This window comes from Bombina bombina, chromosome 1 (genome assembly GCF_027579735.1).
Source record: "Bombina bombina isolate aBomBom1 chromosome 1, aBomBom1.pri, whole genome shotgun sequence".
NCBI classification, from domain to species: Eukaryota; Metazoa; Chordata; class Amphibia; order Anura; family Bombinatoridae; genus Bombina; species Bombina bombina.
This window is the reverse complement of record NC_069499.1, coordinates 1,233,193,234-1,233,265,322: the sequence shown is the minus strand read 5'-3', so window position 1 is coordinate 1,233,265,322 and position 72,089 is coordinate 1,233,193,234.

Here is a 72,089-nt window from a genome sequence, read left to right as displayed (position 1 = left end):
ATTCCGCTGCTCCCTGACATCGTGCCACTAAATAAAGTTATTAACCCCTAAACCTCTGGCCTCCCACATCACTGCCACTAAATAAACCTATGAACCCCTAAACCGCCAGCCCCCCACATTGCAAAAAACTAAATTAAACTATTAACCCCTAAACCTAACAACCCCCTAACTTTATATTAAAATTACAATATCCCTATCTTAAAATAAATAAAAACTTACCTGGGAAATTTAAAAACCTAAGTTTAAACTATAAATTAAACTAACATTACTATTATACTAAAATTAAAATAACTTTCAATTTAATCAAATAAATTACTCATTAAAAAAACCTAACACTACTAAAAAAATTAAATCTACAGTTACAAAAAATTTAAAACACTAAATTACAAAAAATAATAAAATACTAAATTACAAAAAATAAAAAAATATGAAATTACGAAAAATAACAAATTAAATTATTCAAAATAAAAACAATTACACCTAATTTAATAGCCCTATAAAAATAAAAAAGCCCCCAAAATTAAAAAAAACCTAGCCTACAATAAACTACCAATAGCCATTAAAAGGGCCTTTTGTAAGGCATTGCCTTAAAGAAATCAGCTCTTGTCCCTGAAAAAAATACAAAGACCCCCCAACAGTAAAACCCATCACCCAATCAACCCCCAAAATACAAAACCTAACTCTAGCAAAAACCTAAGCTACTCATTGCCCTAAAAAGGGCATTTGTATGAGCATTTTTCTTAAAAGGGCATTCAGCTCTTTTTCTTGCCCTGAAAAGGACATTTAGATCTTTTAAGAAAAGCCCAAATCCTAATCTAAAAAAAAACACCCAAAAAAATTTAAAAAAAAAACAAACACTAACCCCCACAATCTACTTACAGTTTCTGAAGTCCTGACATACAGGCGGCGAGAAGTCTTCATCCAGGCGGCGAGGTCTTCATCCATCCAGGCGGCGTCTTCTATCTTCATCCAGGCAGCATCTTCTATCTTCATCCCGGGGGTGCGGAACGGGTCCATCCTGAAGACATCCGGCGAGGAGCATCCTCTTCCTACAGTCGCCGCCGTATACTGAATCTTCAATGCAAGGGAGCCTTTTCAAAATGGCGTCTCTTGCATTCCTATTGGCTGATTTAATTTTTAAAATTCAAATCAGCCAATAGGATGAGAGCTACTGAAATACTATTGGCTGTTCAAATCAGCCAATAGGATAAGAGCTAATGAAATTCTATTGGCTATTTAAATTGTTTTACAGTGCTTTATTTTATGAAGGGTTAAACACTGGGGGTTGATCACAATATATTGGCCAATTTGTTTAAGAGTTTTTTTGCAAACAAAGGGCATCCATCCAGGCGGCAAAGGTAGTACATTTTGAGGAAATTCCAAAAGTGGATTTTCAGCTTTTTTGTGGCTAAGACTGTCTTTACAGCTCCCTAAAAAGCACCATATTAAACATGGAAACAACATGGCAAAAAATCTAAGGACAATATAGATACATTAAAATGTGTGGAGGATAGCATGATTAACAGTGACAGGGAGAAGGCTGATGTACTAAACCAATTATTTTCTTCAGTATACACAAGAGAGGAACCAATGGAGGATACATTGAAACAAACTAGAACATACAAGCCTATACCATTAACTGGGTTATGTTTAGAGGATATCAGGAAAAAACTGGATAATATTAAGGTAAATAAAACTCCAGACACAGATGGAATACACCCAAGTGTTTTACGGGAACTTAGTACTGTTGTAGACAAACGTCTACTCTTAATTTTTAAAGACTCATTATCCTCAGGCATAGTACCTCAGAACTGGCATAAAGCTGATGTGGTGCCACTTTTCAAAATGGGAAGCAGGGCTGATCCAGGAAGCTATAGACCAGTTAGTCTGACATCAAAAGTGGGGAAGATACTTGAGTTCAAATCAGCATGTTTTTTTGAGAAATAGATCATGTCAAACTAGCCTAATTAGATTCTACGAGGAAGCAAGTAAAAATATAGATACAGCGGAATCAGTTGATGTGATATACTTAGATTTTGCAAAGGGTTTGATGCAGTGCCACATGAGTGATTAATGTACAAAATTAAAGGACTGGAAATAGCTAAAATGTTAGCTCATGTAAATAAATAACTGGATAAAAAGACAGAGAACAAAGAGTAGTAATAAATGGATCATACTCAGATTGGAAACAGGTAATCAATTGAGTCCCCCAGGGATCAGTACTGGGCCCTGTTCTTTTTTTATTTTTATTAATGTTTGCAGATGATACAAAATTGTGTAAGGTCATTAGGTGAAAGCAGGGTGAACTTGCGTTACAAAGGGATCTGTAAAAATTAGTATGGGCAGGTAAATGGAAAATGAGATTTAATATGGGAAAATGCAAGGTAAAATAAGCAGGCAATGTATTATTTAAATGGGACTAAACTTAGCCAAACAAAGGAAGAAAAGGATTTGGGAGCAACAATAGATAACAAGCTGAAGATCGGTCCACAATGCAGGGTAGCTGCTTCTAAGGCTAATAAGATACTAGCATGCATTAAACGATGAATTGATGCAAGGGAGGAAAGCATAACTCTGTCACTATATAAATCCCTGGTAAGACCTCACCTTGAGTATGGAGTTAAGTTCTGGGGACCGATCTCAAACAAAGACATTGCAGACCTAGAAAAAGTTCAGAGAAGGGCCACAAAGTTTATAAGGGGAATAGAGAATTTACGCTATAAGGAGAGGTTAGCCAAACTGGGTCTGATTTCTCTAGAAAAAAAAGCGCTTGAGAGGCAACATGATTACTTTATATAAACATATTCAAGGCCCATATACAGAGATGGCAGAAGTTATATTTATTCCAAGAAAATTGTTTGTGACAAGAGGTCACAATTCAAGGCTGGAGGAAAGGAGATTTAATCTCCTGCAACGGAAACTTTTTTCACCGTAAGAGCAATAAAATTGTTGAACTTATTACCAAAGAAGGTAGTGAATGCCAATACCTTAGATACATTTAAGAACGGTTTGGATAAATTTTGGGCTAGAAACAGAATTCAGGGATATTATAGCTTGTGTTAAATGGGTTACCTTTTAATGAGATTAATTTAAGCTAAACTGGAGCTTTTTTGTATAGGTTGAACTGGATGGACTTAGGTCTTTTTCAACCTCATCTACTATGTTACTATGATACTTGATGAAGTCACAAAATTAAATTTTGACCATATTAGCAAGTATTCCAAAATGATTTGGAATAATTATTTTATACTGTGCATGTACAAGACTCTGAAATGGCCACTGATGCCATTTTTGTATTTGTATATGTGGTCAAGATCCATTAAATATCTATTCAAGGCTATAGTCTCATGCAGTAGGCGGGACAGAAATTGATATGTTTGTGTGTGTGTGTGTGTATATATATATATATATATATATATATATATATGTGGGTCGAAAGAGAATATTCTCAAAAGTAAATAGGCGCACTGCTATACAATTATGAATAATGTGGTATTAATATACTGTATGGTGTATACAAAAACAAAGTTCAAAACCAATCAGATGGTACAGGTTAGTTCTTTCCCAGTAAAGTTCTGGTATAGGGTAAGTGATAGCGCTTACCAGAGCCAACCTCAATCCTATGAGGTAAGTGATCAGCAATGGAGTATAGATGATCCCTTTGGAACTGTGTGCTCTCGTGGAAATCTTTTGGTATCTGTTGCTCCTTGCCAATGAAGATCCTGGACTCTCGTATGAAAGCAAGAATGATTCTTTGGTTCTCTCTATGGTATTTGTTGAAGTCCTGCTGGTTTTTAGAGGAACTTGTTGGTGAAATGGCAATCTTGGACTCTCAATGGATTCCTTCTTCTTTCAGAAGCTTGGGTGTCCAATATTCAATGTCCTTTAATACCTTTTATTTAATACTTAGTCTCCTTGGTTTCAAGCTTGTAATTTATTGTGTAGAAAATGTTCAGCAAAATTCACAAAGCAAGGAGCAGGCTGAGAAAAGAAATTGTTTCATCTGGGTTAAATCCAAACTAAACACACACACACAGTCTTGCAAATGGAAGGAACTGCAAGACTGTGTGTGTGTGTTTAGTTTGGATTTAACCCAGATGAAACAATTTCTTTTCTCAGCCTGCTCCTTGCTTTGTGAATTTTGCTGAACATTTTCTACACAATAAATTACAAGCTTGAAACCAAGGAGACTAAGTATTAAATAAAAGGTATTAAAGGACATTGAATATTGGACACCCAAGCTTCTGAAAGAAGAAGGAATCCATTGGACTTCAACAAATACCATAGAGAGAACCAAAAAATCATTCTTGCTTTCATACGAGAGTCCAGGATCTTCATTGGCAAGGAGCAACAGATACCAAAAGATTTCCACGAGAGCACACAGTTCCAAAGGGATCATCTATACTCCATTGCTGATCACTTACCTCATAGGATTGAGGTTGGCTCTGGTAAGCGCTATCACTTACCCTATACCAGAACTTTACTGGGAAAGAACTAACCTGTACCATCTGATTGGTTTTGAACTTTGTTTTTGTATACACCATACAGTATATTAATACCACATTATTCATAATTGTATAGCAGTGCGCCTATTTACTTTTGAGAATATTCTCTTTCGACCCACATTTTATTCAGTGACACGGGTACACTGACTCACACTTTAGGCTGCACGCTCAGTTTTTATACTTATCTATATATATATAAGTTTTGGTGCACTTCCGACCAACCAAGTGAGTGCAGTCTCATAAAATCATCACATCTTTAATCACCGAAAGATCTTTTTTATACAATCTATAACTTACTAGCTATTTCTCCTATAGTAGTTTTAGCGCTGGTGACCCCCCTTTTTTCCTCATATATATATATAAAAGTATCTGTAGGAAAAGTGAGAAAATAAAAATTACAACTGCAATATCAAGAAATAGCGTTTAGCAATTGTTTTCTGTAAATGTCCCAATCAGGCATACTGTAAATGAATTGTGTCTTTAAGACTGGGATTTCACCATTTGTCATTTAATCTTGTACGTTAGCAACGAATACTAATTTCTTTTATTTTTTAAATTAGAACATTCGTGTTTTTAAAAATCACAATTTACAGTATCCAGAACCTCATATCGTCATCTTCTTACAGTGATAGAAATTGTATAAAAACAAACCCCATTCTTGACAGTCCGAGTTTCCGGTTTTGCTGGCAGTCAATGATTGGTAAAAATGGAAAAGAAATATGCTTAAATTATTAAAATGTCAATATAATCATTAACCAAACATCCCAGCATATCCATTATGCCCATAGGCTAATCTAAGACATGCAGATTATTATTTCCTTACACATTTTTTGGGGGAAATCTTGTTTACAGTTGTTTACAGTTGTGGGCTTTTAGAGGTCAAATTTAGTGGATTTTGGAAACATTCTTCCCATATTGTGCATTGGGAGAAAACATCAGAACAATTGTGATCAAGGGCATTATTACGCCCCTTTAAATTTAAAAAAAAAATTCACACAAAATTAATATTTAAGATGTTTAACTGCTTCTCACAGGACATTTTAAGTGTGATGACCCTTTAAAAGAGAGTAGATTTTGGAATAAAAAAATAAATAAAAAGTGCACACCACATAGATATTCTAAAAAATATATATATTCAACTAAGAAGCGAGGCAGAAGAAAGACACCACTTGTGTATTTAGTCCTTGCAGATATTGTATGATTTTTTTAGATATCCAGGCTACTTAAAAAACTGGGCAAATTGATGTAAAACATTCCTTCAGTTTTCTTATTATATAAACAAATCTGAATGTTCCCAGATAACATTTTTAGAGGGCACTAAGGCAAAGTTGTTTTTTTTTAACAAATGCAAAGCCCAGGTGAACTTTATTGGAACTTTAAGTCATTTTTGTTTTCTTTAGCAGCTATTTCTTATGTTAACCTGTTTTCTCTTTGTTTTGTACTCAAAAAAGTAATTAAATACAATAAAAAATATCTAAAATATAATTTAATTTTTTTTCCTATGGTATATAAGTATTATTGAGTCCATAATATGAGTGTTTTGTGACTTTATCACTCTTAGCAATCATCCATATTGAGTTAGAAATGACAGAAGCTCCATAAAACAAATCTTATGACAGACAATGTGCAATATTTATTTGATTTTTGTCTTTGTTAATATCTTGATTTGTTTACAAGGCAGTATGGGTCACATGACTCACACTGATATCATAAAACTCTTCTTACCAAGAAAGTTTTATTGCTTTGTGTTATTTTCCACTGCAACTAAATGTTGCAGCAATCAGCAGATTTATAACTAGAGAAGAAAGATAATTCTAAGCATTAAGGACCAGATTAGAAGTGGATCGCTAAATATCGCTTTCTTGGAAGCAATATTAGCGTTCCACTGTGTAATACCACGATAATGTGCGCTATTATTACAAGTTGACACAAGCTTGTGTTCGCATTGCTGGGAAGCATTGCTGTCATGAGAGCATGCTTCCATAGGCTCGGCTCCTATGGGAGCCTCGTTCTCATGCTGTGAGACATGATGGCAGCAAAGTGTAAATGTATATGTTTATGATTAAATGGGTGAAGCAAGAGAAATCACCAGCGCTCTAGAAGGGACACTGGTATAGGTAGCCCAGCACCAATGGTGCAATAAGTGTGATAAATTACCAATATTGGTGGGAGTGTTGGTAATTGCCACAACAACAAAGTGATAGTATGTATGAGAGTGCAGCAGAAAGTGGAGATAATCAGTGTACCCCTGACACTGTAATGAATAGTAATGAAAGAGAAAAAATCTAAGTACTTCTGCGCAGCTTCAAACAGTTATATACAAGTTAAGTCCAATATAATAGAGGAATTAGTTATAGTCAGTGAAGATGAGTCTTTATGAACAAAATATATATATGAATGGTATATGTTCTGAATTCATATGCAGTAAATCCCAGGCAAAAAAGAGTGTATAGTTGTCTTCTTACCGGAAGGTACCTCAATCCTATGAGGTAATGTGTAGTCATATGGTATAGATGTGGGTCTGTGGTCCGCCGCTGTCTGTGCTTGTTCTTTTCCGTGCAGCCTTGTGTATGGTAGTCCTGGATTAGGAACTTCCTGAATCTGGTGCTTCGATGAATCTTGGCTATATGGTAGTTGTCTTGTCCCAGGGTCTTTCCCAGTTGTCTCACAGGCAGGGCTGTATATAATATTGATGCTCAGACAGTCCCAAGATTAGGAGGGCACTTCAGAGGTTTATTAGTCCTCCTGGGTAGCACATATATAAGATTCTCCCTTAGATCCAGAAGTCAGCTCCTTGTCACAAAACCAGTCTGGGTAAATACTCTCTAAGTAAAGCAGCACTCTGTTGTGCTTATAGAGGCAGACTGGGAGTTCACAGTGTCCCAGTTCACTGACCAAGGCAGTGCAACAAATCACTCCAGGGTAGATTTCAATCAAGCTCAAGCTCTCAGCAAAGAGTTAAAATACCATAGTTTAATGGTGCAGTAAAATACAATATAAAATGTCACAAATGTGACCGTAACAATGGATAAACAAGCAACTAGTTTCTCAGATCTCTGTCTCAATGTGAATCCGCCCTCCAAAAGTCAACCACCTGCCAGTTCTGTGTAAATATACAACCTTCTCAAATGACAGCAACCAGACAGGATTTCTTAAAAAAGGTCAAATTTATTGACGTTTCGGGGAGTAAACCTCCCCTTCTTCAGAACATACAGTGTACACTAACACCTTAAATAAGCAAACCATAACACAGTAACCTCCTACTTCCTGTTCAAAAAAAGGCATCAACATTACATCACATCCGGTTCCTCTATTCTCACCCGGACCAATTACTTCCTGTCTGTGTTTACATACCAGTTAATACTAGATATTTTACTCATTGTTCTAAACTTACAAAACATCTTACCGTGCCCATATTGTGCTGAATCATTGTGTCTCAAGTACTCAAATAACCACCTTATTTACACAATACTCCAGTTAACATCGCGGTGTCTAATTACCGCTAATGCCATTCGACCGGATCCGGAAGTTAATCAAACTCTTCCGGTATGTGTTTACAACTCTCTGTGTGTATAACAAAAACAATCATTAAGTGTCATATTGTCCTCAACTAACATATTACAATCTATAACAATCCTTCAGTGTTTTACAAATACACTCCTCTTAGATACAAAATACTTTTAGTGCTCGATAGTGCCCCCATAACCATCATGTGTTGCTAGCGTATATCCGGTTCCGGTAGTTACGTCACTTCAGGTTCTGGGTACATCGAGCCACATGTTTCTAATAACGGTCTTACTCACTATTGTTGGTGCACATTTTCTATTTTGAACAGGTAATCTATTTTAAACCACACTGAGAATGAAATTTTGTGATAACCAAACAACCACAGTGAATCACAATGACAAACATTGTAAAGGATTAATGACAAATAAATAACAAATAGACAGGAAAGGCTTATGGCAGTTCATGTCTGATATACAGACAGTCTAACTTATGTTTATGATTATATACATATAAATGTATGTGTTAATATGTGTAGCATATACTTATATATTTACTGGGAACACACAGTTCCCCTTAGACTGCAATGTAAAGGCACTTTTTAGTGCCATTTTTTTTTTTTTCAAACACCCCACACCCGCCAACTATAGCTCCCAAAAACTGTTATTAGTTATTATGCTACAATTTTTATTTTGTAATAAAATATACACTACTGTATTTTGGGGGCATTTGGGGCATATTTATAAAATTAACCAGAGATTTGATCCCTCATTAATTAGTGCTAATTGCTACCGTGAGGTTGCAGTAGCAATAACCAGCTACGTGTAATGGCTGATTATTATTTTTTTTTTATTTTTTTTTTAAGTAATTTTTTATTGAGGTTTTTTTTTTATAATGACAACATACAAAACATGACATATACATATTACAGAGCATAACAATGGTGTCTCAACAACAATATGACAGAAAGAGGAAACATATAATAAATGTCAGGATATATTTGAAAACCTCCTTTTATGTTTTTTATAGCATAATGGGAGTAGCTATTATTCCAGGCCATTGTGCTAAAGGACGCTCCAAAGGAGCACTGTAGCTACTAAGCAGACCCAATTTATTATGAACTTCTTGAGAACCTAAATAACTAAGTTGTCATAGAATTGAATGCTTCTTATTATTAAAGGGTCTTGGTACCAAGAGCAAAATATACAGCAAGGGGGGAAGTTGGGGAAATGTCAGCGGGTAAGCACCGCTATATAGGTAATTTTTCTATATAACAATATTATTATGTAAATAGTAATGGTCAACTACAATGGGGGGGGGGGGTAGACCATAAGAATGTTAATTGACTAGGTCAATTAATTATAATAACATAATGTATGGCGTGGACCATTAAACTATATGAGCGTGAGGTGTAATTTGTGGAAAGTATCAAGAAAGAGCAAGTAGAGCTCCAATCCAGGTAGGATGAAACTAAGTTTCACTATTGGAGCTCTATAGTAAAGGGATCTATGGAGTATTTATGTAGTATTTATATAGTATCTCCCCTCAGGGATATTGTCACCACTGGACACAGACGGTTAAGGGATGGTGGATATGACCCGCTCTCAGATGTATAGCGGGAAAGGGTGAGGGGAGATACAGTCAGTGAAGAAATGATATGGGAGCTGATAGCCCTATAAATCAGAAACCTGGGGATATTATAGTAAATAAAAAGTAAAACTATATGGGGTTTGAGGTGCTATAGGGTGCAATGTCCAATGCATATTAACCTTTAACCTTTAGGATAGCGAGTGTTAGGTTGCATGTTCTAATTCTCATAATATGACTATGTAGATATGACAGTCGGGTCATCTAGCTAATTAGGGTAACAATTATATAGATCTCTTCAATAGGTTATATCTGATATATTACTACCATGTATAGCAGTATGTAGGGAAAATAGTAATAATATATATCATGTAGAATAATAATAACATAGCATTTAAACAAGAGAAACAGATACCAATACAACTGAATACAGTAGTATAACCATATATAAAACCAGGATAATGAGTATTAGCTTGCATGTTCTAATTCTTATAATGTGTCTATACAAATATAACAGTCAGGGCATCTAGCTGAGTAATACTATAACAGACATAACTATAGAAACTGTCAGGTTAGGAAATGTCCAGAAGAAGACCCAAATGCTAGGCCGAACTTAAACAACACCCTTGTACTCTGAGTTTAATCCTGGACGTGACCCCACAACAACCTCCAAAAAACAAAGTACTCACTATATGGAGCAGGGTTAGCCTGTGCCAAAGTAATTCATGATATCAGCCAGATATACTTCTGAATAAGGAACTGGTTTCAGGAAATGTCTTCCACAGTATCAGGAGAGCAGGGATAGTCCACTTATACTCAGACAGAAGAAGGGTAAAACAGTTAACAGTTAATAATGCAGGAGTAGGTAATTTGTTATCAGGCAGTCTGAAGGTTAACACTGTGTAGACAGTCTTTGCATAGTATGCAACAGGTAATCAGGCAGTTTGAGGGTTAACACTGAGTAGACAGTCTTTGCAGAGTATGCAACAGGTAATCAGGCAGTTTGAGAGTTAACACTGTGTAGACAGTCTTTGCAGAGTATGCAACAGGTAATCAGGCAGTTTGAGGGTAAACACTGTGTAGTCAGAACTTGCAGAATTAACAACATGTAATCAGGTAGTTTGAAGGTTAAAACTGTGTTGTCAGAACTTGCAGAGATAGCAACAGTATAAAAATAAAAATAAAAATAAAAAGAGAGAGAGATGCACTACAGGATATTTTTTCTCTGTGAAGGGGCATAGTGTGCTAAAAGAGTATGCACCCTGAGTGGCACCCAAAAATGAACAGGCACGGAAGTTTTTCTAGCTTTTGTTCTGTCTCAGCTGAGTGCATCTCTCTCTCTTTTTATATTTATGCAAATTGCTCTTGGGTCTCCCTAAGAGTAAAAGGGGAAACCAGACGTGGACTCCTTGCACACATGCCCTTAGAGGGATGCGACTGCACCTCACTGACGAGGCCCACAAAAGGCCGAAACGATCGTCTGGGGTTGTTGTTTTCTCTTGTTCAGAGAAGAATTGCCTGGTATTTCGGCGCTGGACTGTCATTGGGCAGGGTCAGACTGATATGCTACAGGATATTTTTTCTCTGTGAAGGGGCATAGTGTGCTAAAAGAGTATGCACCCTGAGTGGCACCCAAAAATGAACAGGCACGGAAGTTTTTCTAGCTTTTGTTCTGTCTCAGCTGAGTGCATCTCTCTCTCTTTTTATATTTATGCAAATTGCTCTTGGGTCTCCCTAAGAGTAAAAGGGGAAACCAGACGTGGACTCCTTGCACACATGCCCTTAGAGGGATGCGACTGCACCTCACTGACGAGGCCCACAAAAGGCCGAAACGATCGTCTGGGGTTGTTGTTTTCTCTTGTTCAGAGAAGAATTGCCTGGTATTTCGGCGCTGGACTGTCATTGGGCAGGGTCAGACTGATATGCTACAGGATATTTTTTCTCTGTGAAGGGGCATAGTGTGCTAAAAGAGTATGCACCCTGAGTGGCACCCAAAAATGAACAGGCACGGAAGTTTTTCTAGCTTTTGTTCTGTCTCAGCTGAGTGCATCTCTCTCTCTTTTTATATTTATGCAAATTGCTCTTGGGTCTCCCTAAGAGGAAAAGGGGAAACCAGACGTGGACTCCTTGCACACATGCCCTTAGAGGGATGCGACTGCACCTCACTGACGAGGCCCACAAAAGGCCAAAACGATCGTCTGGGGTTGTTGTTTTCTCTTGTTCAGAGAAGAATTGCCTGGTATTTCGGCGCTGGACTGTCATTGGGCAGGGTCAGACTGATATGCTACAGGATATTTTTTCTCTGTGAAGGGGCATAGTGTGCTAAAAGAGTATGCACCCTGAGTGGCACCCAAAAATGAACAGGCACGGAAGTTTTTCTAGCTTTTGTTCTGTCTCAGCTGAGTGCATCTCTCTCTCTTTTTATATTTAGAGATAGCAACAGGTAAGCTGGTAGTTTGAAGGTTAATACAGATTAATCAGTACTTGTTGAGATTGGCAACAGGATATCAAGCAGTTTGAAGGTTTACACTGAATAATTGTATTTGCAGAGTTTGGAAACAGGTAAACATGCAGATTGAAGGTACACAGAGTAGTCTGAATATGCAGGGTTTGCAGAAGGTAAACAGGAAGTTTGAAAGTTTCACAAAACAAACAGTACTTGCATTGTTTGGAGACAGGTAATCAGGAGGTTGAAGGTTAATCCAGCATAGTAAATCCTTGAAGAGATTGGCAACAGAAAAGCAGCAGTTAGAGAGATTCCTCAGCGAAATCCTATCAGAAGCCACAAAGTTAACAAACAAACTGGCACTGGAGAAACAGGAAGCCAAGAATAAAAAGCCTGGTTGTGACATCATCAGGAAGGGGTGGCTCAGACACCTGTCAATCAAGCACACAGAGAGGACTGCAGAGCTTCCCAGCAGCTGAGCGTGACAGAAACATGCAAAACTTAGGGACCTTTATCTCTAATATTGGATATGGATACATCCATTTGGCATATATTGAGATGTAGGCATCTATATAGGTTTGCTACTCTAGCATTTATACTCAGTCGTATCCCTATATTTATGAAAAAACATTGAACTGGGTTATGATCTAACTGGGGTGGTGAATGACTACTTATGAATAACTACTTAAGGAACTTATTGCAAACTATGTGAAAGCTATACATAAACTTAAGCTCACAGTCATATATGGATTAAGACGTTGAATTAGCAACGCTCTGTAGGGGACTGGGGTTGTCATAATTAAAGGAGATGAAAATATAGAGCCTAGCCATAAAAACATATAGAATAGATGCATTAGTAGGGTATACAGTTTCAGGCAACATTCCTCCTGTAAAAACTCTATAAAGGTATTAATAGCTGATTGTTAGGAGCAAGAGATTCAGCCTCAAGGACAAGATGGGCCATGTCTACTTAGGGTCAAGTGGCTTTACCATACTGTAATCATTATACACAATAATATCCAAGAAGGAGCTAAACATATAGGGCTCTATACCTAACCATATAGGCAATAACTTCAATAAGACAATATAAACTTTCCCATGAAGAGAGCGGATAGCTACCTTCCTAAATATATCAACATGATCAAGTAATGAGTACACCTAGAATATAGGGTAGTCATAGGTATTATATAAAGATATTTGTAGTAGCAATATAGGATCACATAAGCTTTAGCATTATTCTAACTTGCAGGCCTATGCCCTAGTAACTGAATGAAAATAAAAGTTAATAAACAAGTGATATATATCCAAATTGTTATAATATATAAAAGTTTATAAAAAGGCCTATACCCATAGTGTATAAGAATACTGGGTTGTATATAATAATAGTATGTAAAAGGCACATAGATTTAGACCTAGAGTAGGAGAATTCTATTCGGCATAAACACATTGACACTATTTCTAAAATTGCAATCATATACCGGGTAAGAATCACTCAGATGAAATTTGAAAAAAGGATAGATAATAATATAGACTATCACTAGAGCCTTCTATCAGATCCCTGACTACAGACCCAGTACCATCTCAGAAGTATCTCCTAATATGTAATAAACTAATTAATCTGTTTTATCAATGGTAGATACTGTGATAATCTTTTATAATGTGTGAGCTACTTGAAATTCTAGCCTTAAGAAATATGAAATCTTAGGTGAGACCCAGACTAAGAGTTAGTAAACCTAGGCAGGATAATCTTCAAGCTGGGGTTAAGTATGCTATGAGAGGCTTGATTAACTACAACTAAGGAGTACATGCCCACTCAGGTGCTTGTTCAGTACTGAATTAGCCAACAAAACATTAAGATTAAAAACTAGAAGTAATAGTAAATGTAAACATTAAGTATAAAAATATTTTGATTATCCTGGGATGAAAGTACTCAGGATATATATGAATATATTTACCTCACGTTGCCCAAAATCAGAGTAGGTCTTAAGAAAACATAGAGCTTAAGCACAAGTTGAGTGTTTTCACATGTAAGATATAGGGCATCTATAAATATCTATATGAGAGCATAATGAGGTTAATCTCAAGGCCTAAACTGTATATCCCTTATATGTCAAGGACAGATCTATCCTCCACAACATAAAATCAAGTGTAACAGGTATAAATATAAAATAAAACCACTGAGATGGAGATTTCCCTGTATGTACTGATAAGATAATGTCCTGAGAAAACTATGTATCCCCAGCTTAGACATAAAATATATAACAGTGATTAACATAGGTTGTAGTAATTGTTGCTCTTATAGCTCTATGGAGCTGTTATACTCATACTAAATATAAAATGAAAATGAATGTGCAGAAAATATCAACAGTATCAGAAAACAGGATATCATAAAAGAAACAATAAGGAGAAGTAAATGCCTGAGCCCAAGTTGCTAATGTAGGCTAAAAACCAATCTAGGTATGACATACTAATATATATCTAAACAGAAGTACTGTTGCTAACGTTAGAATATGTGAGTATTGGAGCCCTATAAAAATCAGAGATGCTAACATTTCAAATCAGGTATCGTCATAGAAATATAGCAATTTGTCCTTTAGAGGAGCAAAAGTTTTGTATGACCTCAGTCGCTTTGAAGGCAAGTAAGAAATTTGGATGAAGCATCCTGCCTTGGCGTAGTCAAAGTATCTTAAAACGTCAGCCCACACCAACACGCGGTCGACACCACCTCAGCCTGTTGTGAGCTAACCTGTGGGAGCTGAAGTTCAGAGCGTGCCAGGGTAAAGACCGCTTAGGTAAGTGGACTATTTCAGAGGCCAAAAGACCTGTAAACTGGAGACACGTATGTCTCAATCTCCAACCGGAGGAGTCGGCCGCATCTCCCCTGTCAGATGTCAGAGGCCATGGATCAAATGCCTGTTCCTCCCAAGAATACCACATAGGAGGTATCGGCAGCCGAATAAGCTGAACACCCGGAGCTAGGACCTGTAATTCGGGACCCGGTAGATTAACAATCATAAGTAGATGCCTCTGAGCGCTCCCAGTATAGAAGGGTGAGGAGCTGGATATGCCGTGCACAGTGCCATTTATGCTGCTAATTTTTAGAACACAGTCTGGAGCATCATCATATCCTTCATAGTGTGGTGGTAAGCACTGCTGGTCTAGGGATATATTCTCTGCGATAACCGTGAGATTGAAGTTCTCATTAGTACGGTATCCGGTGCAGTTTGTTACTGGTATGTCTCTAATAATGGCGGTAAGATCATCAAATATTCTGTCTGCCTTACTTGAAAGGTCCAGTAGGATGGTATAGATATCTGTACACTCTATGTTGAGTCAGCAGTGTGATGAGCTTATTGACTCGCTGGATGTGCGCTGCTATTCTGTGCCGTCTGTTCAAGAAAGCTTGCTGCATGTAGCTCAGTGAAGGCCCGCTGTTTCTCTGCTTGTACCTCCTGGTTTAGTAGGCCGTGATGCGATGTGTTACAACCATCCTCATTTCCGCTCCTATCTGTCGCCTAAAGGGATCCTTGCTTCTTTTTTAGTAATCTTGCCTAATTTCTTGCTTAAATTTTTGTTTTTTACAGCATAATGAGCTGATTCTTGGGCCAATATTACGGAGCCATCTCCTGTGAATGCCGGCTCCGCCCCCGTAATGGCTGATTATTTATTGCACACATGCAAACAGGCAACTTTTTCTGTTTACGAGCATGCAATAAATTAGTGCTTTACTTGTAATATGGCCCTAAATAATCTTAGTGACTTTCTTTACCACTTACATAGGTAGTATTTAATGTATTATTGGCCAAAAGATTGTTGAACAAAATAAGGAGGAAATAGTGCATTGTTATACCACCTTGTGTCTCCAACTACAAATTAATATCATTATTTAGTTGTAGAGCTCCAACAGATTTTACAGAACTGTAAGCACAGGTATAATATATAAGGGTAGTATTTAAGAGGCAGATTATGGACCATCTAAGTGGGCAAAGGTCCCTGCCAGGAGGGTGAGCTACAGGATAGTTGGGCTTGTAAGCTTACAAGCTAAGGGGCACAAGGGATTGACAGAGGTAGAGGAAGAAATGTAGAGTTTTTAGGGAATGCTTGAAACTTTTAAACTATTGGTGGGTCTTGTGGAATGATTCAGAGAGTTCCACAAGATTGGGGGCAATCAGTAGAATTCCTCTAGATGGGAATGGGAGAAGATAGAAGTTGGTCTGGGCAGAGCAAAGGGAACAGGTGAGAGTATCTGGGGATAAAGGCGGAGATATTGGAGGGAGAAGTGTTATTTATGGTCTTGAAAGTTAGGGTCAAGATTTAGAGTTTTATTCTGGAGGCTAGAAGAAGACAGTAAATAAATTGACAGTGTAAGGCTGTCAAGTGTGGCCAAAGCCATACTATACATACCGCTGCTTTATTGCTGTGCAGTCAGAGCTGCACTGTGTGTGGGAGTCGGCAGCTTCCTCAGCGTGCTAAGGGCTGTGCTGTATAGGAATGAAGAAGAGTCAGGAGCACAGTTGCAAGGGAATCCTCTGCTGTAGGGGCCAGGGGCCATGCTAATTAACATCAGGTGAGACACAGTTTGCTAGTTTGCTCTATGGATGTGCCAGGGTGGATTACTCGACTGTTTAGGTATGCAGGCTACTTAGTGCTCCTTTTTTAAGCTTCTTATGAGATTGACCTCTGGCCTAGTATTTGGAGCCAAGACTGAATGGGAGATTTTAAAAGACTCTCTCAGATTCCTATTCATTGTTTGACTATTGTCTCACAAAGACCAAAGCATTCCTATTCCCAACCTGTTACCTTATATATCCATTTAATAAGATACAAATTTACTGGGTGGATTCTCTGGCTACTGAACTCTGGAACTGTGCCCTGACATGTATCTGTCTCAACCCTTTTTTATATACATGATTTTGGTCTGAATCCGTGACTTTGGCTTCTTTCCTGTGCAACTGGTTCCAGCTTCAAACTCAGGTAATCTAGTTGTTAACCTATAAGCAGAGGGGTGCAGCAATCCATTCATTATTGATTGTAAAGGAAATATATAACAGCTAGGGAGATCAGGGAGGATGGAGTTTAAATAGAGAAGGCAGGAAATGATGAGTGGGTAGATTAAAATCCTAGTTGTGTCTGTGTGAAAAAGTGGCAAATTTTATAGATGTTTATAATGTGGAAACTGAAGGAATTGGCCAAGGACTGGATGTGGGGTGTGAATGACTTCAAGGCATCAGCATGAGGGGTTAGATTTTTGATGTTATTATCAACTCTCCATAGAGCTGCCATTACAAGTTACTGAAAAACCTTCTTTTGTTGTGCGATATGGTGCGATAAGCTTCATACCTTACAAAAGCCAAGGCCTGACTTAACGTGCTCATGCACATTTTCCCCCATAGACATCAATGGAGAGAAAGTGTGAAAAAAACTAACACCTGCAATCGCGGAATGTTGATGGCTGTAACGCAACCCCATTGATGTCTTTGGAGAAAATAAAGTTATATATAAATCTAACACCCTAACATAAACATCTAAAATACCCCAAATCCACCACCCCCCGACATCGCCCACTTTAATTAAAGTTATTAACCCCTAAACCTCCGCCCTTTGACATCGCAGACACTAAATAAACATATTAACCTCTAAACTGCTGGCCCCCACATTGCTTCTAATAAAATAAAGTGATTAACCGCTAAACCGCCGACCCCCCACATCGCCAACAGTAAATAAACCTATTAACCCCTAAACCACTGGCCCCCCACATTGCCAACACTAAACTAAACCTATTAACCCCTAAACTGCTGTGCCCCCCACATTGCAAAACACTAAATTAAACTATTAACACCTAAACCTAACACCCCACTAACTTAAATTAAATTAAACTTACAATATAACTATCTTAAAATACAGTAAATATTTACTGGACGAAAACTAAGATTAAACTATAAATTAACCTATTACTATTTTAAAAAAATAAAATAAAAATAAATAAACCTAAATTACAATATTAAAAAATCTAAGATTACAAAAAATAATAAACTAAATGACCCAAAATAATAAAAATTAAACCTTATCTAATAGCCCTATAAAAACAAAAAAGTCAGTCTCAAAATAAAAACACCCCCTAATCTATCAATAGCCCTTAAAAGGGCCTTTTGTAGGGCATTACCCTAAGCTCTTTTACCTACAAAAATTACTAAGGCCACCGTAAAAGTAAACCCCCACCCAGCCAACCCCACAAAATTCCCTTATTTTACAAGGAATGCGCTTAACTTCTTCAAAAGAATTAAACATGCAGTCAAAGCAAGTGATTGTAGCATACACGTGCATGCGACAGTACAATGTCTATTTATGTAACAGATTTCATTTAAAAAAAAAAAACATTTTATTCTATTCAACTATTAATTTTAAATGTTGTTATATTTTTATTTAGTGCTAACAATGAGTTAAACAAAAATCTATTCCATTCAACAGAAATGTATACAGAGAGGAAGCAAACCATTTAAATGCCATCCTTAAATTGACCTTAGTGGCTAAAATATGTTTTAATGCAAAAATTGATCAAGCTCTCTCATTTCTCTAGTCTATTGTCCATATATTCAATAAAATAAGATGTGTGAATAGGTTACTTTTTCATAAATGCAATTTTGCCTTTCGGGTAATTGTTTTAAATCACTTTAGTGAATCACTAGGAAGGCTTATCAGTATATTGATGCTACATATTAAAGTGTTCCCAATACAAATACAAGAGAAAAATTATGAAGTAAAAAAATTGACGTTTGCTGTTGAATCCACAACATTCAACCTGATAATTTAAAAGCTAATTTCTATGAAAATATACATTCCTGGTTGATGGTCTAAAAAGATACAAGTGGCAGGTAATATTGATCTAATCTCTGGAACCAAACCTTTATGGATGAAGTCATACACTGTACAATCAATTACATTAAATGCATGTATGAAATTAATTTTCATCATTGCATAGTGTACATTGTTTTATAAACATGATATCTAAAATGTTGTAAACGTACGTTATCTGCTATAACTAAACACTAGTTTGAGTAGATATAATTAGTTTTCTGCTATCCCAGCAATTTTTTTAGATAGGAATAACTCAACATGTTATTATGGAAAGAGGGCTTAACTGACCCCCCCCTTGGAGGGAAATGGTGATGAGAAAGGGGCTGGGCACAGGAAGGAGGATATATGGTACTGGGTTGACGTGAAGGTATCTTTTTATGAAAGCAAATAGTGGTTTTGTTGCAGCTGTGGCAGGGGGTTCTTGCCCTGGGATTTATGAGGACATTGGGTACATCTGGTATTATGTGGAAATGCCTAGAAGTTCGGGATAGGCACATTGGTGGCGGAATAGACAATCACTTAAGGTGGGGTTTTAGTAGCCATCTGCATTTGTTTTGTTACAAATGCAGATTTGTTAATAAAACATGGATATCCGAAGGAATGCACCACAAAATTTAAAGAAAATGTAGCAAACATTGACAAAATTTGGCAGTATTCATTAGATTTCTTTAAATTACATGAGGGGTTAAAAATACCTATAGTTCGCTGGAGAACCGCACTAATCCGACACTTCTTCACAGAGCTTCGGCCTGCGCTAATAGGGAGCTTTAAGCCTGACAAGCTTCCTATTAGAGCAGTTCTGGGCTCTTTGAAGAAGGGTCGGAATTAGAGCAGCTCCACAGCACGTTACATATAGTGCGTTGGGGAGCCACATTAATCTCAACAGGAGGCTTAGTGCCCACTTAGCCTCCTATTGGTGCGGCCAGGGGCTCTGAAGAAGAGTCATGATTAGCGCAGCTCTCCAGCGCACACAAAATGTAAGTATTTACACTACAACTGAACTTTTTTACCTGTAGCAAAGAAACATTTACATTCTTTTAACAAAAACTAATGTAAATGTTCCCTCAATATTCAGTATTGATTTAGTTTAAAATGAAATGAAAATTGAATAGCACGGGTACCGAATATTCGAAAAACGTTTTTTAAATATTCAGAATGAAATATTCAGCCAAATCATATTTTTATGTAAAGTTGTTTAAGGCTTTAATTAATGTTAATGCACAACCTGTGGCCTTTTCATACACATAATTCAAGTTGTCTGTGTGATTATTTTAAGGGGATGGGTTGTGCAGAATGACTTGACAATGTGGAATCAAGTTTTTTTGATTCTCCAACATGTTTGTCTTCAATGGGTTCAAGATAACTGTGACGGTCATAACTGCAGTAAACAGTTTATTTAGTTGAGGAAGTATAGAAGTGAGGAAATATTTTCTAGATTTATGTGGTATCCCTAAGAGAAAGCGTAGGCCTCACTGAGCATATTTTTTATTTTTTTGGAAGGATTTGAAACATTATACAGCAATTTTCAGGACACTTAAATTCTTCTATTTTCCATCCCAATGCAATGAATGATTTGTTTAAAGTAGGAAAGTGTTTAAACAATCCGAGCAACTAGATGATAATGTGCTGCCAAAATTATAAACAGCCTCAACACTCTTGGCTCTGACTCTAGGTCTCCTGATAGTTTACTTGCTCAATCAATTATATAAAGAGTACTCTGCAACTACATGGTGTCAAAAGCTGTATTGTTATAAAATGGACAAACCAGAGGTATAATGTCCTTTATGTGGAATGTATTCATGCTCGCTCAAATATGGAGAAAATGTCCTCTGTCTCTTAAAGGTTTTCTTTAAAACCTCTAAAACTGACATACTATTAAGTAAAGGCATGTTTTTATGTTGATTTAGTTTCTGCTAAGAATCCTGTTTAAAGACATTCCGTTTTTTCAGTCACCATGTGGCCCATACCGTGCTTAAGGACTGTAAACTTTAATGGCTTCCAATATGCATGGGAATCTATATAAGTCAAAAGCAGTAGTGTCTCTGCTGCATCAGCTGTTGTATAATTAATAAAGTGTAGTAAAAATGCCTCTGATCACATGACTGTTTAATTTTAAAAAAATATAGATAGATAGATAGTGGGCTGTCCTACAGTCCCTTATCTTTAATAAAAATTGAAATGTTAATGTTAAGAAATGAGAATCCAAGTCAACTTTCTTACTTATTAGTGTGAGGTATAAAATATACAGGTTGTATTGTTATTTTTAAGATCCCCATTTAAAATAAAAATAAGCATAGGTTAGACAAACTACATAAAATGATATCTGAAAAAGAACATTAAAGGGACATGAAACCCAATATTTTTCTTTCACGCTTCAGAGAATACAATGTTAAACAACTTTTCAATTCACTTCTATTATCGTATTTGCTTCATTCTTTTAGTATCCTTTGTTGAAGAAGCAACAATGCACCACTGTTAAAGCACAGGGTGAACCAATAACATGAAGCATACATGTGCAACAACCTATCAGCAGTTCCTGAGCCTACCTAGGTATCTTTTTCAACTAAGGATACCAATTGAACAAGACAAATTAGACAATAGAAGTAAATTGGAAAGGTGTTTAAAATCACAAGCTTTGTCGGAATCATGAAAGAAAAAAATCTTGCTGTTAAAGGGATATGAAACTCAAACAATTTCTTTCAGTATTAAAGGGATAGTAAACCCCAAACTTTTATTTTATGATTCAGATAGAACATACAATTTTAAACAACTTTCCAATTTAATTCTATTATCAAATTTTCTTAATTCTCTTGTTATCCATTACTGACAAATGTGTGCAGGCACCAATTAGCAGCAGCTCCCACTAGTGTATGATATGTGCATATTCATTTTTTAACAAGGGATACTAAGAGAACAAAGCACATTTGAAAATAGAAGTGAATTTAAAAGTGTCTTAAAATGACATTCTCTATCTGAATCATGCAAGTTTAATTTTGACTCTCCTATCCCTTTAAATTCAGCATCTGATTCTAACCAACTTTGCAATGTATGTCTGTAATAAAATGTACCTTTTTCTCTTCATATCGCTTGTTGAGGGAAAGCAATGTAATAATGGGAGCTAGCTGACCACATCTGGTAAGCCAATGACAAGAGGCCCATATGGGCAGTCACCAATCAGAAACTAACTCCCAGTAGAGTGTTGCTGCTCCTGATTTTAAACAAAAGGACAGCAAGAGAACATAGAAAATTGAATAATAATAAGGTAAGTTAACTGGAAGTTGTTGAAAACTGCATGCTCTATTTGAATCATGAACATTTTATTATGACTTTACTGCATCTTTAATAGCAGGAATGCCCCCTTGGCGATTATGTACAAAGATAGGTGAAGTAAGCCTCAATACATTTCAGACATAGCCTGAACAATAAGGCCACTCAGCAGCATAACGATCCATAAATCTAGCCCTTTAAGTTTTACGTTAGTGTGAGCACCTTATATCAGTTACTAAAACCAATAGAATTCTGTAGTAGTGAACAATATTAACATAGATTCTCCCATAGGTTGTAGTAAAAAATACAGCTTAAATACAGTAGATTTACATAATGAACATATGCATAATAACAAGACAATGCAATAGCACTTAGGGGCCGATTTAACAAAGTGCGAGCGGGTCATGTCCACCGCATATCGATAAATGCCGACAGCATACGCTGTCGGCATTTATCATTGCACAAGCAGTTCTGGTGAACTGCTTGTGCAATGCCGCCCCCTGCAGATTTGTGGCCAATAGGTTGCTAGCAGGGGGTGTCAATCAACCCGATCTTATGCGATCGGATGGATTGATGTCTGCTGCCTCAGAGGAGGTGTACGAGTTAAGGAGTAGCGGTCTTAAGACAACTGCTTCTTAACTCCTGTTTCCGGCGAGCCTGAAGGCTCTTGAGGAAACAGTTACATTCAAGGCCATTCAGCCCTTGTTTAATCGGCCCCCTGGTCTGAACTTTAAATGAGTAGTAGATTTTTTCCTGACAAATTTCAAAGTTATGTCTATTTCCACACCTCCTGTATCATGTGACAGCCATCAACCAATCACAAATGCATATATGTATATTCTGTGATTTCTTGCACATGCTCAGTAGGAGCTGGTGACTCAAAAAGTATAAATATAAAAAGGCTGTGCATGTTTTGTTAATGGACATAAATTGGAAAATTGTTTAAAAATTGCTGCTCTATCTGAATCATGGAAGTTTAATTTTGACTTGAGGGTCCCTTTAAAGGATAGTGAAGCAATGTTTTCTTCTGTTGCTTTTAAAATGTTTTCTGACATTTAGTTATTTATTTAAACAAATGTTCCTTTGCTGTAAAAATCTTTGCTGTGGGAAGTTAGTGACAGAGAGATATACTGTATGTGCCTCCATTGATATCGTCACTTGACAAATTTAGGAATAGGAATATAAGCCAATGATGTCACAAATGCAAACCTTTCTATGGGCTTATATCACATGACCAAATATATAAAGTATTATAACCCCCTTTTACTACCCATTTGTTAAATGCATAATTGCATTGCTAGCTATGTACATTATATACAGTCAAATTTGAATGTTCTTTATTAAATGCTACATGCATGTTCATGTGCACATATGATTTGAAATTGGATGAAACTTGTCTTCACGTCTCAGGTGCTGAGTGGGTGCAGAGTTTCAGTACTGAACTGAACTAACTGCACTATGTCATACATAAACAAAAGATCATTTCAGATAAGCTCAACTGAGAACTCATATCACAGTCTCTTTAGAGCACACTTGTGCTATAGCTTAAACAAAAATCCCCTGTTGTATGGCACTATGGTCTCTTCCATAAAGACATACCATAGGGGTTCAAATCTTCAGGATTATATAACATTTAGAAAGGGGAATTTTCAGGGTCACATATATTTATACACAAATCATAAACACTACAGATAGTGTACACATATTTTAAGCAACATTTATGATTACAAGCCAATAAACACTAGTTAAGTAAAGGCCATCAAATGCATTGATATATCACAATGCAAATTGATGTAGTGATCTTTATTTGTATATAAACACTATGGTAAAACTGTATGACATTTTTTTAAAATTATTTAAATTTATTTTTTTTATGGTATTTATTCTAGTTTGTTATTTTGTTGTCAGTACAATTAAATGTTATCTGCTTTGTATAAGTTCAAGTTTAGTGTTTCCAAACCTGTCTAACATCATTGACATATATTAGAAATTATTTTTATATACATGTGACACACCAGTAAAAATTTAGTTGTGATAATTGATCATTGACCTATCATGATTAAAAACGAACACACAATAAGCTAAATTATTAAAAGAATACACATCAATCTTTATTTCCATAAATGTATTAATCAATATTTTTGTATAGCTGCATTCTAAATTATTTCTTTTTATCAATTCCAGTTCTCTGGGCACACAAATAGACCAGATTTTCATGATATTAGAACTAGTTCACAGATGTAATAATCAGCTGATGAGCGAGAGTAGGTAAGTAACCATGATTATAGGTCAGCTGATTATTTCACCTGTGCTCTAGTTCAGAAATAATGAATATATGGCCTGTTAGTGTGCTCTGAGAACCGAAATTGAAAAAATAGGCCTATTCATGATTGAACCATGGGTGCAACAACAGGACAACTCCCTTAAGGACTTTAAGAGAGTAAATCATATGGCATTACCTAGTGAATAAAAGTTATTTTTTGGTGGTCATAATTTCCCCAACGTAGTTTAATTACATTTTTTGAGACCATGAGATTTCATCAAAAGTAAAAATTCTTCTGAGGAAAAACTTATATTCGCAAGAATACATATCCATATAGCAACATATTTTAAGTTCTCCATTCATCCTGTATAATGCTTAATGTAATCCACACCATTAATTTAAAAAAAAATAAAAAAATGTTATGGATCATCTATGTTCTTGCCTTGCATTGCGGTCATACAAAATTGCTCTGCTTTAAGAGATAAATTAGTAGATTCATCACGTAAAGTGATGTTTGTAGTCTTTATTATGATTGTACTTGGTGCCTAGAGGAAAAAGCTCATACCAATGTAAACATAAATTACTACTTAGAAATACGGCAATATACATTAAATGCTTAATTCTGTTTCCTGATCTTTATTGCTAAGTTGCTACTCATTCTCCTAATGCACAGGTTTTTAAGGCATTACGTAAGAGCTATCCACATTCCCTTCGCTTCTAAAGCAATTACTAAATTGATAATGGATAGCAAGTCACATATTGTAATACCCTGTCAGTAGGATGTGATGAGGTCTCTGTGGCGCTTGAAAATTAGTGCTGCTAATTACTAACACGTGACTTATTTAAAATAATTTATATAACATTAGAATTATTTGGGATGGCAGGAAATAACATTGTGGTTTTGAGAAGTGTAAAGAACTTGGATTCTCAGCTTGAGCTTGGCAGTAAAAGCCAATCAGTCACCTGTTTGCGTAGATTGTAAGACTTCACCACAGGTTGTTGATACACAGTAAGGTCCATGAGAAAATACGCTAGGAAACTTTCAATGGTGATGCATTTTTGCAATACTTGTCTATTCCCCAAGTAAATGTACACTTAGATACAGTTTAGATTGACAAATAAAATAATTAAGAATAAATACAGTTATTTTTTAATATGTTAAAGAGACAGTAAAGACCTTGAGATTTTAATATATGTTTTTTTTATGCAGGGGAAATAACTTTCATTAGATTCCATATTATTTTTGCTCCCTTCTAATGTATTGTAACTCTGCAAATAGTGGCTTTTTTAATTCTTAAAACCTAAAACGCACACTACAGACTTTCAATGTTAACCATGCTGCAGATATTTTCCTGATTGGCTTTAACGCATAAGAAGTGATGAACAATGCACTGTGTACTAATTTTCTTGGGCCGATTTACCAATTTCTGGCGGACATGATACGCTGTAGCGTATCATGTCTGACAGACATCGCTGAATGCCAGCAGCATACGCTTGTGCAATGCCGCCCCCTGCAGATTCACGGCCAATCGGCCGCTAGCAGGGGGTGTTAATCAACCCGATCGACTAGGATCGGGCGGATTGAAGTCCACAGCCTCAGAGGCAGCAGACCAGTTAAGGAGCAGTGGTTTTAAGACCGCTGCTTCATAACTGCCGTTTCCGGCGAGCCTGAAGGCTCGCACAGAAACAAGAGCATCAGGGGCCATTCGACCCTTTATAAATCGACCCCTTAGACTGTGTCTAGCCTTCTCAGTTGTAGATTTAAGCCCTGATTGGCTATTCCAAATGAGGCAACTGTATTTTAAGAATGTTTAGACTTGGCTGATATGTTATTCTATAGCCAGACAACAAAAAACATGTTTATAATCCCTTTAAGCACTGTGTTATTTATTGTATTTTCCCTGTCAGTTATATGCAGAATGTGTGTTTTTAACTCTTAGAACCTCAGTCTTATTATTTCTGAGGCATAATAATACTTTCCAGGCCCAAAAGAATTTTTTTTTTAATTGCCCCCTAATCAAATATGATTGTAATCATACATGGCTCTAGACCATAAGGCTGTTTACTATAAATTGCACCCAGAAGTATATTTTCCTGATCTATTGGTTAATTGATAAGGTGGTTACTATACAAGTTCTGGGTTTCTGGATCAAATGTTAATCATAAAAACATTTCCCTAAAGATTGGATTATTTTCTCTCCATGTGCTTCTGGTTATTAAGTACAAAGATCATTGAACTTTTTACAGATTACGAGTGGAGCGCAATATTCAAGTGCACTGGTATTACAAGTAAGGCGCAATGCAAACGCAACCTCACGTTCGCATTGCCTGGAAGCCAAGCACTCATGAGAGAGCGCTTCCATAGGCTCCAATGGAAGCCTCGTTTTCATGCCGTTAGACACGGCAATCCACCTAGCGAAGCACAGGGGGCAAATGTTGCAGCGTTGGCAGCAATATATAAATATATATGTAAATGCTTATATACATATATATTTCTGTGTTTATATGTGTATATACACATAAACATATATGTATATAAGTATATATGTAACAATAGTAGGAAATCCGGCACACCTTCTTTAAAATTCAAGTCTTTATTTATACAAAACTAACAAACAGCAGCATCAGAAATACTAATCTAGACTAATATCTCTGATGCTGCTGTTTTTTAGTTTTTTTAGTTTTGTATAAACTAATAATAAGACTTGAATTTTAAAGAAGGTGTGCCGGCTTTCCTACTATTGTTACATCTGTGAACATTCCCTACCAGCAAGGCACCTTTTGAATAGGATCGTGTTTCCATTTGTATTATTGGTGGCTCCTATGGATCATGTAGCCTAATCGTGATTGGAGGTGTGAATCTCAGGCTGTTGCTGACAACGCGACACCATTGGGACTTGAGTACAGGACTGTACTATGAAGGGCTGCTCTTGGAGCTCTTACCTACCTGATTGTAGATCACAGACTGCGGATCCATGAGGACGACCGGTTCCTTTCTTCCTTGCTAGCGCGGTGGTGGCTGCGCAGAAGAGGTGATGAGCATGGCGGTTAAATGTCCTCTATGGCAATGTACCTTTAACCACTTATAACTGCTTTGTGCAGTTTTTTTTGTAAAGTACTGTCCTCTTTATTTGGTGGGTAATAGGGGCACATTTTTTTCATCAACCAGAGGTCTGGCCTCTAAGTGCAAAGTGAAACCGCGAGCTCGCAGGAGCATTAAGCAGCCACTTGTAATGGCTGGTTATTTAACGTGCATCTGTAAAGGGGCAAATTTTCCCCTTTACAGATGCACATTAAGATAGCGCTCCACTCGTAATCTGGCCCTTAATTGAGAACTCTGGCATTAATGTACACTTAGGAAACATTTCCATATGTTTTTTAAAGCTATACAAGTTAATAAAAAAAATCTTTAATTACTTGACTCCAAAGCATTGGTATTCAATAAATTGTGCTAAGGTGGCTTGAACCAAGAATTTTTCATATAAGAACCACACAAACTAATACATACTGTATGTTGAATGAGCTGTAAGTCTCTCTGTGAGTTTGGTGATTTTAGTATGAGTATGAGTTCTAATAAACATTTCTATAAAAAAAAATATGAAATATGAACTTCTTGCATGGGCCTTGAATCTGTTACATTTAGTACATTTAGGAAACTCTTCCACAGAGTCTTTTTGCGTTGGGCAATGTCTTCCACAATTTTCCAAATAATAACAACATCACTTAAACAAGTAGATTTCGCCCATCATAAACACAGTAAAGTTAAAGGGACACTAAATCCAAAAAAATTCTTTCATGATTCAGTTAGAGAAAACAATTTTAAACAACATTCAAATTTACTTCTATTATCTAATTTGTTTTATTTTTTAGATATCCTTTGTTGAAGAAATAGTTATGCATATGGGTGAGCGAATCACACTTGGCATCTATGTGCACCCACCAATCAGCAGCTACTGAGCCTATCTAGATATGCTTTTCAGCAAAGAATATCAAGATAATGAAACAAATTAGATAATAGAAGTCAATTAGAAAGTTGTTTAAAATTGCACACTGTTTCTAAATCATGAAAGAAAATATTGGGGTTTCATGTCCCTTTAAGGGTACCCAGATGCAAAAATACTTGCACATTTGATTTTCCCTAATCTATACACAAAAAACAAGCTGTGATTTGTAAGTTTAATACCTTTCCATCGCATCCCTGGTATATAAGTATTTAAAAATACTAACTGCTTTGCAAGATAACCTTTTTCCTGCACTCTCTGGGCAGTTAGCAATCACTTTTGTAGTTTTCCACTCTATTATTTAAAGAAGTATAGTCATGATCCATCATAGACACATGCGTATGTGTGCTAACAGATATGCACTCTATGCAACATACCTTCAACAGAAATCTTTGTGCCTAAACCTTTGACAAAATTAATATTAACTCTCAATGTAACTTCTGTTTTTTAAACTTCCACATTTCCTATGGCTCCCTTAGGTATCTCCACTGACACACCCTGGTAAGTCATCCTTCACAACTCAGTTATGCACAGGTCCAACGGACCCAGGCAGCACTTGACAAGGGGTATCAATTCAGTGACTGAGTCAGTCACTGTCAGACCCAGACCACTCCTGGCCTCTGTCTCGAGGTGGGGATTTGCAGGCTCCCAGCAGCATAACTTCATCATGCACAAAAACACAGAGCCGGTCAGGGGTGATACTCAAGGTGGGACAAGTGCATCTCTTCCCTAACTTCCTTCCCACTTATTGGGCAATTGTGCATAAGCATTGGTTGCATGCAGGTAGGTAGGCAGGCAGGCTTAGTAAGGTCAGCAGGTAGGCTAGTAGGTTGATATACTAATCAGTAATGCTACTACTGGGGGGGTCATAGCATTCTCTGACCTAGGCAGCACAATATCATAAACCGGCCCTGATTAAGCAATTCATCAAGAATATTTAAATATTTAAATACAGTGGTTCACTTCATTAATCACTGAACTTTATGGTACTAATTCATATTGTTTAGACATCTGAACATTTGATGAGAGTTCTATGTTTAAAGACCAGTACTCAAAATGCACAAATCTTCATCTGCTTTATTTGCATAAAACTGTATATGAAACCTAAACTTTAACAGGGACAATCCCGGCCACAGAGTGGTTTTAGATAACATAAAGAAGAACAACATAAAAAGGGCTGTAACAGTGATATTAGCCTGGTGATTTAATGTTTACTCACTGGGGGTGATACTTTAATGGCCCTAGCCGATGTGTCTCCCATAGGAAGTAATTTGGATTGCGGTGTCTACAAAGGTCTACAGACATCGCAACTTTTTGGACTTTCAGCGGGCGGGGGGGTTGTATTTAAAGTGTTCCTGCATAGTACAGACAGTGCACTTTAAATAATGCCTGTGTGACCTTACTATAACCACACCAACACTACCGGCCTCACACTGTAAAGTCTCACCACTGAAAAGGTGGTGAGACAAACATGGATGATACCCTACTCAAAACCTGTACTTCAGAAATTGAAATATATTAAACTGCTGGCGATGTATCCCAATTAAAGTACAGGTTACTCCCGGCTAAATGCCACAGAATGCCTATACCTACTGTATGTCATATCTTAGCTATACTCTTCCTAGAACACCCAGCTAACTCCCTAATACCGCCTACCCCTATGTCATGTCTTAGCTACACTTCCCTGGAACGCCCAGCTAACTTCCACAGTCTGCCTACACCTACGTCATATTTTCCCTATACTCACCCTGGAATGTCCAGATATCTCCCACAGAACGCCTACACCTACGTCAAGTCGGCAATCTACCTGACTAATAAAGTACACAAAAAAAAACTTCCTATTATAACTATAGAAGCTATGTTGTTTCATTTATATACAATGTTAAAATGATATGCATTGTCATTTATAATGAATATTTTTTTAAGTATTGTATATAATTTAAAATGTAGTTATTTTTGCTTGTTCATTTTATTATTTTAAACATAAATATATAATTTACAAGCAAAAATAGCTACATTTTAAAATATATACAATACTTAAAATAATATGCATTATACATGGCAATGCATATCATTTTAACAGTTTTTATAAATGCAATTTTACACTAAGCTATTAACCCCTTTACGTGCCCTTAACCCCAGAACAACCTAAGCCCGCTACACTATTAACCCCTTGACCCAATGTTACGTATAAATACATCATGCGGTACAAAGTCCATCATACTACATACCAGATATATATATATGTTGCAACTGCAGGAAGTTCCAGTAGTTTGGGGGTTTTTTTAGATAATTTTTTTTAGGGGCTGAAGGGTTACTTGTTAATTGTAGAATGGAGTTGTATTTTTTTAGAGGAAAAAGAGCAATGCCCTTAAAAAATACCTTCAAAGGGCTATTGCTATAGTTACTTTAAGTGTTAGTATAGGGGTTTTTATTTTGTTTGTTTTTTAAGGGGAATTTCATTTTAGGATAGGCATAACTGTTTGTTTGGTTTTTTGGTAGTGCTTTTTTAATGTTTTTTATTTTATTTTTTTGTAATGTTAGTGTTTGTTATTTTGTGTAACTTAGTTGGGTGTTAGGTTAGGTAGTGGGGTGTCTTAGGTGTTAGCTGTTAGGTAGTTAAGTAGTGTAGGGCTAATTTGCTATTTCTTGTAAGGTACCAGGCTAGAGTCCTAACAGGTTAGGAGAGAAAATGGTAAGAGCTATATTGAACTGATAAATATACTTTATCCACCTGAAGGGGTTGTCCTAATAGTGGGTGGATCTAAGTCTCAGGTCGCTATCATGACATTTCTCCTGATTAACAGTAAGTGGCATAGTATACCCCATATTATACCAGACAAAGTTCCTAAATCTTTGCATTTAGTATAGGTATTAGGAATCTCTTATGACAACAACAAACTTGTTTTTATTTTATTTTTTAGATTTATTAATTAAACCTTGCTGGGAGGGGTATTTTTTCTGTTGCTAGCTTAGGTCAATAATATTTTTGCTTTCAATAGTATATGTTCCAGTTCATTAACTTATTTAGACTACAATAGAGATTGTACTCAAGCAATGTGGCTGGCCAGATTAAAGATCAAGCCCATGCTTGCAGGTGACTGTGTGAAGAAGGAACCATGGAGTATCAAACATGTTTGGAACCAGAGAAGTTAAGCCAATGCAAAGTTTTCTTCTACACTTGAGACAAACTGAAGAAGCTGGGAGACATGGCTACATGAAATTACTGAGGCTTGAAATAGGTAACTTTGTCAAAAAACAGCAATCTGATTTCTGGGAAGGTGGTGTTAAGAGATGGCTGTCTATATTGTTAAGGAAGTTTTAGAGTGAGAAGGCTCAGGAATTTAGTTGGATTGGATTGATCTGTACTGTTACCAGACGTGGTTCTTAACCAGGTATTTTGGCCCTAGAAGTTAAAAGATTGTCACTTGTTAGTCAGGGTAAGGGTTCAGAAGATATCTGAGGGAGTTGCCAAGTGGTGATATGTCTTTCATTAGTTCAAACAAGCAGGATTGTGTAGGAAGTCTCCATGCCACTGAGTGAAAAAAAAAGTGTTTTCTGAAGATAGGGAGTGGCTAGGTTAGTAGCAAGGTAGAGACAGACATAGGCACATAGCTATACTAGGGGGTTGGTTGATAATGATCTTCTATGGGCTTGCTTTCACAATTTGATGGGGGTGTGGCATTTAATTACAAGGCAGGCATGATTCCAAGCACATGTTTGATGCCTGTAGCAGTAGAAAGATAATCAGCTCTACTGGGTTGGTTTATACATATATAATAGAGGGTGAGTAATGATTGTGGATTCTGTGAATTCCATGTGGAAGATAGATAAGTCTTCATTGTCAACCCTAGTACTTTTGTTTCAAGTTTTTATCATAGCAGCAAGTGTTATGACTCAGAAGTTTTTAGAACTAAATTAATTACACTTTTTAGTAAATGGACAGGACAAATTATGGCATTCCCTGGTGGCAATGAATGTATTAATGTGTCTTGGCATGATTGGGATACAGGAATCTGCTTGAGGGCTATGACTTATTTTTCCCCCTTTCATTCAGGGGCTGGCACTTCTTCTTCTGGAGCATTGTTGAACTAATGTAAAAAGGATGTATTGTATTCAGTTTATTGAAGTTAGTGTAAAGGATAATGGCGTGTTTGAGTCAAAACCCTTGGACAACTTTTGATTCTGTCCTGTGTGCATGGTCTAAAAAGGAGACAGTAAAATTCCATCTCGCACATCAAATATTTTATCGTAATGGCACTTCAATTATTAATGGCATTATTTCCCAATTTTCATCTGTATCTTACGCATGTTTTGATAAATTGATTCAATTGATTTTAGCTAAAGGTAACATACTTTCACATACTCGCAGTACCATTAATGCAATTTGCTCTGATGCTGTTTTCAAGGTATATTTTTTTTGCAGTTCATGTCTGCACTTGGGTTGATCTATCTCCTCTTTTAAATGCTCAGCTACATGTTTACTCAAGTGCTTAGTATTTAGAGTCTCTGGCCATCTGTGGTCGGCTATCTACATTACTCTCTTGGGAAGGCTCTTGATAAGTGTAACCCTCTGCTTCATGCATACCAATTGGGTGTTGTGTCTCCATGAAAAATAATTAATGGTCCTAAGTCCAATATTAGTTTCCTAGGTATTACAATTGATTTAAATACTATAGAATGCTTTTTGCTAGAAGATAAGCTCTTGAGAAAATAAGAATATCATTTTTTTTTATTTTTTGTCACCTTTGAATAAACTTCACCTGTAGATCAATCCTCATTCACCATATCTTTCTCAGACTGCTACTGATGGACAAGTTATAGGTAAATGCGCACATAACTTAAACAGTATTTATATTTGGCTAGGAAATAAAGAAAGATAGTATGCCTTAAGTTTCTTCAGCAATTCAAAGGACAGTCACTAATCAAATAGAGGAAGTGCAAATAATTATAGTTTTGAAGTGTAGCAACTTGATTGTCAATCGTGCATAAGTTGGTGGTTGACATGAAACATGCAGGGAAATTGTTATTTTGTCCTCACTCCTTCCGCATCAGCCTACAGACAGTCACAGGACTGTAGCACATCGAAAAGACATTGAGTGATGCATGGAGAATGTTAGATATGAAGCTTTTATATTGTCAGTTAATTTTATTATATTATTTATGTATGTATGTATTGGTATTGTAATATGTCACTGTTACCAGGTATGCAAATATAACTAAAACAGAACAGTTTATTTATTTACTAATACCAAATGAAGCGCTAGATAACAAGTGCTGTGCTAAAGTTAGCGTGGGTTGCGATAAGCAATATAGCAACCACACTAACTTGCACATATGTGACAAGTTGAAAGTAAACGGGTGTGCTCAAGCAAATTGTTTGTCGGGATAGCACAAACCTTAGATAGGGCAAAATTACAAGCCGCGTGGAAAATCAGTTGCGAAAACACTGTGCAAGTTTTGGCTTTTTCGTATTTGGGGTTGCGCAGCTAATAACAAGTTGCAAAATAACTTATTGTGCCCTCTCGTTAAGCAGCTTAATCCAAATAGCCAAATCGCGTGCGTGTTCACGTATTCCCCATAGAAGTCAATGAAGAAGAAAAATAGAAAAAAAACCACTAAAAAATAAATCTGTTGCACGATGCCCATGACCTATTCTCCTCGATAAGTGTACATGAAAATGCGAATATTTCATATTGTGAAAATGTTTTTGTAACGGAATATGTTCTATTTATTTATAAATAAATATTTCTCTATATATGTGATGATTTTTGGACTGATATATCTATTTATAGCGAGATATGTATATGAATATATACTGTATATGTCTAGATATCTCGAGATCTATATGCAAATATTTCTTTGAAAATCCCTCTGAGATATTGCTTAATGTGCATAAGATTGTCATGTTAAATATTGTCATTATCTCTATAGTTAAACATATCTGTATACAAATCCATGTTTTTCAATGTATGTGTATGTATGTCAATGTAAAATCCCTGCATCTGCTTTTTTTTTCTCTAACACCCAAGATCTCCTATCTTTGAGCCCTTATAACTTTTGTGTGCAATATTTTTTTTAAAATAATTTTTATTAGACAGTGTTAATATGAGTGAAATTTTACATAGTAATGTATTTTTGAAGTGTTTTGCAAAACTTTTATGTTGTGGAAAACTGTTAACTACAGCTCTTCGAGCACAGAAAGAATTGTTGCATAAAAGGTGCACGCAATTGCAATTCTTCAAGACTTGTTATAGCTGCACTATGGAAATTGATTGCGAAAAGACCATATCGCCAGCGGAAAACTCATAACGCGTGACTTGTAATCTTGCCCATAAAGTGTAAGAGTTAAAAAAATGTGTACCAAACACAACATAAATACATTCAAAGGTGTAAAATGTGTGACACTCGTATATACACTTTCTGATAAAAAAAATATTCATATAAATATTAATTAAAACATTTTAGGCCCGATGGAGCGCTATTTAAGGCTCCCACTCAAGTGCTAACTCCTCTATAAGTAAGCTTTTTGCGTACGTCGGGAAGTTGAAAGTAAACTGTTTTTGCTCATGTGCTAACCCGATGCACATAAAAAGCCGAACTTAGAATATCGAGCGTGTGATAGTGTATTCTCCCAAAGAAGTCAATGGAGCAAAAAACACCCTACTTGCACACAAACCCGATCGCATAGTGGACTAACCCGACATGAAAATATGAATATTTCACATTCCAATGTTCTTCACATAGCAGAATATGTTCTATTTATTAATTAATACATATTTCTAAATTTTTATGATGGTATTTTGGTACAATATATATATATATATATATATATATATATATATATATATATATATATACACAGATACATATAGGAATATCTATTTAAAAATACATTGAAACATATTCTGCTATTTGCACAACATTGGACTGTGAAATATTTATATGTGTCTAGGGAGATTACATAAGGCCTGTGCACCCTTGTATGGTTTCCAGTTTGTTTAATTGAAAGCATGCATTGTTTGGCTGTAGATAGGGACACAGGAAGGAAGAGACCTTGACATAGTCCTAGGCTTGACCCATTTGGCCGGATGCGGTAGCTATCTCTTCCATTTTTGCTTTTAATCTTAGCTGAGTGCCAGACTGTCTCTGTATGTTGTATATATAGGCACTACACCATCCAGGAGCTATCCAATAGTACTCTCCTTACAGGCACTACATAGCTTGGGGTCAAAGCCTTACACCTTAGGAGTTTTACCTATGTGTTTAACATAGGACTTTGGGGGAATGTGGCACATGATAGTTCTTATCTAGCATCCTTAAGAGAGCCAGTAACTGCCTTGTGCAGTTATCAGTTTGATCTAAAAAATCAAAGTGCAGTTGGGCAGGGTGACAGAGGGGCCTTGGAAGAGTTTTTGGGAGTTGTTTTTCACAATTTAACATTTTGACAGCTATTTTAAATTGCACAGGCCTTTGGGCCCATATATTGTAATGGCAATAAGCCCCGCCCCCTCTCCTTGGCAACCTTTTTGCCTTCTCTGCCTCAGCTGCTGTGAATTTCATCTGGTGGATTCTAAAGCATTTTGGTGTTTTATTCTTGCAGTTTAAACCCCTTCTATACCCTGGAGATAAGAGCTGCTAGGGGTTCTGGGTGTAAAAGGTTTTCTGTGCTACTCAATTTTCAGTCTCTTAGCTCTTTTTATGTTCTAAGGTACTCCAAAGAATGAGGTAACAAACAGTCTGCAGACAAGCGTTGTAAATCGCTCCAAAGATTTATTCAAAGTGAAAAAACAAAACAGGTTCACACCACTCCACACACCACAGCCATAATCCGACACGTTTCCTGCCGCTATACGAAGTGCTGTATAGCGGCAGGAAATGCGTCGGATTATATATATATATATATATATATATATATATATATAGGTATCCAAAACACCAGATCTCGCCCACAAAGGAAAACTGCCTGGGTGCAATTTTGTAAAGAATATTTAGCCAGGAAAAAATGCACTCTCAGGACTTTCACAAACAAGTTACTTTTATTTCTGTAACGTTTTCGGAGGTCTTGCCTCCTTCATCAGCATAGTTAAAATACAATCAAACCAACTTTTAAATAGTGACATACTCACACCAAACCACTTCAAACAATTACATTCACTGGCGCCAAATTATCGGTGTTGGACCGCATACTGCGTTCCAAGTGTGCTACGTGCCAGAAGCTGTGCGCCAGAGCACTTCCGGTTGTCAAATTTTAGCCCGTAATCGCTCGGCTTAACATTTAATAATTCCACAATCAAAGAAAATACTGTGACGTATTATGTGTTAATAGTTCCTTTAAACTAAATAATAATGTGCAAAACAAGTGTGCATATATGGTGAATAATTAGCGTGACGGCCGCCCATCGTCATGGCAACCTAACAAACAATACAATGTATCCTGTCTTAAAACAGGGAAAAAGGCTAGCTGTAACAATCTTCGAAAGTGTATCACAGAGTATGTTAATACAGGTATTAAATCCTGCCAAATCACATATGTTAGAAAGTAAATGGATCGAAGGATCTACTTGTGAATGAAGCAAGGTAATGTGCTGCAGTGTACAAGTCTCACTGTGCTATGTTATATAGCGAACACCAGGCTAGTCTACATCTTACTTTCATGTTCTCAGTATCAAATGAGGGGTCTCATGTTGAATTGCTTAACTACGATGTAATGCCCTTGATGTATAAATAACTATTATGCTCAAAAATCATATGAAAAGGGATTTCCCTATTGTCATGGACTAATCAAATGCATGCTATTCGCACAGTTGGGCACATATCTTATTTAAATTTTGTTGTATTTAAGGGGGAATTGTACATCGTTGTCACCCCTTAAGTGTAAGGGGGCCATGCAATATAAGCATACTCCACTTTCATATTGAGACTAGCAGCACTCCCATTTTATCACCACTCTGAGTACCAATCACTCAAACTGTATTTGAACATATTGCTAAAGAAGATTGAAAAAAACATATAAAAACAATTGTTATAACGGTCCTTCCATTCACTGCAGTGATATCCCAAAAGGGGTTGATCTAGCTCCGAAAGTCCAAGATTCGCATGTAAAAATTTACAAGAAGCGCCAAGTTGTTTTCTTCAGAATCTCTACAACATGGCTTGCTCTTTGTTTGATTCTATGTGTTCTTCCGTATCTGTGGTCACATCCTTTTCTCATAGATTGAAATGGCCTATAGATCGAATGCCTTATGTGCACTGTGATCTCATGGTTATTCAACGATCCAATCGTTATTTTTGTAATCATATTCTTTATTGGTCCTCGTCTGGTAGTGTCTTCTCCTTCCTGACATGCTTTAGGACCTGATATCCAACTTAGGAAATGTGTAATGACATATAGGCTGTGTGTGTTAAAAACCTGGTAACTCCAAGGAACCACTATCTGACTTCCACACAGGTATTAGAAATACCAAAGACTCCTAAACCTGGTGCTGTATGCCAACATGGTTAGGAGGTCCCCTATGTCAAGGCACGCAAACCATATGGCCCACAGAGTCATGATAGTCTAGGTACCGTACCCTGAGATTGTATCACACCTAATAGCCACATTACATCAAAGCCTTAAAGTCAGGGGTAGTGTTGAGCCCACCTGGGTATATGGTACCCAGTCGGTACATCCACTGGGCCTCCCTTTGTAGGAGTATTTTACCTCTGTCACCTCCCCTATCCAGTGGGGGTACATGATCAATGAGTGTATATCTTATTGATGCCACCGAATGTTTGTGTTCTGCCCAGTGTCTCGCTACTGGTTGGTCCGAATCCCCGGACTTGAGAGCCGACCTTATGGCATGGCGATGATTGGCCATCCTTTCCCTCAGGGTGCCTGTCGTCTTACCAACATAGCAACGAGAACACGGGCACACCAATAAGTAAATAACAAACATGGTCGTGCAGGTGATCGAATGGCGTATACCAAACTGTCTGTTGGTGTGGGGGTGGTGAAATGTTTTGGTACTTATAAGTCCATTACAGGTGGTGCACCCTAGGCATCGATAGGATCCTCTGATGTTTATGTGTGTCCTGGGTTTGTAGCTTGCCTTCGAGTCAGTCCTGACCAATAAGTCTCGCAAATTTGTGCCCCTCCTGTAGCCAACCATGGGTGTGAGATGTTTACTAAAATGCAGTTTTGGGTCAGTGGAGACGATAGGCCAGTGTGTCCTTAGAGAAAGTCCAGCATTTCTGGTACTAGGAGAAAATGTAGTAGCCAGTATTAATTTGTCATCATTGGTCCGTCTAGTTTCTTTAGCCAGTAATTGTGCCTGTGTGACTTGTGACACTTCCTTCATCATCTGACTGATGTGTTGTGTCTTGTAACCCCTTTCTGCAAATTTTGCACCCATTTCAGACAACTGGGAGGCTCCCACCCTAGGGTCAGAATTATTCCTCACTGTTCTGATAAGCTGCGATTTCAGTATGCCTTTCAATAGTGCTGGAGGATGACAGCTATCTGACCTCAGTAGAGAGTTCCTATCTGTAGGTTTACTAAATAGTGTACATTCCAAGCCCTGTGTAGTTTTATACACCTTAAGATCAAGAAAGTTGATGGACTGTAGATCGGTCAAAATCTTAAACCTAACCGTGGTGTGTGTGCTGTTGAATAACTCGAACCACTCATGTAGGTCATCCATGCCCCCTCTCCAGATTAGAAAAATATCATCGATGTACCTATGGTAGAAAATGATGGATGAATCGCATTTACCCCATAGGTAAAGGTTCTCAAAATGGGACATGAAGATATTTGCGTAGGAGGGGGCCATGGATGACCCCATGGCTGTTCCTGCTATCTGTAGAAAGAATTTGTTTTCAAATCTAAAATAATTCTTATGTAAACAGAATTCAATAAGAGATAATAAGTACTCAATTGGTGGTCCCTCATAGAGGGGGTTGTTCATGAGATGTGCCCTGACAGCTTCTAATCCTTCCCTGTGAGGAATGATTGTGTATAAGCTGTTCACGTCCATAGTGACCAAAATATCACCAGGCTGGACGTGAACAGCCCCCAACAACCTGATGAATTCGCTGGTATCCAACAAAAAGGATCGTGTTTCGCTGACAACCGGCTGTAATAGCAGATCAATAAACTGCGACACCGGTTGGCACAAGGAATCCACTGCCGACACAATCGGACGACCCGGAGGTGTCTTAGCATTTTTATGCACCTTTGGAATTGTGTATAATATGGGTATCCTGGGATAAAGAGTAGTGCAATACTTTTTAATATGTTCTGAAATGTAACCCTGTTCACAGCCCATACTGATCAAATCATCCAATTGTTTTTTATATGTACCTGTTGGGTCGCAATTCAAAGCCATGTAGGTAGATGTGTCTGAAAGTTGATTTACAATGTCTTTTTTGTAAAAATCATAATCAAGAAGGACTATGGCCCCTCCCTTAACCGCTGGTCTAATGGTAAGGGAGGTGTCATCCTGTAGCGTTTTAATAGCCTTTCTTTCTATTGGTGTGAGATTATGTTTCCATGTGATGTGTTCTCTGTCCTTATCCAGGTCTTGTGAGACCATACGGATAAAGGTTTTGGTACTGGCGCTACCGTTTATCGGTTCAAATGTACTTTGTATGTGACACTTGCGTTCAATCAAAGTTTTAGTGTTTTCTGGTACAGTGTTCTGAAAAAACTCTTTAAGCTTTAAGGTTCTGCAAAATTTGTGAACATCTAGTTTCTGCTCATACTTAGTGGTCATCGTACTGGGAACAAATGACAGTCCCTTATTGAGCAGTTGTATTTCACCATTTGTCAGAACATGAGAGCTCAAGTTAATTATTGCATCCTTCGTCTCCCCCTCCTTGGCGGTCTGTGTCTTGGTGCCCGCCCGCCTGATGTGGGGTCTAGTATGTCTGCTCTCTGTGAGCGTGTTGTAACCCCTAAAAAATGCCTGGGTGTAGATTGTGCGTTATATTGGTCAAAATTGTCATTTGTACCCGGTGGGGTATATGGCCTCACGCTATGAGTTCTCTCAGTGTCAGTGGACTCAGCCCCACTTGTGTCTACTGTATCGAAGCGTACACGCCTGTCACGCTGTCTTCTCCTGGGCTGAATCTCTCTGGTGCCTGTGAGCCATTTATATACCTTGCCCTGAGTGTAATCTGACTTAACAGTGTCAAGTTTCCTGTTTTTAAATGTAATTAGGTCATTTTTGTACTTTTCAATTTGTGTGTTAATTTTAGATAACCAGTTCTCTTGTTGATCATTAGCAAGAATTGGATTATGTGTTGTTTCAAATTGCTGAATTTCAGTCTTAACCTTGGCTAAGATAGAAGTGACTTCCTCAATGACTAACAGTATTAAGTCAAAAGAGCATTTGTTTAAAATGTAGCACCACTTCTTTCTGAATTCGGGATTATCTCTACCTATGGTAGGAATGTTATGGACTCTAAAGCCCCTTGGAATCTGCCCATTTCTATGGTAATCTGAAAGATAACTACCGTGTAAAGATAAGTCTATCTCACGTTTTTTAAGCTTTAACAATGCAAAATACAAATTAAGGGGAGTCTCACCAGTCGTCCTGGATATAGGTGCGAACAATATGCGATTAGCATCATCCTGGGTGTAAGAAGCCGTCCCTGTTTGTGCTGCCCTGGCTTGTCCTGCCGGATCTTCAACCATTTCCACACCGGTAACAATAGGATCTTGATGGCCTTCTCCTTGTGATGACATAGTTGGTACCAGATAAAAAGAGGAGAGCCTATAGAGAAAAGCTCACAATATAATTGTTGAAAATAATGCCAAATCTTGTACAATTAGAGCCAAATCACAGTGAATAGTCCCATATAGCAAGTGGTAGGAATGATGAGGTTAAATCAGGAGGGGCACGCCTGGTCATGTATGAAGGTATCCAAAACACCAGATCCCGCCCACAAAGGAAAACTGCCTGGGTGCAATTTTGTAAAGAATATTTAGCCAGGAAAAAATGCACTCTCAGGACTTTCACAAACAAGTTACTTTTATTTCTGTAACGTTTTCGGAGGTCTTGCCTCCTTCATCAGCATAGTTAAAATACAATCAAACCAACTTTTAAATAGTGACATACTCACACCAAACCACTTCAAACAATTACATTCACTGGCGCCAAATTATCGGTGTTGGACCGCATACTGCGTTCCAAGTGTGCTACGTGCCGGAAGCTGTGCACCAGAGCACTTCCGGTTGTCAAATTTTAGCCCGTAATCGCTCGGCTTAACATTTAATAATTCCACAATCAAAGAAAATACTGTGACGTATTATGTGTTAATAGTTCCTTTAAACTAAATAATAATGTGCAAAACAAGTGTGCATATATGGTGAATAATTAGCGTGACGGCCGCCCATCGTCATGGCAACCTAACAAACAATACAATGTATCCTGTCTTAAAACAGGGAAAAAGGCTAGCTGTAACAATCTTCGAAAGTGTATCACAGAGTATGTTAATACAGGTATTAAATCCTGCCAAATCACATATGTTAGAAAGTAAATGGATCTAAGGATCTACTTGTGAATGAAGCAAGGTAATGTGCTGCAGTGTACAAGTCTCACTGTGCTATGTTATATAGCGAACACCAGGCTAGTCTACATCTTACTTTCATGTTCTCAGTATCAAATGAGGGGTCTCATGTTGAATTGCTTAACTACGATGTAATGCCCTTGATGTATAAATAACTATTATGCTCAAAAATCATATGAAAAGGGATTTCCCTATTGTCATGGACTAATCAAATGCATGCTATTCGCACAGTTGGGCACATATCTTATTTAAATTTTGTTGTATTTAAGGGGGAATTGTACATCGTTGTCACCCCTTAAGTGTAAGGGGGCCATGCAATATAAGCATACTCCACTTTCATATTGAGACTAGCAGCACTCCCATTTTATCACCACTCTGAGTACCAATCACTCAAACTGTATTTGAACATATTGCTAAAGAAGATTGAAAAAAACATATAAAAACAATTGTTATATCGGTCCTTCCATTCACTGCAGTGATATCCCAAAAGGGGTTGATCTAGCAAAGTCCAAGATTCGCATGTAAAAATTTACAAGAAGCGCCAAGTTGTTTTCTTCAGAATCTCTACAACATGGCTTGCTCTTTGTTTGATTCTATGTGTTCTTCCGTATCTGTGGTCACATCCTTTTCTCATAGATTGAAATGGCCTATAGATCGAATGCCTTATGTGCACTGTGATCTCATGGTTATTCAACGATCCAATCGTTATTTTTGTAATCATATTCTTTATTGGTCCTCATCTGGTAGTGTCTTCTCCTTCCTGACATGCTTTAGGACCTGATATCCAACTTAGGAAATGTGTAATGACATATAGGCTGTGTGTGTTAAAAACCTGGTAACTCCAAGGAACCACTATCTGACTTCCACACAGGTATTAGAAATACCAAAGACTCCTAAACCTGGTGCTGTATGCCAACATGGTTAGGAGGTCCCCTATGTCAAGGCACGCAAACCATATGGCCCACAGAGTCATGATAGTCTAGGTACCGTACCCTGAGATTGTATCACACCTAATAGCCACATTACATCAAAGCCTTAAAGTCAGGGGTAGTGTTGAGCCCACCTGGGTATATGGTACCCAGTCGGTACATCCACTGGGCCTCCCTTTGTAGGAGTATTTTACCTCTGTCACCTCCCCTATCCAGTGGGGGTACATGATCAATGAGTGTATATCTTATTGATGCCACCGAATGTTTGTGTTCTGCCCAGTGTCTCGCTACTGGTTGATCCGAATCCCCGGACTTGAGAGCCGACCTTATGGCATGGCGATGATTGGCCATCCTTTCCCTCAGGGTGCCTGTCGTCTTACCAACATAGCAACGAGAACACGGGCACACCAATAAGTAAATAACAAACATGGTCGTGCAGGTGATCGAATGGCGTATACCAAACTGTCTGTTGGAGCTAGATCAACCCCTTTTGGGATATCACTGCAGTGAATGGAAGGACCGTTATAACAATTGTTTTTATATGTTTTTTTCAATCTTCTTTAGCAATATGTTCAAATACAGTTTGAGTGATTGGTACTCAGAGTGGTGATAAAATGGGAGTGCTGCTAGTCTCAATATGAAAGTGGAGTATGCTTATATTGCATGGCCCCCTTACACTTAAGGGGTGACAACGATGTACAATTCCCCCTTAAATACAACAAAATTTAAATAAGATATGTGCCCAACTGTGCGAATAGCATGCATTTGATTAGTCCATGACAATAGGGAAATCCCTTTTCATATGATTTTTGAGCATAATAGTTATTTATACATCAAGGGCATTACATCGTAGTTAAGCAATTCAACATGAGACCCCTCATTTGATACTGAGAACATGAAAGTAAGATGTAGACTAGCCTGGTGTTCGCTATATAACATAGCACAGTGAGACTTGTACACTGCAGCACATTACCTTGCTTCATTCACAAGTAGATCCTTCGATCCATTTACTTTCTAACATATGTGATTTGGCAGGATTTAATACCTGTATTAACATACTCTGTGATACACTTTCGAAGATTGTTACAGCTAGCCTTTTTCCCTGTTTTAAGACAGGATACATTGTATTGTTTGTTAGGTTGCCATGACGATGGGCGGCCGTCACGCTAATTATTCACCATATATGCACACTTGTTTTGCACATTATTATTTAGTTTAAAGGAACTATTAACACATAATACGTCACAGTATTTTCTTTGATTGTGGAATTATTAAATGTTAAGCCGAGCGATTACGGGCTAAAATTTGACAACCGGAAGTGCTCTGGCGCACAGCTTCCGGCACGTAGCACACTTGGAACGCAGTATGCGGTCCAACACCGATAATTTGGCGCCAGTGAATGTAATTGTTTGAAGTGGTTTGGTGTGAGTATGTCACTATTTAAAAGTTGGTTTGATTGTATTTTAACTATGCTGATGAAGGAGGCAAGACCTCCGAAAACGTTACAGAAATAAAAGTAACTTGTTTGTGAAAGTCCTGAGAGTGCATTTGTTCCTGGCTAAATATATATATATACACACACACACAGAAGTAAATGTGTTTAGCTTAACATATCTACTTACAGGCCTGGGTATATACCTTTATATCTTCTGTACAACCAATTATGATGTATTACAGCATCAGTTCTTAGAGGCTACCTGGTGTTTCCCCTGTGATTATACTGCAATTTTATACAGCTGTAACTGAGTAAAAAAGAGTATAATTAAATCTGGGGATCTCACTACTTACTTTTACTGACATGTAGATACCCTTTGATTACCACACAATTTATTTTTCAGATACAGTAATTTACTCAAAACAATGGTTTGCTCATTTGATTTTACATTGACAGCAGTCATCTCAGTCATTCAGATTTAAAGTAATATTTGTATTAAATAACCACTCAATACAATACAATTGCATAATTAACATGTACATAATAAAAAGACAATGCAATAAATACGCTAAATTTCAAATAAGAAGTAGATTTTTTTTCTGACAAATTAAAATTTTCTCCCATTTTCCAGCCCCTCGTATCATGTGACAGACATCAGCCAATCTTAAATTAGTAGATATATACCCTGTGAGCTTGTGCACATGTTTAGTAGGATATTTTCTCCTGGAAGTGTGCATGAAAAGTGTCTTAAAACTGCATGCTCTATCTGAATAATAAAAGTTTATTTTGACTTGAGTGTCCCTTTAAGAACTTTGTTTAGTTATCAGTAAACCTATAGGTTGTATATACAAGCCATTCCTTTGGGGAATATATCTGGGTTTCATCCATATAATAGTTATGTAACCCTATCTATATACTGATATACATTTTTAGCACATGAATGGTATTATACTTTAACATAGTCAATATTTGAATTCAGATATGTGCAATGGGGATGCATATATGTACCAAATCTGCAAATAAAATCATTATACAGACACATTTTTATTGTATTATATAGTTTTGTATTACTAGTACAAATGTTTCCACCTTAGCGTATTTTTTTCTATAATTTTCCTGTTACACAACAGAGATACTGTTTTGATAAAACAGGATACTTTTATGTACAACATTTTCCAGTCTATGCACGTTTATGTATGCTTTGTGGTCCGGTTACTACTGACCTCATTAATATCATGTACTTTGACTAATCTCACTATTGTGAGTAGTATAGAGTCTGGTTTTTACAGACCATGATATTTTCATTAATCTCAAGGGAGGGTTAGAGAGGGGGGAGGGTTTGAGAGCTGTTTGGGGGGGTCAGGGTGGTTGGGAGGTAAGGGGGGATACTACCCAGCAGAAAATGTATTTTAAAAAAAAAAAAAAAAAACCATTTTATTTTTATTTTTATACTGGCAGAATTTCTGCCAGTACTTAAGATGGGGGTGACCTTTGGGAGGTGGGGGAGGGAAGAGAGCTGTTTGAGAGTGGTCAGGGAGGGATCAAGGAGTGGTATGTGTCAGGTGAGAGGCTGATCTCTACACTAAAGCTAAAATTAACCCTACAAGCTACCTAATTAACCCCTTCACTGCCGGGCATAATACAAGTGTGGTGCGCAGCGGCATTTAGCGGCCTGCTAATTACCAAAAAGCAATGCCAAAGCCATATATGTCTGCTATTTCTAAAGAAAAGGGATCCCAGAGAAACATTTACAACCATTTGTGCCATAATTGCACAAACTGTTTGTAAATAATTTTAGTTAGAAACCCAAAGTTTGTGAAAAAGTTTACGTTTTTTTTTATTTGATCGCATTTGGCGGTGAAATGGTGGCATGAAATATACCAAAATGGGCATAGATCAATACTTTGGGTTGTCTTAGTCTACTAAAAAATATATACATGTGAAGGGTTATTCACGGATTCCTGACAGATATCAGTGTTACAATGTAACTATTGCTAATTTTTTAAAAAAATGGTTTTGAAATAGCAAAGTGCTACTTATACTTATTGCCCTATAACTTGCAAAAAAAAAAGCAAAGAACATGTAAACACTGAGTATTTCTAAACTCAGGACAAAATTTAGAAACTATTTAGCATGGGTGTTTTTTGGTGGTTGTAGATGTATAACAGATTTTGGGGGTCAAAGTTAAAAAAGTGTGTTTTTTTCATCATATTTTATATTTTTTTTATAGTAAATTATATGATATTATAAAATTAATGGTATCTTCAGAAAGTCCATTTAATGGTGAAAAAAACGGTATATAATATATGTGGGTACAGTAAATGAGTAGAAGGAAAATTACAGCTCAACACAAACACCGCACAATTGTAAAAATAGCCCTGGTCCCTAACGGTAAGAAAATTGAAAAATGGTCGGGTCACTAAGGGGTTAAACATTAATGGACAGATTACAAGTGGAGCGCTAATAGTTATGCGCGAGTGATAAGGTGTATAGCGTGAGTATTTGCGTGTGTCAGGTTTTCCACTCGTATTACAAGTTGAAAGTAAAAGTGATCACTTGAGTGCAATCGTGATTTACACTAGAATGATTACTGTGTCCTCAGAGCTCTGGTTAACTATTTCCCAAAACAAAAATTGTGTCACATAACACATAAAAAATACATTGCAAATCATAATAACACTATCAGATAAAAATTATTAAAAAAAATATTGCACAAAAAAGTTATAAGGGCTCAAAGATATGAGGTCTTAGGTGTTAGAAAAAAAAGACAGGAAAAGGGCTCTAATATAGAGATACTTACATATATATCTCTAAAGATATATATTTATATATTTATATGTGTGTGTATATATATATTTATATGTGTGTGTGTGTGTGTACAAATGTATTTATTTATGTCAGCTGACGTCTATTGGTTTAGAGGAGCAAGCGTCACCTCATTATTTTTAGTGATGGTAAATCCTAGCGTTTGTTAAACGCTCGGATTTACCATCACTTTAAAGTGACAGTATACACTCATTTTCATATAACTGCAAGTAATAGACACTACTATAAAGAATAAGATGCACAGATACTGATAAAAAAAATCCAGTATAAAACTGTTTAAAAACGTACTTAGAAGCTTTCAGTTTAGCTCTGTTGAAAAGGCAGTCGGAAAGCCCACTGCAAGTGGGAAATAAGACACTCCCATCTCCCCCTTATTTTGCATATGAAAAGACCCTTTACACAAACAGGAGCAAGCTGTAGAAGGTTGCTGACTGTATTCAAATAAAACTTTGGGGCTTGGTTAGTCTGAAAATCAGAGCAATGTTATTTAAAAATAAGCAAAATTATACATTTTTAAAAAAAAAAAGTTTATGAGCTTTATAAATAGATCATCTGCAAAACATTTATGCAAAGAAAAAATGAGTGTATAATGGCCCTTTAAGATACTTTTCTTTTAACCTGTCTAACGTAACAATCCATTCTTAAAATTGCAAACCTAAAAGTTTGACTTCTCAGTATGTTTGCTGGTCCCTTTGCTAGTTCAAAAAAAAAATGTGGCTGTTGATGCTCAGTTTGCTACTGAAATAAATAAATGCACCAAAATGCAGCATTTCAATACTGAAAATGTTGTATGTCAAATTAAGCTGATGGCAGACACTATGGGGCCGATTTATCAAGTGTCTGGCGGCCATGATCCACTGTAGCGATCCTGTCCGCCAGACATCGATAAATGGCGACAGCAAACGCTGTCAGCATTTATCATTGCACAAGCAGTTCTGGTTGGCCACTAGCAGGGGGTGTCAATCAACCCGATCGGGCCTCAGAGGCGGCGGACGAGTTAAGGAGCAGCGGTCTTAAGACAGATGATTCTTAACTCCTAATTCCGGCGAGCCTAAAGGATCGCACGTAAACAGGGGTATATGGCCCCATTCGGGCCGTGATAAATCGTCCCCTATGTCAAAAGTCTCATTAACACTTGCCATTGAAAGCTGCAGTCAGTGGTTTATCTATAATCTGCCAATTTGTATGTGCTGGTGCTTTAAATGTGACATATAATATGGCAGATTTTTCATTTGGCATATTGAATGGCACCATAATAGCGCTAACTTATTTTTCCGAACAATCTGTTTGATAAACTTTGGTTTGTTGATCATTTTTGCCAAAATAATAACTTTTACAATATTCTAAGCACACCCCAATTACATGATAAAGAACTTTGGAAGCGAATGAAGGTTTAAAATGTCTTCAATTCAATGTATTACCATAGGAGTGAAGATTCAAAGTAAAAATTTATCAACAGAAGCTGCGTATCATAAATCTCTTTCTTTATGAATCATGAGTACATTATCGTGACTAAGCCACTACAAAAAAAAAAGGGATTTTTTGGTGCTTAAATGTTTGAACTAGGTGGAAGTTTTGTTATAAAACAGAATCAATATTTAGTCATAATTCATATCCTTTATTAGAACCATCATACCTTTAGAAACTAAACAATTATTTCATCATCTGCTATTTTCAGATCAGTTGTTATTTTTTATGGGCTGTTTCTGTATTTATTGGCCAGGATAAGTTCTGTTTACCAAGCCCTGAAGATATGTAGCTTATTAACAGTGAATAATGATGACACAATAATGTCTGAAAATGATCACTTTAATAAACTACATATTTGCAATGCAGATTGCAATATTTAAAAGGACATGAAAGTCAATTATGCACTTCTAACTTTAAAGGGACATGAAACCAAATTTTTTTCTTTCATGAGTCAGTGTACGATTAAAAAAAAAAAGGCTTTCTGATTCTATTATATTTGTTCCCTTGGTATCCTTTATTGAAAAGCTAGCAGGGAGGCTTAAAGGGACAGTCAAAACCAATTTTTGTTGTTTAAAAAGAAAGAAAAACCTTTTATTCCCCATTCCCCAGTTTTGCATAACCAACACTGTTATAGAAATACACTTTTTATTTCTGTGATTACCATGTAGCTAAGCCTCTGCAAACTGCCCCCTTATTTCAGTTCTTTTGACAGACTTGCATTTTAGCCAATAAGTGCTCACTCCAGGGTAACTTCACGTGCATGAGCTTATTACTATTATTTTTATCGGTTATTTGTAGAGTGCCAACAGGTTCCGCAACGCTATGAACAAAGGCAGAGTACAACAAAACAAATTTAGGGATCAAATGGGTAGAGGGCCCTGTCAAGAGTCGCACTGTTGTAGTCAGCTCTTAAGAAGGTGATCTTCAAACAGCTGGACTCTTAGGCTTACATGCTAAGGGGGTTCAGGGGATAGCAATGGAGGAGAGAAACTGGTATAAAGAAAGGTAAGTGTAGGTTGTATGTATCCCTGAACAGCAGAGTTTTTAGCGAGCGCTTGAAGCTTTCAAATCTAGGGGAGAGTCTTTTGGAGCAAGGCAGAGAGTTCCACAAGATGGGAGCCATTCTGGAGAAGTCCTGTAAACGTGAGTGTGATGAGGTAACAAGAGAGGAGGAGAGTAGGAGGTCATGAACAGAGCGAAGGGGACAGGAGGGAGAGTATCTGGAGACAAGGTCTGAGATATAGGGGGGAGCAGTGCAGTTGAGGGCTTTGTATGTCATAGTGAGAATTTTGTTTTTAATCCTAGAGGCAAGATGAAGCTAGTGAAGGGATTGGCAGAGAGGGGCAGCAGATGAACCCTGGCAGAGGCATTCATTAGGGATTGTAAAGGAGCTAGGCAGCAGCTGGGGAGACCAGAGAGGACAGAGTTGCAGTAATCGAGGTGGGAAAGGATGAGTGTATTAAATCTTAGTTGTGTCTTGTGTAAGGAAATGTCTAATTTTAGAGGTGTTTTTTAAGGTGGAGCGGCAGGCTTTAGCCAAGGACTGAATGCGAGGAGTGAAAGAAGAGTCAAATGTGACCCCAAGACATTGGGCATGTGGGGTAGGGGTAATGATGGAGTTGTTGACAGTTATATAGAGATTCGGGGTGGACATTTTGGAAGAAGTGGGGAAAATAAGGAGCTCAGTTTTGGAGAGATTTAGCTTGAGGTAGTGAGATAACATCCAGGAAGACATGTGAGAAAGACAGTTAGTGACACGGGTTAGCAAAGAAGGAGATAGGTCTGGTGCAGAGAAGTAGATTTTATCGGCCAATTTCTCTGCCTTCGAATTTCAATCTGGTTCTTTCCATTTTGCAAGGTCCTACCTTTGAACCTTTGCATAATTTGGACATAAATCTGTTGTCTTGATAGGTTCTTCTTCTTCTAGACATATATTCAGCTAGAAGAGTTTCTGGACGATCAGCCCTTTCTTCTGAAACTCCCTTTTTGTTTTGTTTTCATCAAGATAAAGTGGTTCTTAAAACTAAATATGTTTTTCTTCCAAAAGTGGTATCGTCTAAGAACATTAACCAGGAAATTGTTGTTCCTTCTTTGTTCCCAAATCCATCACAAATCCTTCTACTTCTAAGGAACACTTCCTACTACACTATGGTTTCAGGCTACTTCAGATTTTAGACAGACTTATAGCTTATTTGTCCACTTTTCAGGAAACTGGAAGGGTCAAAAGGCTACGGCGGTGCCTTTAGCATCATGGCTGAAGCAGAAAAAAGTAGAGTTATCACACATTCTACTAGATCTGTATCTACCTCTTCGGCCTTCAATAATGAGGCCTCCTTGGAACAGATTTGCAAAGTGGCAACTTGGTTTTCTCTTCATACCTTTTCTATATTTACCATTTTGATATTTATGCTTTTTCAGAAGCTGTTTTTGTCAGGAAAGTCCTTCAGGCCGCACTGTCCAACAAATAGGAACTGCCCTTTCTTTGTCCCATGCATCCTTAATTTGGAATCTCAGCTTGGGTATTGTATCCCACATGTTATGGACACCTATGGACTCTCCTCATATTACGAAAGAAAACAGAATTTAAACTGTGTGCACAATTATTAGGTAAGTAAGTATTTTGACCAAATTATCATTTTTATGCATATTGTCCAACTCCAAGCTATATAAACTTGAATGCTTATTGAATTTAAGCATATCAGGTGATGTGTATTTGTGTAATGAGGAAGGGTGTGGCCTTAGGAGATCAACACCCTATATCAAGGTGTACATAATTATTAGGAAGCTTCTTTTCCTCAGGCAAAATGGGCCAAAAAATAGATTTAACTGACTCTGAAAAGTAAAAAAATGAACCATCAAATATTTTGTTGCAAATAGTCAACAGGGTCGCAAGAAATGTGTTGAGAAAAAAAGACACAAATTAGCTGCAAAATATTTGAGAATAATCAAACATGAAGCTACCAGGAACACATTATCCTCCAGGGCTGTCATATTCCAGAACTGCAACCTACCTGGAGTGCACAGAAGTACAAGGTGTTCAGTGCTCAGAGACATGGCCAAGGTAAGGAAGGCTGAAACCCGACCACCACTAAACAAGAAACTTAAGTTGAAACGTCAAGACTGGGCCAAGAAATATCTGAAGACAGATTTTTCAAACGTTTTTGGACTGATGAGATAAGAGTTACTCTTGACGGACCAGATGGATGGGACCGTAGCTGTATCAGTAATGGGCACAGAGCTCCACTTCAACTCAGACGCCAGCAAGGTGGAGGTGGGTACTGGTATGGGCTGGTATTATTAAAGATGAGCTAGTTGGACCTTTTTGGGTTAAAGATGGACTTAAAACGAGCTCCAAAACCTACTGCCAGTTTTTAGAAGACACTTTCTTCAAGCAGTGGTACGGGAAAAAGTCTGAATCTTTCAAGAAGACCATGATATTTATGCAGGACAATGCTCCATCACATGCATCAAAGTACTCCACTGCGTAGCTAGCCAGTAAAAACCTTAAAGATGAAAGAATAATGACATGGCTCCCTTCCTCACCTGACCTAAACCCTATTGAGAACTTGTGGGCCCTTCATAAACGTGAGATTTACGGTGATGGAAAATAGTAAACCTCTCTGAACAGTGTCTGGGAGGCTGTGGTTACTGCTGCACAAAGAGTTGATCGTCCACAGTTCAAGAAACTGGCAGATTCCATGGATGGCAGGCTTATGACTGTTATTGGAAAGAAGGGTGGCTATATTGGTCACTGATTTTTTTGGGGGGGAAATGTCAGAAATGTTTATTTGTAAATTTTGAGTTGTTTGTTTATTATTCTCACTTTAACAGATGAAAATAAACAAGTGAGATCTGAAAATGTTTGTTTTTCAATTAGTTGCATAATAATTGTGCACACTAACAGTTGCCCAATAATTGTGCACACATAAATATTCTCCTAAGAAAGCCAAAACCTCACTTTTACTTTCTTAAATATTCAGGTTTGAGGTTTATTAACATTTTGGATTGACTGAGAGCACTGTAGGTCAATAATGAAATTAATCCTCAAAAATACAACTTGCCTAATAATTGTGCATACTTATACTTTCTTACTTTCGGGATGAGAAGAGTCCATAGGACCCACCCTATTTTTGTTGATTCTGGGTGACTGTTCTTATTTGCACCTCTTAAACCTGTTTTCTGTCTTTCCTACCTTTTTTCTACCTCCCTCCAGTGCTCGGCTATACGTTAACTGGAGAGAGAGTGGAGAGTGGCAGGAAGTATATCCCACATGTTATGGACAACTATGGACTCTCCTCATCCCGAAAGAAAGAAATTTATTGGTAAGTATACATTAAGTTTTCTACATATATCTGATTGTATTTTGGTACAATATATATATATATATATATATATATATACCTATATGTTTACATGATTATATATAGGTATAGATATAAACAGAATACTTAGAACATATTCTGCTATGCGCAGGACATTGGAATGTGAAATATTAACAGTAAATACACAGTGTAACACTTTATTTAATATGAATATTGTGTAAATAATATTTTACAAGTTCCCTCTTCTTGACTGCAAAGGGCTCCATGACATATACATATGTCTATATACAGTATCTCACAAAAGTGAGTTCACCCCTCACATTTTTGTAAATATTTTATTATATCTTTTCATGTGACAACACTGAAGAAATGACACTTTGCTACAATGTAAAGTAGTGAGTGTACAGCCTATATAACAGTGTAAATTTGCTGTCCCCTCAAAATAACTCAACACACAGCCATTAATGTCTAAACCATTGGCAACAAAAGTGAGTACACCCCTAAGTGAAAATGTCCAAATTTGTCCCAAAGTATCAATATTTTGTTTGGCCACCATTATTTTCCAGCACTGCCTTAACCCTCTTGGGCAAGGAGTTCACCAGAGCTTCACAGGTTGCCACTAGAGTCCTTTTCCACTCCTCCACCTTCCGTTTGAGGATGCTCCACAGATGTTCAATAGGGTTTAGGTCTGGAGACATGCTTTGCCAGTCCATCACCTTTACCCTCAGCTTTTTTCACAAGGCATGCTTGACTGTAGGCAAGACAAACTTGTCTTTGTACTTCTCACCTGGTTGCTGCCACACATGCTTGACACCATCTGAACCAAATAATTTTATCTTGGTCTCATCGGACCACTGGACATGGTTCCACTAATCCATGTCCTTAGTCTGCTTGTCTTCAGCAAACTGTTTGCAGGCTTTCTTGTGCATCATCTTTAGAAGAGGCTTCCTTCTGGGACAACAGCCATGCAGACCAATTTGATGCAGTGTGCCGCGTATGATCTGAGCACTGACAGGCTGACCCCACCCCTTCAACCTCTGCAGCAATGCTGGCAGCACTCATACATCTATTTCCCAAAGACAACCTCTGGATATGACACTGAGCACGTGCACTAAACTTCTTTGGTCGACCATGGCGAGGCCTGTTGTGAGTGGAACCTGTCTTGTGAAACCTCTGTATGGTCTTGCCCACCGTGCTGCAGTTCAGTTTCAGGGTCTTGGCAATCTTCTTATAGCCTAGGCCATCTTTATGAAGAGCAACAATTCTTTTTTTTCAGAACCTCAGAAAGTTCTTTGCCATGAGGTGCCATGTTGAACTTCCAGTGATCAGTATGAGAGTGTGAGAGCAATAACGCCAAATTTAACACACCTGCTCCCCATTCACACCTGAGACATTGTAACACTAACAAGTCACATGACACCGGGGAGGGAAAATGGCTAATTGGGCCCAATTTGGACATTTCCAGTTAGGGGTGTACTCACTTTTGTTGCCAACGGTTTAGACATTAATGGCTGTGTGTTGAGTTATTTTTAGGGGACAGCAAATTTACACTGTTATACAGGCTGTACACTCACTACTTTTCTTTAAATTTAAAAAGATAGACACCAAAGATATGAAAGTCTTGGTGCAAAAGAAAGGGAATTCAGCAGTCTTTTAAATATATGTATAATTTATTATATGTCTGTAATACAATTGAGGAATATCCTGTGATCATGGCAAGCATACACATATTCTTACATGCAAAGTGCAAATAAAATATAAGTACTTAAACAGTTATAAACATATAAATACAGCATATGTGGAATAGACACATCTGATGTGCAGAAGAGTCACAAAGCATGCAACACCCTGCTGAACCAAACCCTATATATAATAGGACCTGTCTGGCCAGGTAAACTTGGGATCTATGCATGCACCATAATCACAAAGATGGCTTTAATGTTGTTGTTATACAAAGCAGATGGTAATGGATACAGTTTCAATGTTTAGTTATTCCATTGTTAGTCTCACTTGTTAGTAAGCTGTAGGAAAAGCACACATCTATGCAAGTCAAAGAAAAGCGTTAGGCAGACAGTTAAGCATCCAGCAAGTAGCTAGGCAAATGAATTAGTGGCATAGAAGCGTAGGAGCAAGCATACGTATTTAGCAATGTCCCACTGTGATAGACTTATGATAGTCCATGCAGACGTAGAGAGTAAAGACAAGAGGCAAATTATTGTATTCTGGATCACCTGCCAATCATTCAGACAGGCTCCACATCTAGCGTTTCCGTTTAGAACTTGAACAATACCTCTCCTTATGACTATGGCCTCTATTTATCAAGGTCTGTCGGAACTGATCCGACAGTGCAGATCAGGTCCGACAGCCCTCACTGAATACGGTGAGCAATACGCTTGCCGTATTCAGCATTGCACCAGCAGCTCACAAGAGCTGCTGGTGCAATGCTGCCCCCTGCAGACTCACGGCCAATCGGACGCCAGCAGGGGGGTGTCAATCAACCCGATCGTACTCGATCGGGTTGATTTCCTACGATGTCTGTCCGTACTCGATCGGGTTGATTTCGGGTTGATTTCCTACGATGTCTGTCCGCCTGCTCAGAGCAGGCAGACAGGTTATGGAGCAGCGGTCTTTGTAACCACTGCTTCATAACTGCTGTTTCTGGCGAGCCTGCAGGCTCGCCAGAAACACGGGGTATTAAGCTCCATTCGGAAAAACCTCTGCTTAGGCACCATCATTTCCAAAGTCTTCCGACATCAGATCGTGTAGCCACGCCTACACGCATTTCACCCCCATTGGCTATACAACAGGACTTCGTCAGGGTGTACTGACATCACAGGAGAGTACATAATGTATTGCTTTAGGGACGTCCAGCCCACTGACGAATAATGAAATGTTATTGGTCATATTACAACAGTAATTAAGACTGGAGTAACAAATATAAACTTAGCATTAAAAAGATTAGGGCATTATTATAGCGTTCATAAATTCTATTGAAGGTAAGTATAATGTGATATCAATATCAATAGTGAAAGGCATACATTGGAACTAAGCTAATGCATCTTAACTTATATTTCACATATGTCAGAAATGGATTATACATAGATATAACATATATACCTATGTATCTATCTCGTCAGTAAAAAACACAGGCAAAGGGATACAAGTACATAGATAGACATCGTTTTAGAGGTACATTATATATAATTTATATTTTTCACAAAGAAAAAACATGATACCTTAATTTTTACTACAACCTAGCAACCACACTGTATTAATTCAATGGCTACTACGATCAAATGATTGGTACATGATACAGTACACGGAAATTATTGAGCATACATATGCATACATTATTGCCCTAAGAAACATGAATAATCTATCTTTTCATTAAGGCCGTGAGGTGAAAGAGTTTTTAGCCAATATGTCTATCTAGACTCTTTCCTTAATAGACATTTGCCCTGGTCACCTCCTCTTCCATTTACTATGCCTTTATCTATCCCTATAAATTGCCTTTGGAATACACTAAAAAGGATATTGAAAGATAACTGGAAGCTGTTAGTGGCTGATGAAACTTTGGCTGAAGATTTGGGACAATATCCCATTATTACAGCTCGGCGAGCACCCAATCTTAGGGATAAACTTATTCACAGTAATTATGTAGCCTCCCCAAAAAACTGGCTATCTAATGCTAAAATTACAGGTAACTTCCCATGTGGAAATGTGTAACGTGTGAATATATGGAAAGAACAAAAAGTTTTTCCACAAATGAAGTTAGGTTCTATAACATTAGATACTTTTTCAATTGTATTACTGAAGGCCTAGTTTATCTCCTCTATTGCTCATGTCCAATATTTTATGTAGGAAAAATGAAGAGAAAGTTCAAAGACAGAATAAGAGAACACAGGGATGACATCAAAAATCTAAATTTGGACAGTAGCATAGCTAGACACTATCTAGAGTGTCATGAGAGCAACCCTGAGTCACTAAAATTTATAGGGATAGATAAAGGCATAGTAAATGGAAGAGGAGGTGACCAGGGCAAATGTCTATTAAGGAAAGAGTCTAGATAGACATATTGGCTAAAAACTCTTTCACCTCACGGCCTTAATGAAGATAGATTATTCATGTTTCTTAGAGCAATAATGTATGCATATGTATGCTCAATAATTTCCGTGTACTGTATCATGTACCAATCATTTGATCGTAGTAGCCATTGGAGTAATACAGTGTGGTTGCTAGGTTGTAGTAAAAATTAAGGTATCATATTTTTCTTTGTGAAAAATATAAATTATATATAATGTACCTCTAAAACGATGTCTATCTATGTACTTGTATCCCTTTGCTTGTGTTTTCTACTGAGGAGATAGATACATAGGTATATATGTTATATCTATGTATAATCCATTTCTGACATATGTGAAATATATAAGTGGAGATGCATTAACTTAGTTCCAATGTATGCCTTTCACTATTGATATTGATATCACATTACACCTAACTTCACTAGAATTTATGAACGCCATAATAATGCACTAATCTTTTTAATGCTAAGTTTATATTTGTTACTCCAGTCGTAATTACTGTTGTAATATAATGACCAATAACATTTCACTATTTGTCAGGGGGCTGGATGTCCCTAAAGCAATAAATTACGTACTGTCCTGTGATGTCAGTACGCCGTGACGAAGTCCGGTTGTATAGCCAATGGGGGTGAAACACGCGTAGGAGTGGCTACACGATCTGATGTCAGAAGACTTTGGAGTTGATGGCGCCTAAGCAGAGGTTTTCTTTTTCAACTACGAAAAGCTGTTTCCATGGCAAGTCGTTGGTAGTCACTGACTACTCCGCTGCAAGCTCAGGATCCATGTTTCCTTGAGTATGTTGACACGTAGTCATAAGGAGAGGTATTGTTCAAGTTATAAACGGAACCGCTAGATGTGGAGCCTGTCTGAATGATTGACAGGTGATCCGGAATACAATAATTTGCCTCTTGTCTTTACTCTCTACGTCTGCATGGACAATCCTAAATCTATCACAGTGGGACATTGCTAAATACGTATGCTTGCTCCTACGCTTCTATCTCACTAATTAATTTGCCTAGCTACTTGCTGGATGCTTAACTATCTGCCTAATGCTTTTCTTTGACTTGCATGCTTACTATTAAGTGAGACTAACAATAGAATAACTAAGCATTGAAACTGTATCCATTACCATCTGCTTTGTATAAAAACAACATTAATGCCATCTTTGTGATTACGGTGCATGCATAGATCCCAAGTTTACCTGGCCAGACAGGTCCTATTATATATAGGGTTTGGTTCAGCAGGGTGTTGCATGCTATGTGACTCTTCTGCACATCAGGGGCGCGATCCGATATAGATCGCAGTTTGCGGCGCAAGCGAGGGAACCGGCGTCGCCCGCAGTTTCAGCTCGCAACTCGAGCTATCCCATATAAGTCGCCGTCAGATGCTAACGTGCCGTAAGTCTGACAAACCAGCGATGTCCAGAAATCTGCGTAAGTACAAATTTCTGGCGTCGCCAGTGACTTGCGGCACGTTAGAAACTGCCGGCGCCTATAAAACCTGACTAAAGTCTAAAACACCCGCACTGTCTAACACGCCTCCCTAACATAGCCCGACAAGTCTAACACGCCTCCCTAACATAGCCCGCACTGTCTAACCCTCTATCCGCTATCCCCCCTCACTATCCTAACAATAAAAAAGCTATTAACCCCTAAACCGCCGCTCCCGTACCCCGCCGCAACCTAATAAAGTTATTAACCCCTAAACCGCCGCTCCCGTACCCCGCCGCCAGCTATATTATATCTATAACCCCCTAAAGTGAGCCCCTAACACCGCCGCCATCTATATTACAATTATTAACCCCCAATGTAAGCCCCTTACACCGCCTCTATTAAAATGATCGGAACAGCCAATAGAATGCGAGCTCAATCTGATTGGCTGATTGGATCAGCCAATCGGATTGAACTTGAATCTGATTGGCTGATTCAATCAGCCAATCAGATTTTTTTAACTTAATTCCGATTGGCTGATAGAATCCTATCAGCCAATCGGAATTCGGCGGACGCCATCTTGGATGACGTCATTTAAAGGTACCTCATTCCAAGTTCAGTAGTCGGCCGGGATGGATGCTCCGCAGCGGCGGATTGAAGAAAGAAGATTGAAGATGCCGCCGGAAGAATGAAGACTTTGCTGCCGCTTGGAGGAAGACGTCGCCGGAGGAAGAATTCTTCTTTGCCGCTTGGAGGAAGACATCGCCGGAGGAAGAATTCTTCTTTGCCGCTTGGAGGAAGACATCGCCCGGATCGGATCAGGAGTTCGGCCCGGTGTGGTGAAGACAAGGTAGGGAGATCTTCAGGGGGGTAGTGTTAGGCTTTTTTAAGGGGGGTTTGGTTGGTTTTAGAATAGGGGTATGTGGGTGGTGGGTTGTAATGGGGGGGGTTATTGTATTTGTATGCAAAAGAGCTGAATTCTTTGGGCATGCCCCACAAAAGGCCCTTTTAAGGGCTGGTAAGGTAAAGAGCTTTGAAATTTGTTTAATTTAGAATAGGGCAGGGCATTTTTTTTTATTTTGGGGGTTTATTATTTTATTAGGGGGCTTAGAATAGGTGTAATTAGCTTAAAAATCTTGTAATCTTTTTTTTATTTTTTGTAATTTAGTGTTTGTTTTTTTTTGTAATTTAGTTTAGTTAATTTAATTGTATTTTTAGATAGATGTTTGTAGTTTATTTAATTTATTGATAGTGTAGGTGTATTTGTAACTTAGGTTAGGATTTATTTTACAGGTAATTGGGTAATTATTTTAACTAGGTAGATATTAAATAGTTAATAACTATTTAATATCTATTATACCTAGTTAAAATAATTAACAATTTACATGTAAAATAAATATTAACCCTAACATAGCTACAATGTAATTATTAATTATATTGTAGCTATCTTAGGGTTTATTTTATAGGTAAGTATTTAGATTTAAATAGGAATATTTTAGTTTATAAATGAATTAGATTAATTTAATATAAATTTAGTTAGGGGTGTTAGGGTTAGATAGAGTTAATATAGTTAATATAAATACTATAGTAACTATATTAACTATATTAACCCTAATATAATTAGGGTTAATATAGTTAATATATATAATGTAATACCTATATTAACTATAATATACTTAGGGTTAATATAGATAATATAGCTGGCGGCGGGGTAGGTAGATTAAATAAGGGGTTAATCATTTTAATAGAGATGGCGGCGGTGTAAGGGGCTTACATTAGGGGTTAATAATATTAATATAGCTGGCGGCGGTATAGGGGGATTAGATTAGGGGTTAATAATTTTTATATAGGTGGTGGCGGTGTAAGGGGTCAGATTAGGGGATAGATAAGGTAGATGACAGCGGTGTAAGGGGTTCTAATTAGGGGATAGATAAGGTAGATGGCGGCGGTTTTAGGGGCTCACAGTAGGGGGTTAGTTTATGTAGATGGCGGCGGGGTCCGGGAGCGGCGGTTTAGGGGATAATAACTTTATTAGGGATTTCGGGGGGGGGGATCGCGGTTGACAGGTAGATAGACATTGCGCATGCGTTAGGTGTTAGGTTTATTTTAGCAGATCGCGGTTGACAGGGAGATAGACATTGCGCATGCGTTAGGTGTTAGGTTTATTTTAGCTGCCAGTTTAGGGAGTTACGGGGCTCCAATAGTCAGCGTAAGGCTTCTTACGGCTGCTTTTTGTGGCGAGATGAAAATGGAGTAAGTTTTCTCCATTTTCGCCACGTAAGTCCTTACGCTGCATATTGGATACCAAACTGCGCGGGTTTGGTATACCTGCCTATAGCCCAAAAAACTACGGGCGACGGCAGAAATATACGCGCGTAACTTCTAGGTTACGCCGTATATAGGATACCAAACCCGCGCAAATATTGGCGTCGCCGGCTTTTGCGGGCGACGATTTTTATCGGATCGACCCCTAGACGTGTCTATTCCACATATGCTGTATATATATGTTTATAACTGTTTAAGTACTTATATTTTATTTACACTTTGCATGTAAGAATATGTGTATGCTTGCCATGATGGCACAATATTCCTCAATTGTATTACAGACATATAATAAATTATACATATATTTAAAAGAGTGCTGAATTCCCTTTCTTTTGCACCAAGACTTTCATATCTTTGGTGTCTATCTTTTTAAATTTAAAGAAATTTACGCCTAGATTACGAGTCTAGCGTTAGGGTTAAAAAGCAGCGTTGAGAGGTCCCAACGCTGCTTTTTAATGCCCGCTGGTATTACGAGTCTTGCAGGTACAGGTGTACCGCTCACTTTTTTTCCGGGACTCGAGCATACCGCAAATCCACTTACGTCAATTGCGTATCCTATCTTTTTAATGGGATTTTCCTAACGCCGGTATTATGAGTCTTGGAAAAAGTGAGCGGTACACCCTCTCCTGTCAAGACTCCTACCGCATTTAAAAGTCAGTAGTTAAGAGTTTTATGGGCTATCACTGTAGTATAAAACTCTTAACTAAAGTGCTAAAAAGTACACTAACACCCATAAACTACCTATTAACCCCTAAACCGAGGCCACCCCCCCCACATCGCAAACACTTAAACAAAATTTTTAACCCCTAATCTGCCGACCGGACATTGCCGCCACTTTAATAAATATATTAACCCCCTAAACCGCCGCACTCCTGCCTTCGCAAACACTAGTTAAATTTTATTAACCCCTAATCTGCCGTCCCTAACATCGCCGACACCTACTTACATTTATTAACCCCTAATCTGCCGCCGATACTAGACTAAATGTATTAACCCCTAAACCTAAGTCTAACCCTAATCCTAACACCCCCCTAACTTAAATATAATTTTAAAAAATCTAAATAAAATTACTATTATTAACTAAATTATTCCTATTTAAAACTAAATACTTACCTATAAAATAAACCATAAGCTAGCTACAATATAACTAATAGTTACATTGTAGCTAGCTTAGGGTTTATTTTTATTTTACAGGCAACTTTGTAATTATTTTAACTAGGTTCAATAGTTACTAAATAGTTATTAACTATTTAATAACCACCTAGCTAAAATAAGTACAAAATTAGCTGTAAAATAAAACCTAACCTAAGTTACAATTACACCTAACACTACACTATAATTAAAGTAATTACCTAAATTAACTACAATTAATTACAATTAAATAAAATAAACTAAATTACGGAGAAAAAAAACTAAATTACACAAAATAATAAAATAATTACAAGTTTTTTCAACTAAATACACCTAATCTAATCCCCCTAATAAAATAAAAAAAAATAAAAAAAAATTCCCTACCCTATACTAAATTACAAATAGCCCTTAAAAGGGCCTTTTGCGGGGCATTGCCCCAAAGTAATCAGCTCTTTTACCTGTAAAAAAAAATACAATACCCCCTCCCAACATTAAAACCCACCACCCACACACCCAACCCTACTCTAAAACCCACCCAATCCCCCCTTAATAAAACCTAACACTAACCCCTTGAAGATCACCCTACCTTGAGACGTCTTCACCCAGCCGGGCCTAAGTCCTCCACGAAGCTGGGCAGAAGTGGTCCTCCAGACGGGCATAAGTCTTCATCGAAGCCAGCCAGAAGAGGTCCTCCAGACGGGCAGAAGTCTTCATCCAGGCAGCATCTTCTATCTTCATCCATCCGGAGCGGAGCGGGTCCATCTTCAAGACATCCGACGTGGAGCAACCTCTTCCAACGAAGTCCATCTGAAGAATGAAGGTTCCTTTAAATGATCCAATCAGCCAATAGGATTGAGCTCGCATTCTATTGGCTGATTGGATCAGCCAATAGAATGCGAGATCAATCCTATTGGCTGCTTGCATCAGCCAATAGGATTTTTTCTACCTTAATTCCGAATTCTATCAGCCAATCGGAATTCAAGGGACGCCATCTTGGATGACGTCATTTAAAGGAACCTTCATTCTTCAGTTGGACTTCGTTTGAAGACAATGCTCCGAGTCGGATTAATTTTTTTATTTTGGGGGGCTTTTTTATTTTATTAGGGGGATTAGATTAGGTGTAATTAGTTTAAAAAACTTGTAATTATTTTATTATTTTCTGTAATTTAGTGTTTTTTTTTGTACTTTAGATAATTATTTTAAATTGTATTTAATTGTATTTAGTTTAGTTAATTAATTTAATTATAGTGTAGTGTTAGGTGTAATTGTAACTTAGGTTAGGATTTATTTTACAGGTAATTTTGTCTTTATTTTAAATAGGTAGCTATTAAATAGTTAATAACTATTTAATAACTATTGTACCTAGTTAAAATAAATACAAAGTTGCCTGTAAAATAAAAATAAATCCTAAAATAGCTACAGTGTAACTATTAGTTACATTGTAGCTATCTTAGGGTTTATTTTATAGGTAAGTATTTAGTTTTAAATAGGAATAATTTAGTTAATTGTAGTAATTTTAATTAGATTTATTTAAATTATATTTAAGTTAGGGGGTTAGGGTTAGACTTAGGTTTAGGGGTTAATACATTTAATATAGTGGCGGCGACGTTGGGGGCGACAGATTAGGGGTTAATAATTGTAGTTAGGTTGCGGCGACATTGGGGGCAGCAGATTAGGGGTTAATAATTATAATGTAGGTGTCGGCGATGTTGGGGGCAGCAGATTAGGGGTTCATAACTATAATGTAGGTGGCGGCGGTATCCGGAGCGGCAGATTAGGGGTTAATAAATATAATGCAGGTGTTGGCGATGTCAGGCGCGGCAGATTAGGGGTTAATAAGTGTAAGATTAGGGGTGTTTAGACTCGGGTTCATGTTAGGGTGTTAGGTGTAGACATAAAAAGTATTTTCCCATAGGAATCAATGGGGCTGCGTTAGGAGCTGAACGCTGCTTTTTTGCAGGTGTTAGGTTTTTTTCAGCCGGCTCTACCCCATTGATTCCTATGGGGAAATCGTGCACGAGCACGTTTAGCCAGCTCACCGCTACCGTAAGCAGCGCTGGTATTACAGTGAGATGTGGAGCTAAATTTTGCTCTCTGCTCATTTTTCTGCGGCTAATGCCGGGTTTCTAAAAACCTGTAATAACAGCGTTGTCTGTAGGTGAGCGGTGAGCAGAAACTGCTCGTTAGCACCGCAAGCCTTATCGACAAAAACTCGTAATCTAGCCGATAGTATTTTGGGTCTGCACCACTGTAGTAATTTACTTGGATTATTTCTGACCAAACTAAGGTACATATTATATGTGTTGAGCTTGCTTATCAAGTGTAATTTCTTCAGTGTTGTCACATGAAAAGATATAATAAAATATTTACAAAAATGTGAGGGGTGTACTCACTTTTGTGAGATACTGTATGTCTATATATCTATTTATGTGTTTATATGTGTATACATGTCTGTAAATACATATATGCACATATAATACATAAATACAGCTGTACACACATATAAAATATATATATATATATATATATATATATATATATATATATATATATATATATATATATATATATCTTTAGACATTTATATGTATGTATCTCAATGTAAAAGCCCTTTGCCTTTCTTTTTTTTGCTATCACTTGAGACCTCATATCTTTAAGCCCTTATAGCTTTTGTGCAACATTTTTTTTAAATATTTTTTATTAGTGTTATTATGAGTGTAACTGTACTTTGTAATGTATTTTTAATGTGTTTTGCGACAATTTTTTGTTTCACAAAACAGTTCACCAGAGCTTTGAGGATGCGTAAATCAACTTGTAATACGCAAGCACACGCGATAAACCCCTTTCTGCTCACACATTAACGTGCCACTCATTATCTGGCACACTTTCTTTCTTTATTGGCCAAATAAATACTATTACAATTATATAAAGATTTAGCCATAAACAAGTGAGCTTTTTCTTACATTGCAGGATTATTAATCTAAGGCCCAAAAGCTGCAGTATAATCTACCAGTGCTTCATTCCTGCCCCACGTGTCTATATCACCTTTTTACAACCAGCAGACAACTCTAATGGAAGTTTATTCCATGAATCAACCACCCTTTCTGTGAAGAAGTGCTTCTGCAAATTACTCTTGAACCTGCTACCCTTTAAATTGAGATTATGACCCCTTCTTGTAGTGTTACTTTGTGAAAATATCTGAACCTATATAATATATATAATATGGTACGTAGGCAAGCTCCCTGAGATGTCACACTTACTGACCATTTATTGACTTTTAAAAGTGGTCCCCAGAGAATATTGCACCACCATAAGCAAGCACCAGAAGTAACGAAAGCAGCACCTGTTTACCTCTGTGAACCGGCTCCTGATTGGAAGTTCTGCACACCTGATGATCTCGGAGATCGCAGTGGAGGAGTGAGCAGTATGTTTTAAAATCCTGGAAGTATCCCTGCCTATGATAAGAAATAGGAAAAAGGGAAAGGATACCACCAACCAAAGAAAGAGCAAATGCTGACCGGATAAAGAGTGGACATCTGAAGCAGTGATGTGCAGTCACTAGAGGCAGGTGAGGCAGTGCTTCACCTCTCATATGGGCAAATATATATATATATATTTATTGGCTTTTAAAAAAAAAAATTGTAATTTTTTTTCCCCCAGCATTTTTTTCTCTCACAGCTATATGTTGTGCAATGGAGAGGCACAAGCAGGTCTGCCCACCATTACACAACATGCTGCACCACCTACTGGATGCAAGTGGTTAAGATCATTGCATGGCCCATTAACTGCTTATTTGAGGCAGTCGTATTTGGGCTGAACCAATCCAGTGAGAGGCATTAGTAAGTGGAACTTAGGGTTGGGGCTGGATGTTAAATCATATATATAAAAAAAAACCGGAAAAAAACTACTTTCATATATTTTGTTGCTGTCCTGTGAACCTGCTAGCTTTGCTAAAGTGAAAAAGATAGTTCTGTTCTTCCCCTCTAAGTGCAGTGGAATGTGCCACTGTCACTTCCTGAATCCTTACAGAGCAGGAAGAGAGGCAGAGAGAGCAGTGTTTCAGCCACATCTTATTAAAGTAAGATTTTACTGAAAGGGATTCTGTTAGTGAAAATGATAATTTAATGAATGTGGTTTAGTGTTTTTTACTCTTTTACAACAGGGTCATTTTTTTATTTTGTTTACTCAAACTTTACACCCACTAACTTAGCAGCTTGCCTCTGTACTTCACACTAAATTATAGACTCATTTTCTGAACTCTCTGTAGCTCTGCTGTTTTATTACTTTAAAATGCAGTGGTCCCTCTCCCCCCCCCCCTTGTGTGTGTGTCTCTCTCTCTATCTATCCATCTCTCTCCTTATGTGTTGTTCTCCCCCATGGTCTCTTTCTCTCTCTGTCTCTCTTCCTCCCCCTCTGACTCTCATACCTTATGTGTCTCTCTAACCCTCTGTGTGTGATTGTGTCTCTCTCTCTCTCTAACCCTCTGTGTGTGATTGTGTCTCTCTCTCTAACCCTCTGTGTGTGATTGTGTCTCTCTCTCTCTCTCTAACCTTCTGTGTATGATTGTGTCTCTCTCTCTAACCCTCTGTGTGTGATTGTGTCTCTCTCTTTCTCTCTCACCCTCTGTGTGTGATTGTGTCTCTCTCTCTTTCTCTCTCTCTAACCCTCTGTCTGTGATTGTCTCTCTCTTTCTCTCTCACCCTCTGTGTGTAATTGTGTCTCTCTCTCTTTCTCTCTCTAACCCTCTGTGTGTGATTGTGTCTCTCTCTTTCTCTCTCACCCTCTGTGTGTGATTGTCTCTCTCTCTCTCTCTAACCCTCTGTGTATGATTGTGTCTCTCTTTCTCTCTCTCTAACCCTCTGTGTGTGATTGTGTGTCTCTTTCTCTCTCTCTCTCTCTAACCCTCTGTGTGTGATTGTGTCTCTCTCTCTTTCTCTCTCTCTCTCTAACCCTCTGTGTGTGATTGTGTGTCTCTCTCTTTCTCTCTAACCCTCTGTGTGTGATTGTGTCTCTCTTTTCTCTCTCTCTCTAACCCTCTGTGTGTGATTGTGTCTCTTTCGCTCTCTCTCTCTAACCCTCTGTGTGTGATTGTCTGTCTCTCTCTCTCTCTCTCTAACCCTCTGTGTATGATTGTCTATTTCTCTCTAACCTTCTGTGTGAGATTGTGTCTCTCTCTCTTTCTCTCTCTCTCTAACCCTCTGTGTATGATTGTGTGTCTCTCTCTATTTCTCTCTCTCTAACCCTCTGTGTGTGATTGTGTCTCTCTTTCTCTCTCTCTAACCCTCTGTGTGTTATTGTGTCTCTCTTTCTCTAACCCTCTGTATGTGATTGTGTCTCTCTTTCCCTCTAACCCTCTGTGTGTGATTGTGTCTCTCACTCTCTCTTTATTTCTCTCTCTCTAACCCTCTGTGTGTGATTGTGTGTCTCTCTCTTTCTCTCTAACCCTCAATGTGTGATTGTGTCTCTCTCTTTCTCTCTCTCTCTAACCCTCTGTGTGTGATTGTGTCTCTTTCTCTCTCTCTCTCTAACCCTCTGTGTGTGATTGTCTGTCTCTCTCTCTCTCTCTAACCCTCTGTGTATGATTGTCTCTTTCTCTCTAACCTTCTGTGTGAGATTGTGTCTCTCTCTCTTTCTCTCTCTCTCTAACCCTCTGTGTATGATTGTGTGTCTCTCTCTATTTCTCTCTCTCTAACCCTCTGTGTGTGATTGTGTCTCTCTTTCTCTCTCTCTAACCCTCTGTGTGTGATTGTGTCTCTCTTTCTCTAACCCTCTGTATGTGATTGTGTCTCTCTTTCCCTCTAACCCTCTGTGTGTGATTGTGTCTCTCACTCTCTCTTTATTTCTCTCTCTCTAACCCTCTGTGTGTGATTATATCTCTCTTTCTCTCTCTCTAACCCTCTGTGTGTGATTGTGTCTCTCTTTCTCTCTCTCTAACCCTCTGTGTGTGATTGTGTCTATCTCTCTCTTTCTCTCTAACCTTCTGTGTCTCTCTCCCCCCGTCTCTCTCTCCCTTTCCCCCCGAGTGCTTTTCTGTGTTTCTGTCTACCTTTTATTTATTTAATTAATGAATAGGTAGTGCCATCTGATGGTGTGGCTTTATTTAAAGGGGTGGGGTCAAGCGCCCCACCATCTTTTAATTTCACCAGCCGCCACTGGATCAAGACATTTTTATATTTACTGAATAATGAAAGAATCTATAAGCATAATTTGCAGCATTAAAGTAAAATGTTTTAAACATATTTTAATGGGCATGGATTTCTAGATCTCATAATCAGAGCAAGCATTGTGTTATCTGGCAAGAGTTTCTGTTACAATCCTTTTAGACTAAAATCAGATGTTTACTAAGTTGACCAGTTTTCCAAGACACCATTTAAAGGGACATGAAACCCATATGAAACCCATATGCAAATTTAAATAACTTTCCAATTTACATCTAATATCTAATTTTCTTCATTCTTTTGATATCCTTTGTTGAAAATCATAACTAAATATGCTCAGTAGCTGCTGATTGGTGGCTGCACATAGATACCTCATGTGATTGGCTCACCCATGTGCATTGCTATTTCTTCAACAAAGGATATCTAAAGAATGAAGGCGTATCCTAGCCACTGCCTCACCAGCCTCTGACCTCACTGCACGTCACTGGTCTGAAGTATACCTAGGATACAGCTCACGATTTGGATAAGTGCATGTTTGTGTGCTAATCTCGTATAACACACAGCCCAGGAGAGGCAGAGTAGCGCTGGACTAAGCGCGGCCTGTCTGCATCTGGTAAAAGTATAACAGCTCATTATTATTATGGATATGGTAAAGTTACCTTTTTACTTTTTCGCAGCTGTTGAACTGGTGTGTTTCACTTATGGTGCATAATCTATACCAATGACTTTGATTGTGCCAGCATGTTAGTAGTCCATTACCTAGGAGCTACATGCTTTATATCCAGGGGACTTTTTCTGCAACATAGTTGCGATAACCTGTTGTTAACTATCTCCTGCGTAGCATTTTGTATTAATTGCCACATGCCGTAGAGATACTTTAATCTTTATATCCAATTTTTTAAGTTGGTAATTTGAATCTGATCATAAGGTTTGAATAAGGTTATTTATATTAATGACTGGCCAGTCAAGTGTATATAAAGCATCTTTTTAAATGTGTTTTCATTATGTACAGAAACTCTGCTCACTGGTAGGGCAAGGGTCCGCTGTTTTTAGATCTGTTTCTGAAATAAATTTATATTAGACTTTTTTTCTCTTTAAAAGAGTGCTGAAATCCCTTTTCTTTATGCAGAGTTGGTCGCAACTGTGTAACCATATCTTTCTTTTTTGCTCATTTATATATATATATATATATATATATATTTAAGTTATGAGAGAGAGATCACTTTGGTTTACACAAATATAACTTGTTTATTGATGCCACGTCTCCGCATCTGGATCATTAACATACTCTCTGCCTGGATCCCGCTTATGTTTTTCAGTTTGTATTTGTAAGAAGTTTTGAGCATTTGCAGCATATTGCCAAGTTCCCCTTTTAAATGTGTTTATATATAGGTATATACAAGTATATATTACTAGACCTGCTTCCCTTACAGCATTTCCATAAAATGACTAATTTATATTTAACTATAAATTAAAATTATATACTGTGTATATATATATATATATATATATATATGTATATATACACAAACACACGCATACATATATTATATATGTGTGTGTGTTTGTGCGTGTGCATATATGTATATTTATATATATATAATTTCTACATCTCCATAAAAGGACTAATTTATATTTAACTATAAATTAAAATTATATACTGTATATATATATATATATATATACACACAAACACACGCATACATATATTATATATGTGTGTGTGTTTGTGCGTGTGCATATATGTATATGTATATATATATAATTTCTACATCTCCATAAAAGGACTAATTTATATTTAACTATAAATTAAAATTATTTATATATATATATATATATATATATATATATATATATATATATATATATGTATATACACACACATATATATAAGACATTAGTGATTTGATTTGTAGCATAATTTTAATTATTTAAAACCAAAATAGTCAAGACAACACCTGCTTACAAAAAGTGGTGCATATCTGAGGAAAAGACACTGAGAAACTGATGGGAGCTGCATCACACCCTGATTACGATTTTGATCCAAAGTTACATGACTTCCTGCATGAGAGATGTTTTATAATCCAGGCCTGCGTGAGAAAGTGTAGCTAAGACACATCACTCCAATCTGCTCCAAAGCTTCTGAGCTGTTTTTCAAGATAGTAAACAAGTCCTAATTGCTAGTGCTGACAGCACTCATATATCCGCTCGTGCTGCAATGTTATTATTTCTGAAATAAACAATTGCCCATGTCTTTTAGTAACTGGAAGGCTGACAGGTGTCATATTATAAAAACAGGCTTAATTCTAATGTATTATTGCATTACATTACTTGGTAGGTTTAAAAAAAAGAAAGAAAAAAAAGCCATCTTTTTTCAAATAGATTTTCAGATGTTTCCCGCTTAAACAAGCAATAGAACTGTGATTATTTTAATGCTTTGCTTATAGAATATTACAGAACAAAAAAAGAAATACTTTTATATTTATTATTATATTTGTGCCTTCTTTTCAATCATTATACTTTTCCAAAATGTAATGAATGATTATACTAAAACTTTATGATGCATTTTCAAACAACTTTGAAAATGATTCCCAGAACATTGTAATGTTATTTTCCTGTCCAAAAATAATTTAATAGATTTAGATTCTAAATAATTCATTTTTCAGTTGGTCCATTGATATCACACAGGGGGAAGATTAGTAGATTTATTATTTCCAAATCACAAATAAAAGATTAAACAAATTTAAACAAATTTAAATGTTGCCTAATAATATAATGTAGCCTTCCACTAAAGCTAATCTGCACCCTAACAGTCAGCACTGGACTGGGACCAAAAATATGCCCAGGCATTTACAGGTGGAGCAGCCCCCATCAGTTAGACCTGTGTCAGTTAGTTAGCCATAATACACCAGATCTCTCATCCAGCAAGACAGAAATATACTTTCTGCTTTACAAAATAGGCAGATTGTAACAGCTTTCCTATTGTTACCCATATTAAGAGAGGGTGGTATATAGCAGCAAGGTCCACGTAAGAACGTGGCCCACCCAGGCATTTGCCCTGTATACCCTAAGGCCAGTCCAGGCCTGCCAACAGTGGTGGATCTAATGAATAAAAAAAATGGGCCTTTTATACCAACTAAACAAACTGGAATATTTATTGATATATAAATAATTTAAAAAAAAAAAGATTTACTGTGAATCTTATATTTTCAGAGCTTTACACGTGAGAAAATACATTCATTCCCTTTCTATGCCCTCTCAGTTCATAACTGTGCTCAAGTTAATTCAATAGCGCTCCTATTCTTGCGTTCTTATTACAAGTTGAAAGTAAAATGTTAGTGTGTGAGCAAAAGACTTGCTAACATTTAGAGGTCGCATAGCACAGCCGCACAAATACCCCTTTCCATATATATATGTGCGTATATGTATGTAGATAGATTAATCCTAGCTTGGTCCAGCACTATTTATAGCGCACCCTGCACTATGTCAGGGTACCTGTAAATAACATGAAATAAGCTATAAATATATCAGATATTTAATATTTTATTTTTGTAGCTAAAAATCCAGTATGAGATGGTTTGGCAACACAGGCCTGTGTCCAAATTCAACAAAAGAAATTGTTTTCAAAGTAATCTTAGAGGAGACATTTTGTCTATTTAAACAGTCACTTCAAAGAAAGACATTGTTTCAAAAAGATAGTATGGCTGTATATTCCAGGTCTTAGATCAGACATGAGATATTCTTCTCCTAATTAAGATAACATTTAAGTATTTCAAAGAGAGAACATCTGTTTCATTGCCTGGATTACAAGAATCCCTGGAGTGGGGGCGTGTCCTAGCAGTCGCCATGTCCGGATGCAAAACTCAGAAGCTCTAGCCTTTCTAAAGTCAGTATATAACTTATTCGTTCTGTAACTGGAAAGTCAGTATCATATTTTGGAGTACTGGATTCATAAGACTGAGCTGAACCTACTGATATTCCTTTTATGAAGATTATTACTCA